Below are 72,089 nucleotides of genomic sequence, written 5' to 3' on the forward strand. Positions count from 1 at the left end.
CACAATTCCAGTGGGTCAGAAGTTTTACATACACTAAGTTGACTGTGCCTTTAAAAGCTTGGAAAATTCCAGAAAATTATGTAATGACTTTAGAAGCTTCTGATAGGCTAATTGACATCATTTGAGTCAATTAGAGGTGTATCTGTGGATGTACTTCAAGGACTACCTTCAAACTCAGTGCCTCTTTGCTTGACATCATGGGAAAATCAAAAGAAATCAGCCAAGACCTCAGATAAAATTTGTAGACCTCCACAAGTCTGGTTCATCCTTTCGGAGCAATTTCCAAATGCCTGAAGGTACCACATTAATCTGTACAAACAATAGCACACAAGTATAAACACCATGAGACCACATAGCCGTCATACCACTCAGGAAGGAGACGCGTTCTGTCTCCTAGAGATTAACGTACTTTGGTCTGAAAAGTGCAAATCAATCCCAGAACAACAGCAAAGGACCTTGTGAGTATGCTGGAGGAAACAGATACAAAAGTATTTAGATCCTAGGTAAAACGAGTCCTATATCGACATAACCTGAAAGGCCACTCAGCAAGGAAAAAGCCACTGCTCCAAAACCACCATAAAAAAGCCAGACTACAGTTTGCAACTGCACATGGGGACAAAGATCGTACTTTTTGGAGACATGGTCTGATGAAACAAAACTAGAACTGTTTGGCCATAATGACCATCGTTATGTTTGGAGGAAAAAGGGGGGGGGGCTTGCAAGCCGAAGAACACCATCACACCCGTGAAGCACGTGGGTGGTAGCATCATGTTGTGGCGGTGCCTTTGCTGCAGGAGGTACTGGTGCACTTCACAAAATAGATGGCATCATGAGGAATTAAATTATGTGGATATATTGAAGCAACATCTCAAGACATCAGTCAGGAAGTTAAAAGCTGGGTTGCAAATGGGTCTTCCAAATGGACATTGACCCCGAGCATACTTCCAAAGTTGTGGAAAAATGGCTTAAGGACAACGGAGTCAAGTTATTGGAGTGGCCATCACAAAGCCCTGACCTCAATCCTATAGAACATTTGTGGGCAGAACTGAAAAAGCGTGTACGAGCAAGGAGGCCTACAAACCTGACTCAGTTACACCAGCTCTGTCAGGAGGAATGGGCCAAAATTAACTTAACTTACTGTTGGAAGCTTGTGGAAGGCTACCCGAAACATTTGACCCAAGGTAAATAATTTAAAAGGCAATGCTACCAAATACTAATTGAGTGTATTTAAAAAAAAGTCCTTAAACTTCTGACCCACTGGGAATGTGATGAAAGAAATAAAAGCTGAAATAAATCATTCTCTATACTATTATTCTGACATTTCACATTCTTACAGTAAAGTGGTGATCCTAACTGACCTAAAACAGGGAATTTTTACAAGGATTAAATGTCAGGAATTGTGAAAAAACTAGTTTAAATGCATTTGGCTAAGGTGTATGTATACTTCTGACTTCAACTGTAAGTCTAAAATGCACGCAGTGCTTGCTCCATACATAATTTATCTTCATCTCCAGTATTTTCCATAACTAGTCAAATTTATTCCGCACATCTGACTTCCTCTTTACCGCCTGTGCAACCAATCATAAACATTCCACCATTTTGAGTTTATTTGTCATGCGCTCTTTCCACCAATTTTGCTGTCACGTGTTACGGTGTTCAGAGTTTGTTATAACCAATTTATTGATGTGATTATGATATGCTATAGATCAGGCCCTATTGTCACCTGTATGCGACACTTACATGTCACGTAAAGAGAGCAAGGTTTGAGGGAATATGGAATGTTTTTCCTAAACAGATGAGGGATTTTGGTAACAACTTTTCAGTCAGAAATGGCTGTAATTATGTAATTATGTTGCAGCTTCGGCAACACGGACAGTGTGGTGGTCGCTGCAGCAGGGAGGAGGGGGAGATAACAGGTGCTAGGCACAGTCTCTCGCTGTCTTTCTTTTTAACACACCGCAGCAAGTCTGAGCCTGGCGGCACAATCAAATCAATTGCGGTCGGACTCCCTCTAGTCATTTGTGTCTTAATTATTTAATCAAAAGGTTCGCTTAAAGCATCAGACATGCTCAGTGAATATAGTTGATTTGACTAAAACACATAGGATGTGTCTATATATGGAAAAATACACATTTTAAACATTTTGACCAATCAATTGGTCAAAAGAACAGGTGACTCTTGATTGACCAATATTTGTTTTTGTCGGGGACAGCCCTAGTGGAGTCACTACAATGTTGTTGATCCATTTTCAGTTTTCTCCCATCACGACCATTGAACTCTGTTAGCTGTTTTAAAATCACCAATGGCTTCATGGTGACATCCCTAAGCAGTTTCCTTCCTGACCTGCAGCTCAGTTGAGAAGTATGACTGCATCTTTGTGTCTGGGTGGTTTAATACATCATCCACAACAATTTATTTGTAATAATGACAATTACAACAATACTGAATGAACACTTATTTTAACTTAATATAATACATCAATAAAATCAATTTAGCCTCAAATAAATAATGAAACATGTTCAATTTGGTTTCGATAATGCAAAAACAAAGTGTTGGAGAAGAAAGTAAAAGTGCAATATGTGCCATGTAAGAAAGCTAACGTTTAAGTTCCTTGCTCAGAACATGAGAACATATGAAAGCTGGTGGTTCCTTTTAACATGAGTCTTCAATATTCCCAGGTAAGAAGTTTTAGATTGTAGTTATTATAGTAATTATAGGACTATTTCTCTCTATACCATTTGTATTTCATATACCTTTGGCTATTGGATGTTATTATAGGCACTTTAGTATTGCCAGTGTAACAGTATAGCTTCCGTACCTCTCCTCGCTCCTACCTGGGCTCGAACCAGGAACACAACGACAACAGCCACCCTCGAAGCAGCGTTACCCATGCAGAGCAAGGGGAACAACTACTCCCAAGTCTCAGAGCGAGAGACGTTTGAAACGCTATTTGCGCTAACTAGCTAGCCATTTCACATCACATCGTTACACCAGCCTAATCTCAGGAGTTGATAGGCTTGAAGTCATAAACAGCAGAGCTGCTGGCAAAATGCACTAAATTATTAATTATAATATAATAACACACAGAAATGCAAGCCTTAGGTCATTAATATGGTCGAATCCGAAAACGATCATCTCGAAAACAAGACGTTTTTTCTTTCAGTGAAATACGGAACCGTTCCGTATTTTAACTAATGGGTGGTATCCATCAGTCTAAATATTCCTGTTACATTGCACAACCTTTGTAACGGCTTTCTTGTGGTGAAGGAGAGTCGGACCAAAATGCAGCGTGTAGATTGCGATCCATGTTTAATAAACAAATGTAAAACACAAATCAATTATAAACACTACAAAACAAATAACGTAACAAACGTAACGAAAACCGAAACAGCCTATACTTGCGTAAACTAACACAGAGACAGGACCAAAGACACTAAGGACAATCACCCACAAAACCCAACACAAAACAGGCTACCTAAATATGGTTCCCAATCAGAGACGATGACTAACACCTGCCTCTGATTGAGAACCATATCAGGCCAAACATAGAAATAGACAAACCAGACACACAACATAGAATGCCCACCCAGCTCACGTCCTGACCAACACTAAAACAAGGAAAAAACATACGAACGATGGTCAGACCGTGACAACCTTCAATGTTATGTCATAATTACGTAAAATTCTGGCAAATTAGTTCGCAATGAGCCAGGTGGCACAAACTGTTGCATATACCCTGACTCTGCGTGCATTGAACGCAAGAGAAGTGACACAATTTCACCTGGTTAATATTGCCTGCTAACCTGGATTTATTTTAGCTAAACATGCAGGTTTAAAAATATATACTTCTGTGTATTTATTTTAAGAAAGGCATTGGTGTTTATGGTTAGGTACACGTTGGAGCAACGACAGTCCTTTTTCGCGAATGCACACTGCATCGATTATATGCAACGCAGGACACGCAAGATAAACTAGTAATATCATCAACCATGTGTAGTTATAACTAGTGATTATGATTGATTAAGTTTAATGCTAGCTAGCAACTTACTTTGGCTTCTTACGGCATTCGCGTAACAGGCTGGCTCCTCGTGAGGCAGATGGTTAGAGCGTTGGACTAGTTAAGTGTAAGGTTGCAAGATTGAATCCCTGAGCTGACAAGGTAAAAATCTGTCTTTCTCCCCCTGAACAAGCCACCGTTCCTAGGCCGTCATTGAAAATAAGAATGTGTTCTTAACTGACTTGCCTAGTTAAATAAATGTAAAATCTGCAAAATCGGCGTCCAAAATTACCATTTCCGATTGTTATGAAAACAACTTGAAATCGGCCCTAATTAAATCGGGCATTCCGATTAATCGGTCGACCTCTAGTATGTCTCTAGGACCATGCCCCAGGATTACCTGACATGATGACTCCTTGCTGTCCCCAGTCCACCTGGCCGTGCTGCTGCTCCAGTTTCAACTGTTCTGCCTTCTTATTATTTGAACATGCTGGTCATTTATGAACATTTGAACATCTTGGCCATGTTCTGTTATAATCTCCACCCGGCACAGCCAGAAGAGGACTGGCCACCCCACATAGACTGGTTCCTCTCTAGGTTTCTTCCTAGGTTTTGGCCTTTCTAGGGAGTTTTTCCTAGCCACCGTGCTTCTACACCTGCATTGCTTGCTGTTTGGGGTTTTAGGCTGGGTTTCTGTACAGCACTTTGAGATATCAGCTGATGTACGAAGGGCTATATAAATACATTTGATTTGATTTGATTTGATATGTATGTATGTATGGGGGACAGAGGAAGGGGTAGTTAATCAAAAATCATGTCAACCCCGATTATTTCACACACTGTGAGTCCATATAACTTATGTGATTTGTTCAGCAAAATTTTACTTCTGAACAAATTTTGGCTTGTATGAACAAATTGGGTGAATACTTATGCAACAACTATTTGAGTTATTACCTTCTTTATTAATTTGTAGAATTGTCTTTTCACTTTGACTTTATGGAGTAGAGCAATGACAAATATTTATTGTAACTATTTCAATCCCACTTTAAGGCAACCAAATGTGAAAAAAGTTCAAGGGGTGTAAACTTTCTATAGGCACTGTATCTATATTGTCATTGTCGCACTTCATATCCAAATCATCTATAAGTAACATCATTGAGTAATATATTTTTAGATACTTAAGGATGACTTGGACATGAAGCATTAAAATGCAAATAAAGGTACCATTGACTTGCATTGGATGCAAAAAAAAGTTAGTGGACAACAAAACCAAAGCATGGGGGGGGTTCTTAAAAAAACCCACCTGGAACCGCACCATCTAGTGGTCAGAACCTGGTAATATCAGGATGTAGGACAGGACAAAAGCCAAACAACTTTAATTTCTAATTTCTCTGAACAGGGGTTTGAAAACCATCACCAAATTCACTGGGAATACATTACACAGGATGAAGAACCGCAGCTTTTCAGACATAGAGAACTATTACTATATGCTCGTTGTTGGGGTGGGATTGGCATGGGGGGGGGGGGGGTGGCTTTTGACCACTTCTTTGTATTCTTCATGTCTAACTCATTGTTGGAAAAAAAGTTGGGTCCAAATCAGGTGCTCGGTACTATATTTATTGAATATTATATGAATCCTATAAATGAAAATAGACAATTTGGGTGCAATCAATTAGTTTAGTTTCACAGAGATAAAGAATAATCTAAGAATAATCTAAAATGGTTGGTGTCAATCCTTTCTCGTGCTTTTTGAGGTTGAACGACCCCGCTGTCATAGCTGGCTTGATAATTTGCCACACATGATTAACTGAGCTATGTAGGCTCTACATTTTACATCTGGTTTAGCTAGCTAATGATCCTGCTCTGCAGTAAGTTAATAAGTTACAGTTCAAGCCATTTCTGCTGTAACATCCAGATTGGTGCATCATTCATTGACATTGGCTACATCTCCTCTCTATGGTGTGCTGTCCGAGATTGAGGTTCTCCAGTCCATCTATCTGGATGAGCTGCAGATTAACAGAAGAGATGATGGGTGAGCCCCTCTATTTGATGATAGTGTTGTTCTGGGGCCTTGGGCTAAGACCTCACTTCGATGGTAGCAGGATTTTGCTGACTCATGAATCTGTATAATTACCAGCTGTAGCCTGATTGCAGATCTGTTTGTGCTGGTGTGGCATAGCAACAAATGACAAAACAACTTGGTTCACCTTAAGCACATACAGTACAGATCTGTGACCAGACTATAATACTATAGGCACACAAACACCACACACACCATTGTATCAGAGGTGCAGTGTGCTAGTTATGTCGCATCACGAGGATGGGCCAAATAGAGGAATATTGCAGGTCTGTTGCATCATACTCAGCTGATTGTTACATTCCCTCTGTATTCAACATCCTGTCCTGCCAACTGCTATTTGAAGAGGACTATCAGCCTTCACACTTAAACAGACATCTCTTTCTGCTCTCTTTTCTATCCCTGGGTGTTTTACTATAGCACATGACTGATTAGCCTCCCCCGGACAATAGATAAGACTAGATGAATAGCTGATAGACTTCAGGCTTTGAAGTATGTGCGTGTGTTTAATTGAAATTCTCTGTTGCTCACCCTGACTTTGACTCTCAACTTGCAGTTATGCTCATATTCCCTTCTTCCTTGTCCTTTGCAATCCCCCAAATATATTCCCCATCCCCTGGTTTAGGGCATGTATTTAGGTTACTTGTGTACCCACCTAAATATACTGGCCTTCCCTGCTCCTGGAGAGCTACCTACAGGGTGTGTACACTTTTGTGTATTGGTGCAGGTATGTAACAGAAGTCTGCTTACCCAGCAGCACCGGAGTTGAGGGGTCCCTATGTGAGTTTTGAGATAACCCTCAATGTAGCAACAACACTTCCTGTAATATTGTTTCTGAATCATGTGAAAGTTTCAGCTTTCAGAATTTCAGAATCCTGCTCTGTCCCTTTCGTTCTCAGGACATGCCACTTCCAATGTTATACACTGATCTCTCTCTCTTCCTAAGTATCCCTCCTCTCCTCCCTCCATTTTCATCCACAACCCTCTGGGTCTTTCTGATGACAAGCTGTGCAGGTAACTAGAGGAAATCTGTTGTCCTCTTAGGTTCATTGTAGTCTTATCCACTGCTCTGATGAAGCGTTGTTAAAAAAAAATTGTGTCCCCTGTTGCTTGTATTGCTCCCAGATTTCTCTCTCTAAGTGTGCAGAAATGTCTGCAGAAAGAGGCGGTGTCCTGCCTGGGTTCTGCTGTGTTGTACCAGCTCATTGAGGCCAGTTCTTTCTCTCGCTTTATTTCCCTCATTTTCTCTTTCTCTCACTCCCTCTGTTCTTAGTTGGAGACCACTGTATTTGTGATATTAAAATTAGAACTGTGGCTCGAGGATGTCCTTTGACCTGATTTTATTTTATTTAGAAATGTATAAATAGAGATGAATATCCGAGGACACCCCCGGACAGGGCCAAACAGGAAGGATATAACCCCACCCACTTTGCCAAAGCACAGCCTCCACACCACTAGAGGGATATCTTCAACCACCAACTTACCATCCTGAGACAAGGCTGAGTATAGCCCACAAAGATCTCCACCACGGAAGGGAGAGGCAGGCCAGAGGCAGGGAGAGGCAGGCCCCACACCCACCCAGGGACACCGGTCCCCCCCACCGACCATCTGGACAAACTCTCTCTGTCCTCAGAGAAACATGACAACCTCTACAGTGCTCCTCCTGCCAACTTTCACAACGCACCAATCAAGGCCAGACTTCAGGAGAACTCTAGCCACCCAGACCTGGGACAAGCACAGTTAAGCCAATTGGAGAAGGAAGAAGGGGAGGGACGTACAGAGCTAGGCCTACAAGAGGCTCCTAAAGACGGTCAGCTAATAAGCAAATCAAGCTGGACACTTCTAAAATAGACATCCCATCCAACAACGGCATGGAAATGGAGCCTGGCCGAGGCCATAGGGAGAGCGGAAGGAGGAGGGGCCCTCGCGGTTCAGTGCAACAGCCTGACCAATGGCAAGAGAGGCAATTCAGAGGAACAGACCAATGGGATGCCCGGGGGAGCGGGTACCATTGCTACTGGGATGGGCGCGGTCAGCGAAGCAGGGGAGCTGCCAACTGTCCCGTAGCAGAGAAGGCAGAGCTCACATGGCTGGTGGGAGGGGCTTCCATCAGAGTGTGGTAGAGGGAGATGTGGGGAGAGATGCTGCTGCTCTATGACAAAGGGACAAAAGAGGAACTAAGAACAACTATGTCTGTACCTCAATTTACATTCTCGACACATCTAAAATAAAGCTTTGCACTGTCTGGTACCTAGATTAACCGGTGTGTCCTGCCTTCTTTCCTATTGCTGTTTGAATTGTTGTCCATGGGCAGTTTAGTTTATGCTGAAGCATTCTTTTGACTGCATAAGATAAAGAAATGACGGGCCACATTTGTCTGAGGGAACATACAGAATATTTATTATTGACAGAAATCAGCTGAAATTGACCTGCCTTGAACATCACACACACTTCAACTTATTTTCCCCCACCCTCTTCCTTTTTCCCCCTCCTGCTTTCGCTCCACCCCTTATTTCTGCGTACCAACGCCTCCCCCTGGGTGTCCAGCCTCACCCCCAGCCCAGTAGTAGTAGTTGTAGGCCGGACAAGAGCCCTCCTGCTGGAAGTCTGGCCGCTGCGTGGGGACACTGACAACCCGGGGAAGTGTTGCACTGGCCTGGAGATGTTTCTGTACTTCAGGGTTTTAGGAAAACAGCTCCACCTGAGAGTGGGACAGGAGTATGAACGGATAAGCTTAGGCACTGCACATTATTTATGAGGGATACCTGGAGAAATAATAATAATAATAATAATACATTTTTACCTGACCCTCCCTGAACGCTTGAAAAAAAGTGACCCTCCCCTATACCCCAAAAAATAATAAAAAAGGTGCATTATGCAGAAATCACTCCGCGGTTTCCTGGTTGCAAAAATGCTAATAGTCACCTGATTTCCGTAACGAAACAAGCAATGTAGAGAATGAATACTGTCTAAACCCCTGTGAAATATACACTACATGACCAAAAGTATGTGGACACCTGCTTGTCAAAAATCTCATTCCAAAATCATGGGCATTAATATGGAGTTGATCCCCCCCTTTGCTGCTGTAACAACCTCCACTCTTCTAGGAAGGCTTTCCCCTAGATCGATGTTGGAACATTGCTGCTTTCATTCAGCCACGTGCATTAGTGATGTCAGGCACTGATGACTGATGGTTGGAGAGATTAGGACTGGCTTTGCAGTCAGCATTCCAATTCATCCCAAAGGTGTTCGATGTGGTTGAGGTCAGGGCTCTGCAGGTCAGTCAAATTCTTCCACACCGATCTCGACAAACCATTTCTGTATGGACTTCGCTTTGTGCATGGGGGCATTGTCATTACAGTTGGCACTACACATTCGGGCAGGTAGTGTTCTCCTGGCATCCGCCATACCCAGATTTGTCCGTCGGACTGCCAAATGGTGTGATTCATCACTCCAGAGAACGCGTTTCCACTGCTCCAATTGTGGAGAGCTTTACACCAATCCAGCTGACGCTTGGCATTACGCATGGTGATCTTAGGCATGTGTGTGGCTGCTCGGCCATGGAAACCCCTTTCATGAAGCTCCGATGAACAGTTCAGAGGCAGTTTGGAACTAGGTAGTGAGTGTTGCAACTGAAGACAGATGATTTTTATGTGCTACGCGCTTCAGCACTCCCGTTCTGTGAGCTTGTGTGGCCTACCACTTAGCAGCTGAGCCGTTGTGGCTCTTAGACTTTCTACTTCACAATAACAGCACTTACAGTTGACCCGGGCACTTCTAGCAGTGCACAAATTTGACGGACTGACTTGTTGGAAAGGTGGCATCCTATGATGGTGCCATGTTGAAAGTCACTAAGCTCTTCAGTAAGGCCATTCTACTGCCAATGTTTGTCTATGGAGATTGTATGGCTGTGTGCTTGATTTTATACACCTGTCAGCAACGGGTGATGCCGATATAGCCGAATTCACTCATCTGAATGGGTGTCCACATACTTTTGTGTGTATATATTTTCCATAACCAAAAGTATTGTATTTTCAGCTGTTTGAAGCTGGTGCACAAAACCTAATGTTAAAGACCACAAAAATGAAACTTAAGAACACGAAGCATAGAAATAACAAACAGAACCGATCTACCACTTCTTATTCTTGCTTTCACTGAGAATGACAGATCTATAACTCACATTTCTATGTGAATTTGGTCAGTTGCCCAAAAAGTTACATATTGCAGCATTAAAACAAAGTGGATAGCAGAGAACATGCCTACCATTTACCCTCACTCCTAGGACAGACCAGAGCCTTAGATATGCAGTTTTAGAAACTGTTCTGAGTTTTGTAAACATTACATGGCCAAGTAGCCAGAAGATTGTGGATTCGCAGACTGCATACAAGGTTGAAAATAACTAATAATAATTATAATAATAATTATAATAAAAGCACTACACGAATCGAATACAGTACATCTCTTTATTTGCGGTCCGATAATTTTTTTTATAAACATCGACACAATTAAATAGTGTGCACGAATTGGCGGGAGTCGTGCCTATAGTACGTCGTCGCCACACACCCATCCCCTTATTCTGGTCTCGACATTTTAAATTATGCTTGAGACATTATCCTCACAAATAAGTAACCTCAAACATTTTCAGGACGTAAGTGTTCACTTTCCCTTCAACTGAAATCCTTACCGTTCAGTATTTCTAAACACCCCCCTTAAACACACACTACCCAAACTAATGGACATGTGACAGCAAGTCAGCATGGCATATTCCAAACGAGCACTGGGTACTTGATACATATTGACCAATATGGGTATGTCCATTTGGCGAATGTAGATTGGTGGAGGAAGTAAAGGAACATCATAGCAGTTGCCCCGAGGCAGATGAACTCTTTGCCCAGGCCCTCAACTCTGTTCACTAACCTTTTGGCGATGAGGTGGCACAAACTTCCCTGCATAGGCCTTTGCTGAACCAGGTAAGGGAGTATTCTCTCCCAAACTATGCACAGTGGACATTGAGGTTGTCCCCCCCCCCCACCAGTGACTTCTGTGCCATACCCAGGAACATTTTGAGGAGCAGTCATTTTCTCAGAGCACACCCTCTCCTCTTCAGGCTCCAGATAAGTCATAATAAATTCAGTGTCAGTCAATGTCGAGATGAAAACCTCACACACTCATCATAGGGCAGACACTCCTGCAGAGCAACCGCAACCCCCCCATAGGAAGAGCATAAGAGCAGACAGTTTGGCCTCCAAAATGGCGTCCTCACCAGGGGCCGACTGGTAACTGACCCCGCCCTTATAAATCAAAATCAACTATTACAGGTGGAGGCGTTTCACATTATTCACTTAGTCTACCACAGCATTTCCCCCCCACTTTTTATGGAAGCCCCAGAAACTTTCCATACCCCCCCCCTACATACAGTACAAGTCAAAAGTTTGGACACACCTACTCATTCAAGAGTTTATTTTTACTATTTTCTACATTGTAAAATAATGGTGAATACATCAAAACTAGGAAATAACACATACGGGATCATGTAGTAACCAAAAATAAAATATATTTCGTATCGCTGCAGAATGCTGTTGTAGCCATGCTGGTTCAGTGTGCCTTGAATTCTAAATAAATCATAGACTATGTCACCAGCAAAGCAACCCCACACCATCACACATCCTCCTCTGTGCTTCACGGTGGGAACCACACATGCTGAGATCATCCGTTCACCTACTCTGCATCTCACAGAGCGGTTGAAACCAAATCTCAAATTTGGACTCATCAGACCAAATGACAGATTTCCTCCAGTCTAATGTCCATTGCTCAAATTTCTTGGCCCAAGCAAGTCTTCTTCTTATTGGTGTCCTTTAGTAGTGGTTTAATAGGCAGAAATTCAACCATGAAGGCCTGATTCACACAGTCTCCTCTGAACAGTTGATGTTGAGATGTGTCTGTTACTTGATCTCTGTGAAGCATTTATTTGGGCTGCAATCTGAGGTGCAGGTAATTGCCGATTTCTGAGGCTGGTAACTAATGAACTTATCCTCTGCAGCAGAGGTAACTCTGGGTCTTCCTTTCCTGTGACATTCCTCATGAGAGACACTTTCATCATAATGCTTGATAGTTTTTGCGACTGCACTTCAAGAAACTTTCAAAGTACTTGAAATTCTCCTCATTGACTGTCCTTTGTCTTAAAGTAATGGTTATCTTTGATTATTTGAGCTGTTCTTGCAAACATGCTACAGCTATGGCTGTAGCCAAGAACTTACAGATGGAAATTATTCCTAGGTTGGGTCTGGCACCCAAATTAAGGTCGGACAATGGCACACATTTTGTAAATAGTGTTATTCAAACTATTTCTGAGAGTCTGTGAAGGTTGTTGAGAAATCTACGTGGGTTCACGCCAGCCACTGCAGGAAGGTGCCATACGACCCAGTCCAAGCTGTACCAGAGGATGAATCGCTGCAGAGGACCTAGCTGGCCATGGGAGGATCAGGGACAGATTCTGTGTATCCTGTTTGTAGCTTTTCTGGCTAGCCTCTTTATTGCAGCTGCTGTATGGACTCTGAAGGGATCAGAGCAGACCAGAGGAGGTGATGACAGGAATGCTAACAGTCTGACCAATTCCAGTGCAGTCCCACGGCGGGACTTAAATAACAGCCGCTCAAACAGAAATAAACGTTCAGCAACTTGGTGGTATCACCAAGAGACGCTGAACATTTCAACACCATGGAAAGACAATGTATGGTATGATATGCTGACGTTTCACGTCAGACAATGGAAAAATGGGACTTGTATAGCATGCCTTCCCACCCCTACTAGTTCAATTTCTATGTTCACTCTGTATAATAACCTATAAAGTGTAGTGAGTACTAAATGTGTTGTGCTACTAATGACATACTGTGTTAATCTGTACAAACACCATGGGACCACGCAGCCGTCATACCACTCAGGAAGGAGAAGCGTTCTGTCTCCTAGAGATGAACGTACTTTGGTCTGAAAAGTGCAAATCAATCCCAGAACAACAGCAAAGGACCTTGTGAAGATGCTGGAGGAAACAGGTACAAAAGTATTTATATCCACAGTAAAACGAGTCCTAGAAATGTCCTCTGGTCTGATGAAACAAAAATAGAACGAGGAATGAGGAATGAAAATGATGTGGATATATTGAAGCAACATCTCAAGACATCAGTTAAAGCTTGGTCGCAAATGGGTCTTCCAAATGGACAATGACCCCAAGCATACTTCCAAAGTTGTGGCAAAATGGCTTAAGGACGACAAAGTCAAGGTATTGGATTGGCCATCACAAAGCCCTCAATCCTATAGAAAATTTGTGGGCAGAACTGAAAAAGCGTGTGCAAGCAAGGAGGCCTACAAACCTGACTAAGTTACTTACACCAGCTCTGTCAGGAGGAATGGGCCAAAATTCACCCAACTTATTGTGGGAAGCTTGTGGAAGGCTGTAGTTCAGCATCGTCGTGGTTCTATGATATGTTAGGACGACGGGGTACTCTGATGTTACAAGTTCTCCTCCCAGTAGCGATTGTGCTATGCCTTATGTTTTGTGCCTGTTCTATTTTGATAACATGTATGAGGTCTGTATTGCTGAAATGGGGTGGGGTTGCTCTGGGCCCTGACAAATCCTGAATGATGCCTCTGCTAACAAAGGATGATAGAACAGAGGATGAGGACCCTAATTTGAATGAGTTGCCAAACTATTTATCTTATGATGAAGGTGATGATGAAGAATGCTCACCTGTTTCGAATAATAGTAAACGTGTTTTTATAACTGAAGTTATTTTTTATTAAACTCCATTGTTGCATATACTGCATTATGCATTGAATATTTGCTTTTCACTCTCTATGAAGATATAGGCTTAAATCGTATAAACTGTATGTATCTTCTGTTTTTCTTCATGGCTCATGCCGGTGACTGTATCATAGACAAATTGGTAGAATGCTTATATGTGTTGGCGGTTGAAATGGGAGGATGTTGAGTCTGTGATAGAGCTGTCACATGCAGCAACCAATGCAATGAATTCTTGTTTTTATGTTTCTTGTTTTATAGAGAATGTATGCACCACTATGTGGAAGTAAAACCTCAATGAACCAACGAATGGTTATTTACAATGGTAATATACTAGTGCAAGGAAGTTTTTGTTCCTGTAAGTTTGAGTTGGAAGTGGTTTGTTTTATTTGTACTAATGTTTAAAAAAAGTTGTAATCCTATTTTAAATTGAGACTAGGTTTCAAGGTGGGGGGGAATGTCGTAGAATCACAACATTATGTTAATCACATGACTTTTATATTAGAATGTAATCCTATAATAGTACTCACATTGTCTGTTTTTCTTAGAGGCAACAGAATAGGATTGTTGGAACTTTCATGTGTCTGTGTGAAGAGAGAGAAGCCTGAGATTTAACGCTGACAAGTAGATTTACGATGGCCTGGTGATAACCTAAAGACTGCATTGCATTCCAATCCATGATTATTGTCTGTGTGCCTGTCTGTGTGCAACAGGGAGAACCAATCACCAGTTTTTTTAAGGAAAAGATTTAGTATTCTAGCTTGCATTAGTATTTTTTGTATAAGCAAGCAGTAAATGAACTAGAGACAGATATTTGGCACCATGTAAATCTTGATGTCTGTTGCATGAGAGCACAATATACCTTGTATGATTTCAACATATCTGTTCTTTGTCACAAGGACTCAGGAAGACTATAAAGAGTTGTAACCGAATCCTGTTAATTTGGGCTTTTAACTCTACACCATTGGGTGATTGTTAAATGTTCCATTACTGCAGTAATTACTAATAAAGTTAATTGTTTTGAAGAAATCTACAATTCTCTCCGTTGATTAGAATAATTCCAGAACACATGCAATCATTTGAACTTTTTTGCTATTTTTATATAGGAACATAAAACTAAAACTGAGGGAGCCAGGTACACTAATGATCCTCATACCAGATAAAAACCAAACTCGTGTTTCTAAAAGTGAATGCCTGTAACGTCAGAAAGCAAGTGCAGGTGATGAGTTTAATAATAAACGGCACATCAACCAATATAACAAACACGAGTAGCATAGAGACATGAAACACATAAACCATACTGACTGGGGAAAGAACCTAAGGGAGTGCCAGATATAGGGGAGGTAATAAGTGAGGTAATGGAGTCGCACGTGCAGGTGCGCGTAATGATTGATGCCAGGACCGGTGGCTAGTATACCAGTGACTGCGAATGCCAGAGGGGAGTACATGTGACATTGACTGTGTGATGAAAATGTTCATGTGTGTCTGAACGTATGTTTAGCACAATGGTGCTTTTCTAATAACCAACTTGGTTGGGTTCATGCAAGTGACTGATTGATTGTACAAAGTAGGAATCCACACAATCACTGAATCAATTTGGCACTATGCCCAGAACATTGCTCTGGGAACTAGGAGTGATGATACAATAGCTCAGTTTCAAGGTAAGAAGCCTGGTGTGGTATCAGTCAGGCTCATGCAGGAACCAACCATGCTTTAATGACTTGTTTGTGTAGCAGTATGAAGTTTCATCAGGCTTGTATTGAGTTTGTAAACCTCTCTGGCCGTGATAATAACAATTGCTTCATTTGCTTTGTATTTGAGTCCTTAGTGGTGAATTTCTACGACAACTGTATAGCCTAAGGAATTTGTTTCACTTAATTCTAAGTAGTAACTATAAATTTAAATTTTATACAGTAACTGTGAAATTTATTGCCATGTGGTTGAAATTTTGAATGCTCATGCCAGCCTGTAGTTGTCACAAACGCTTCAATTGATTTCTTAAATGGCAACATGTAGAAATAATAATGAATTTCCTTCTGACTTGCTCCTGAACGATGGTGTTTAATAGACTGTTGAAATGATCACCACAATCACACAATAGTGTACTTCCCAAGCAAAATAAAAAAAGTATCCTCTGCTATAGAAGTTTGTAGCGAAGCCTCTGAACATCATGGACACAAACCAAAGCTATCCTGTATGTAGAGCCACGTCTTTCCCCTGCATAGTACAGCTTGTTTCTAGCATAAAGCATCGTTGACTAAAGCGTTGTTAAAGAATCCGGTCCATTTGAATTAAAAACATCTTAACCTAACAAGGGGTAGGGCCTACAATTTGACCCATTCATCCTCAAATAAATAACCCCTCAAACCGAGCCCTGGTTTTAACTTAACACACCGAGCCCTTCACTGACACTGAGCTATTTAAGGAGTGTATGGTAACTGAAGGAATTGGCTGACAAAATCTATAGATGGTAGACTATAATTTAATTTGTCAAACAGGTAGGCATACCTCTTTCTTGAATAGAAAGAAACTGGCTCCAACACAAAGCCCCCTTCCTGCTAGTAGCCAAGGCAAATTAAAATGAAGACTGCTTAAAATAATTAGGCCTACTTCCAGCACTGACATGCTGTCCATCTCCATGGCTGCTGCTTCATAGTTATGTAAATTACTTGAATATGACTTATTGTGAGGTTAACTCTGACAAATAGCTTCATTATGGGCAATAAAATATTATTTGTATTAATAAATAGAGCAGTAGCAAGCGTACCTCCGGTCCTCATCTTCACGCTCTTTCTCTATTGAATTTTTGGGACAAATAGTTTTTTTGCCGAAGAAGCCTTTCACTTGCTTCCTGAAGTGCCACTGTATACAGCACAGCCATTGGTTAGGCAGAACAAAGGGATTTACATCAGCAAGAGCAGGGCAGGCCAGAGCTCATGACAGGCCAGAGCTCATAAAAGGCCAGAGCTCATAAAAGGTTAAATAAAAATAAAAAAAATTAAAAAAAATTGTGGTAGCCTAGTTTTATATACACACTCCCAGTGCATTTCCCCCCAGGACCGAGTTTGGGAAACGCTGGCCTAGGCATATAGTATAGGCTATGGATCACTTGATTGAGACCCCACTAGGCGCACTTGATATTGCGTGCCCAGCAGAGATTCAGGGATGAGGGGCAGCATTGGGCACACATTGAGATATAATAAGCAACTCATTCTCAAACACTGAGCAATATGACATTTAATCTATTACAAATTACAAGACCTCCCCTGGACTAAAAAAATTAAAATACTAAACAGTCCCCCTGACTGAAATTGAAAAAGCCCGAACCACCCTCATTTCCCTCTGGGTAACAATTGTGCAAATTTCGACAACTCCCTTAGGCTTCTTCAATGGCTCAGGAAAATATAATAAAGCTGCACACATCTTTCATTTGACTAAGGAGAACACTTGTTGGAGTGTAAGCCAACCTAATGCATCAGTGTGGCAATCCCACTCAACCAATCGACAAGTCAGCCCACCACCATTCACTCACCCTCAGCGAGGTTGTAGGAAACCGTAAGCATACGTTTTTCAGGAAGCAGAGGTGAAGACTCAAACCGGATGCTTCCTGTTTCTTCCAGCTCCGCTCAGGCTTTTCTTTTATGCCTGCTATGTTAGGTTACCACTCACTAGATCTCTCCACATCTTGATTGGCTCTAAGAACATGGTCCATTTCATCACAGGTGGGGGTGGTCAGAGAACCCTGGTAGCGGTAGAACTTGGTGAGGTCCACACTTCCTAGCAGATCACTGATGGATAGTGGCTGCACTATGTCAACTGATGAACCTGAGACAGGAGAGTTGTATGAAAAATACTAGTAACACCACTATCAAGGGATAGAAGGCTCTCCCCTTGTTAGTGCCCTAAAAGCAGTGGAGTTTTCACTTTGCTCTTTCTCTCTCTGTATCTATCTCTGCAAATTCAAATTAGCTACATTGGCATAAAAATACAGAATATAAGTACTTTAAAGCTAGCTGGCACCACTGCTCCTCACCCTTCTCTGTTATATTCAGCAGATATGTCAAAGTCCTCCAGGATTCCACATGCCATTGCTCACCTGTCACCTGGAATCCATGGAATGTGTTGATGATAGCATGGATAATAAGTAGTGAAGGCTGGTGGGAGGAGCTATAGGAGGATGGGTTCATTTTAATGGCTGGAACACATCAAACACATGGTAACAACGTGTTTGACTCCATTCCATTGATTCCATTCCAGCCATTACAATGACCCCGTCCTCCTATAGCGCCCCCCACCAGCCTCCTCTGATAAGGTATTCTGCCGTAACTCCTATTACTAAGTCAAGAATCATAACTCTGTCATAGTATTGTCATCATCAATGTCGAACTGTTGTGACGTAGAGTTGAACATCTAGGATTTTACCCACGCACCGCTACTGCACACACACTCTCTCTCTCCTAGTACAGTATCTCACCTCCATGGGGTATCTGACTGAATCCACTGTGTGTTCAGACCCTTGGTGGCACAGTGAGTCGCCTCCCCAGTGGAAATGTATCATGACGGCCAGGGAGCCATCAGGCCCTCCTCTAACACAGAGCTCACTGGGAGGATGAACATAAGTTGTGGTATTACCGCAGTATAAGTTAATATGGTGTTGTGTATTCACTAACAACTGTTAACGAGAAAATGATACCTATGTCCTTGAGCTACTGAGATTAATTTAAAGAAGACCAGGTAACACATGTCCTACAGACACACTATAAAGACAGGACCAAGGAGATTCACCACAAGAGTACCTGTGTGTCCATTGTTCGTGAGGAACTTGATGCTGTGTGGATTAGTGATGTCACTGAAGGTGCGGTTGCGGAGACTGGGGTCAAAGGTCAGCTGGTTAGCATCAATGTTGATCGGCGACCGTCTGAACCCCTCCACACTGAGAGTTTGGAAGGGAGGGCCAGAAAGAGGGTCTGTTCTATAAAAGAGAGAGAAAGAAAAAGAAAGCCTCTGTCAGATTAAACGTTTTCTGGTATGAACTTGTGTAGCACAGCTATGAGATGAGTGAAGAGTAATGGCCTGAGGTTAAGTCAGAACTAGTGAAGTCTTACCACAACCATTGTGACACCAGGGCTGGTCTAAAAGAAACACATTTGAAAATACATATAATTCATAGAAAAAATATAAATATTTATTACAGTTTGAAAAAAAAGTTGTTTTGAAAGCCTACGCACCTGCTATGGCTAGAGAACAGAGATAGAGGATAATACACACAGATGTCTGAAAAGCAAATATAAATCAAATGTAGCTTAAAGATGCATGAATCTTTGATATCTCTATGATTAGATTTCTGTCCCAATGTAGCCATGCTCTCTCATTTGAACTATTTGCGCCTTACGGATTGTGGTTGTTGTGGATGGCTGTTCACAAATCTAAATGTGTATTTGAACCCAATAATGGTTGAATTCAAGAAGTTTAAGCTGCCTATCAATCATTGTTTTTGAAACCAGTGGACAGCCAGTAAAACATTAGCTCTTGCAACAGCTGCATAATGCAGATCCAAGCCTATGGAATAAAAGTGGGGCTTTTATTGCTCAATCTAATTCATTCTGATCAAATAAATAAATCCATAGGCCTAATGGACACATGCTCAAACTTGCACACTTTTGATATACTTAAAGGGGCAATCTGTAGTTTCTACATCCATTTTTGGACTTAGATATATATAAATTAGATAGATATATATCTATATCCATTGAGTCTTGAAGAATATAACTTATAAATCCCTCATGAGCTTCGTTCAACTGTCACACTCCATGAGAATCCAAAATATACTGTTTTATTCCAATGTTTGTAAACATTGTAAATGTAAACAAACACTGTATTGCCTCATAACATGGTTAAAACAATAATTGTATATGTATATCATGGATGGTCAGTCCTTGCATCCATAGCTCTGTCTATTTGTCTGAGAGTGGTTACATTTCTCAAGGCCCATCCCTCAGCTTTTTAAGAAAACAGAGTATATGTATATTGTTTCCGTTTTGTTATTGTTTCATCTGTGGATTTGCCCTTTAAAAAGCTGCATATTATCAAAGTGCCACCAACAAAAAGGTAAACAAGAGGCCTATAGCAAATGCAGCATATGGCATTCTTTTTTCCCCCACATGTAAATAGCACTTTTCAGTAGTGCTCAAAGAATTCCATTCCATGAGCGCAGCATTTATTTTTCAACTAGAATCAATTAGCCCAATCAGTCCTCTATGACAACAAAATCATAAATTACAAGGAGGGGTGGCTAATAAGTCCTTAGTTTTGGGGTCATGCTCAGGTAAAACAATATGGCAAATCAATACTTCCATATTTCCAAGTCCTATTCTTGAAGATCAAGGGGTATAACTTTGAATGAAATGACTGGAATTCTAATAGACTTAGTTTTTTAAGGTAAAGATATAATTTAATCGTATTATATGCAGTAGAAAGCGATGGGTTGGAAGAAGCCTACATAACCAACTCAAAGTAAAATTTAACATCCATAAATGGCCAGCTGTGTAAACTTTAACATTGATTTATCCTGCAATAGATGTCCTTCAATTGGTAACATACATGTTTGTCTTCTAATGCCTCTTATGGGGAAAGTAAGAGGCATTAGTAACGGAATGTAATCTGATTACGTTACTGAGTTTGGGTAGTCCCAGAGTTACGTTACTGATTACAATTTCGGACAGGTAACTAGTAACTGTAACGGATAACAAAAGTAACCTACCCAACCCAGGGGGTATATAATCTGATCCTAGATCTGTTAGAAGAACAACTTGTTTCGAAGAGTCGAGAACGCCGCCCTCTGCACTGCGCAAACTCACATCGTCCGGGGGCAGGCAGTGTTTTGAAATAACACAAGATGTCTGCCGGAACAGCGCTAACGACGAACGAGCGTCATATTCGAGACAATAACTACAACAACAATCTTCCAGAGGACCGAATGGACGTTGAACTTGACACAGGACACAACGTAACGGACCGGGAAGACTTGGACACTGGAATACAAGCCACTTGTTCATCTAACGGCAGTGGCGGGGAGGAGGATGAGTCGGAGTCCATTGATCGGGAAAGAGAAGCCGGGGGCTCGATTCCTCAGCGCAACGGGGAAGGAGTGTTGTTGGGCAGGGAGCAAGAGGTGTCAGTCGAAATCGGAGAGACGTATTTATGTCAGCGAGCCGACAAGACATGGCGTAAGTATTTGTTTATAAGCCAATAATGGTTAGCTACGTTTGAAAGGCTGTGAGGCAGAACACTATTTTATCATCAGTGGGCTGGTTCTGCATATATCTTCAGACTGATAGTAGGCTGGACACGTGACATTTATAACAACGCTTTTTTTCAAAACTAAGACTAGTTCATTGCATCCGCCGTGGAGCCCAGTTTCTTAATATTACCATCTGTCCAAACTGCTTGGCGTAGTGTTGAATTAATCTCGAAAAAACATTTTAGAGCATTTTTCACCCTACCAGCTCCTATTAGTTATATTGAGCACAGTGGCACCAATTCGCTTCCGAACGTTCTATTCCCAACCTTATTATTCTAGGTCACAATTCCTGCCAGGCTATTGTTGGCAATGAGACCTGCCCATATTACATTCGTAGGCTTACCTGAGTAATTTATTATAATTAACAAGGTTGGGGCTACTTGGTGAGCAAACTCGCTGTTCGCCTGGGCACACGTTGTTGTGACACGCAGAGCTAACTATGGCTGGCGCATAGCCATCAAACGTTAAACATTTTCTGCTCATGGAGGGTGTAAACCTAAAAAAAACGCATGTGTCTGTCATCTTTTTCAAGATGTGGCCGATTTAAACAGCCAGAGGATATTTTTTAATTAAGAAATAACCATTGCGAATGTAGATCTGCTACCTCAGATTATGAGCCGAGCAAGTGTCACGAATGAGTTATTTAGTACCCACAGAAGGCCACATGGAGGAACAAGAGAGCTATGAACCCATACTGTTTTGCCTTAAACTCTAACCCTAGGTATAACCTATTTTAGCTCTTAAGCCTATACCTATACCTTGGGTAGGGTAGCCTAGAATAGTTTTAAAAACTATTTGTGTTATAATATTGTTAGTAAATACCATTATAGTACTAGATAGCATTTTGATTGTTCTTAAGAAAAAAATCAAAACCTATGCAAGTATTTTGTGCTTCTACACCGTGCTTCTACACCTGCATTGCTTGCTGTTTGGGGTTTTAGGCTGGGTTTCTGTACAGCACTTTGAGATATCAGCTGATGTACGAAGGGCTATATAAATTTGATTTGATTTGATTTTAGCTGTTTTTTTTTGTTCTTTTATGATATTTATTATTATAACACTTGATAAACAAGCCACATTTTATTTTTCAAATGTGGTTTGAACTGTATGTGACCTATATGTGAAAGTCCAACAATTGGATGGGATAGGTGGGGCAGGTTTGAGACTGATCTCAGGAATTAATATGAAAAATACACTTTATTTCTGCTGCCTCCTCCTCACCAGTGACTTTATGTGAATTAATAACTTTTACTTGCTAAATATTTCTAATAGATGGCAGCATAAAACCACAAAGCATCAATTATAGGCTATTGCAGTAATAAGCTTGACATAAAATAGCATGCAACCAAAGACTATGTCCCATGATTTTCTAAAATGGTCACTCATGACTCATTTACAGGTAACTATTTATCTCGTATTAGGCCTGTGTTGCTTTTGGGAGAGCAAAAAAATAGTGACTATAGCAGGTATTGAACCCCGGCCAAATAATCACTAGTGCGCTAACCTCAACCCTAGTAGACATGCATAATAAATCATCTCTGTTAACGTATCATATTATAATAACACAGCCTCGAATAGAAAAGATGAGTGCTTCTTCCGGCCCGCCAACAAATTACATCATGCACCCTCCCGGTTAGCAAACTTACTTCCAACATCCTCTCGCTTGCACGAGAAGGCAGAGTGCTCGCTGGCAGCACAAGTTTTTGGTGGAGCTTGTTGAGTTGGCTACTTTTGCGAGAAGGCAGAGCGGGTCTATGATGGTTGACGAATTTGACAATGAATGTACTAGGAAAATACGTTTTTGTCGACCAGAGGTGATTGAATTAATGTTCAGGCTTATTGATAATTGTTATGGTAATGAAGTATAATTTCTAAACATGAGCACATAAATAAGTAATAATAAACATGAATCATCATTATATTTCTTCACAGCAATCTGTTAAATGCCTTTTTAGCCCTTCCTCTTGTGTTAGCAGTGTGGAAAGGGACAGAACGTGCATGCATGAGTTTTCCTGTTCTTAAGGTATTTTCACTTTTGGATAAATAGCGTGCCAACGTGGGCAGGTCTCATTGCCAACAATAGCAAAGCACAATAAGCGGGGAGTAGAACGTTAGGAAAGCGAGTTGGTGTCACGGTGCTCAATAGAACTAATAGGAGCTGGCACGGTGAAAAATACCCTAAAATAAGGCCTCTTTTTTTGTGATTACTTCAAAACTGGGCTCTGCGGCAGATGCAATGTACTTGTTTTTATCAGAAGAAAAGCGTTGTTAAAAATGTAATGTGTCCTGCCCTACTATAGCTAGCTAGATGTGCTTTTTACAGAGATGGCTACAGTTAAATCCGTAAAACTCAACTTAATTTTTTCCTTCTTCTTCTTTCAGATTCTGCTGAGGTTATCCAGTCCAGGCTGAACGAACAGGAGGGCAGAGAGGAGTTCTACGTACACTATGTTGGATGTGGGTGGGACACACACACAGCACTTCCATTCTCCTCTATCTTTTCATGCACCTCTCCTTCTACTTTCCTCCACCTCCCTTTATCATTTCTTCCTTCGCCGCCAACCCTCTCTTTAACTCTCCCCTGGGCCTGTAGTTAACAGACGTTTGGATGAGTGGGTGGGCAAGGCTCGCCTGGCACTGACCAAGACGGCGAAGGACGCAGTGACAAAAATCGCCGAGGGTGGTGGAGGGGGCGAGCTGGGCGAGCAGCCTGAGAGGAAGATCACCCGCAACCAGAAACGCAAACATGATGAGATCAACCACGTGCAGAAGGTAGGCTAGTGCCGGAGGTTCTAGACTACATACCCCAACAGTGGTGGATCAGACCCCCATTGTGTTCTTCTGTCAGTCAGATTTGTTAGATTCCGATATTAAATGGGGCTCCCTCTGTTCTGTTTTCTAATGGAACTCCTCTTTCCCGCCAGACATATGCAGAGATGGACCCCACCACAGCTGCCTTGGAGAAGGAGCATGAGGCGGTAAGTGTGTGTCGCTATACTGTTATACACTTTTTGATATACAGCACCAGTCAAAAGTTTGGACACACATTCATTCCAGGGTTTTTCTTTATTTGTATTATTTTCTACATTATACAATAATAATAATAATAATAATAGTGAAGACATCAAATCTATGAAATGACACGCATGGAATCATGTAGTAACCAAAAAAGAGTTTTAAACAAATGAAAATGTATTTGAGATTCTTCAAAGTAGCCACCCTATGCCTTGATGACCGCTTTGCTCCCTCTTGGCATTCTCTCAACCATCTTCATGAGGTAGTCACCTAGAATCCATTTCAATGAACAGTTGTGCCTTGTTAAAAGTTAATTTTGTGTAATTTCTTTCCTCCTTAATGCATTTGAGCCAATCAGTTTTGTTGTAACAAGGTAGGGGTGGTATACAGAATCTAGCCCTATTTGGTGAAAGACCAAGTCCATATTATGTCAAGAACAGCTAAAATAAGCAAACAGAAACAAACAGTCCATCATTACCTTAAGACATGAAGGTCAGTCAATCTGGTCAGTCAATATGCCATCCCATCTGGTTTGTTTTTAGTGGGACATCATTTGTTTTTCAACAGGATAATTGAAAATAATAGTGATGTCTTCACTATTATTCTACAATGTAGGAAATAGTACAAATAAAGAAAAACCCTTGAATAAGTAGGTGTGCCTTTTTGACTCGTACTGTATGTAGTTGTAAGACAATACAATTCCTAGAGAAGGGGGGTGAAAGTAAAAATGTGTCCTTGCCTCTCTCTTCCAGATCACTAAAGTGAAGTACGTGGACAAGATCCAGATTGGAAACTTTGAGATTGACGCCTGGTACTTCTCCCCATTCCCAGAGGACTACGGCAAGCAGCCCAAGCTGTGGATCTGCGAGTACTGCCTCAAGTACATGAAGTACGAGAAGACCTTCAGATACCACCTGGTCAGTGACTGTCAGCTTCAACATTTTAAAAGCACTGTTCGCTTCAGCATTGCTGTTGTCTTTCATTACCATCTACCATTGGGGACTAGCACTTCTATTTGACCAATATACAGTTGAAAAGCTTTGAACCATATACTTATGTTTCATCCTTCTCCACCTCTATTTCTTCTCTACCTTTCCTTTCCTCCTCACTATCTGTTCCTCCAGTCCCAATGTCAGTGGAGGCAGCCTCTTGGGAAAGAAATCTACAGGCGGAGCAACATCTCTGTGTACGAAGTGGACGGACGTGACCATAAGGTAAGAACACCGGAGGCAGGACCAAAACCACAGAGAATTACCTCAAACTGCCCTGAAAGCAATTTAAACAGGTCTTAGTTAAATGGGAACAAGTACAACGTAGACCTTTCAACTTAAGTCTTGGCGATACCCCTAATTTGCATATGTTTGTTCCAGGCCAGCACTAACATAACTGACTCCTCTTCATTGAGCATCTGCAAGGTGTATTAAAATGAACAAACCCACTGACGGTAATACTGACTCTTGTCTCTTTCTGTAGATCTACTGCCAGAACCTGTGTCTACTGGCCAAGCTCTTCCTGGACCACAAGACGCTGTACTTTGACGTGGAGCCTTTTGTCTTTTACATTCTGACTGAAGTCAACAGGCAGGGAGCACACATAGTGGGATACTTCTCCAAAGTAAGTACTGGTCCCAGTACAGGGATGGGGATATCTGTGGCTGCTTGTCCAAAGTAAAAATGTATAAACTCAGCAAAAAAATAAATGTCCCCTTTTCAGTACCCTGTCTTTCAAAGATAATTTGTAAAAATCCAAATAACTTCACAGATCTTTATTGTAAAGGGTTTAAACACTGTTTACCATGCTTGTTCAATGAACCATAAACAATTAATGAACATGCACCTGTGGAATCGTCATTAAGACACTAACAGCTTACAGACATTAGACAATTAAGGTCACAGTTATGAAAACTTAGAACATTAAAGAGTCCTTTCTACTGACTCTGAAAAACACCAAAAGAAAGATGCCCAGGGTCCCTGCTCATCTGCGTGAACGTGCCTTAGGCACGCTGCAAGGAGGCATGAGGACTGCAGATGTGGCCAGGGCAATACATTGCAATGTCCGTACTGTGAGACGCCTAAGACAGCGCTACAGGGAGACAGGATGGACAGCAGTGGCAGACCACGTGTAAAAACACCTGCACAGGATCGGTACATCCGAACATCATACCTGCGGGACAGGTACAGGATGGCAACAACACCAGGAATGCACAATCCCTCCATCAGTGCTCAGACTGTCCGCAATAGGCTGAGAGAGGCTGGACTGAGGGCTTGTAGGCCTGTGGGTAAGGCAGGTCCTCACCAGACATCACAGGCAACAACGGGCACAAACCCACCGTCGCTGGACAAGACAGGACTGGCAAAAAGTGCTCTTCACTGACGAATTGTGGTTTTGTCTCACCAGCGGTGATGGACTGATTCGCGTTTATCGTCGAAGGAATGAGCGTTGCACCGGGGCCTGTACTCTGGAGCAGGATCGAGGTGGATGGTCCGTCATGGTCTGGGGCAGGGTGTCACTGCATCAACGGACTGAGCTTGTTGTCATTGCAGGCCATCTCAACACTGCGTTACAGGGAAGACATCCTCCTCCCTCGTGGTACCCTTCCTGCAGGCTCATCCTGACCTGACCCTCCAGCATGATAATGCCACCCGCCATACTGTGTGTGATTTTGTGCAAGACAGGAATATCAGTTATCTGCCATGGCCAGCGAAGAGCCCGGATTTCAATTACATTGAGCACATCTGGGACTTGTTGGATCGGAGGGTGAGGGCTAGGGCCATTCCCCACAAATGTCTGGGAACTTGCAGGTGCCTTGGTGGAAGAGTGGGGTAACTGGCAAATCTGGTGCAGTCCATGAGGTGGAGATTCACTGCACTACTTAATGCAGCTGGTGGCCACACCAGATACTGACTGTTACTTTTGATTTTGACCCCTCTTTGTTCAGGGACAGATTATTCAATTTCTGTTAGTCACATGTCTGTGGAACTTGTTCAGTTTATGTCTGTTGTTGAATCTTATGTTCATACAAATATTTACACATGTTAGGTTTGCTGAAAATTAACACAGTTTATTTACAGTGAGAGGATGTTTCTTTTTTTGCTGAGTTTATCTGTAAGGTGTATTATTAGCTGTAAAAAAACAGATTTCATAAATGGTTGTAATTCAAATCAAATGTTATTTGTCACATGCACCGAATACAACCTGTGTAGACCTTACAGTGAAATGCTTACTTACAAGCCCTTAACCAACAATGCAGTTTTAAGAAAAAAAAATGCATGTAAAATAGAATATTTATTAATAAACTGAAGTAAACAAAATAAAACATTTGAAATTAATAATTTAAAGAGCAACAATAAAATAACAGTAACGAAACTATATACAGGGGGTACCGGTACAGAATCAATGTGCTGGGGCACAGTTTAGTCAAGGTAATTGAGGTAATGTGTACATGTAATTCAAATAGTCCAGGTAGGCATTTGGTTATCTGTTCAGAAGTCTTATGGCTTGAGGGTAGAAGCTGTTAAGAATCATTTTGGACCTAAAGATGTCTCCTGTCTTGAGGAAAGTCCCAAATCCGAAGGAAATTGTTCATTGTTTGATATGAACGGATAACTGGTATAGTTATAACTGGTAACTGATAACTGGTACACAGCTTGGAGGATGTGTGGGGGTGCTTTGCTGGTGACACTGTCAGTGATTTATTTTGAATTTAAGGCACACTGAACCAGCATGGCTACAACCGCATTCTGCAGTGATACGCCATCAGCCTATAAAAGCTGAGCTTGTTGTGTGTTCCACAGGAGAAAGAGTCTCCAGATGGGAATAATGTGGCGTGTATCCTCACCCTCCCACCCTACCAGCGCAGAGGATACGGAAAGTTCCTCATAGCCTTCAGTGAGTGGGATACACACACACACTAGAGCTGGGCAATATGGACAAAATATTGTGCTAAATTGACAGTTATCAGGTTAACAATAAATTGTGCGTTAAGTTAATACAATTATTAAGCATCATTTATTTTATTATACCTCTTAAACTACTACGTTGAATGTTAACAATTTTCCCGTTAGCAATAGCTCATATTAGCCGGCTTAGGCCTATTCCATTTCAAACTTCACATTTCTAGTAAAGGCTACTTATCATTATTGTCAATATCAGTAAAATGTTGTTTATAAATGGCCGGTTTGGTTGGTGACGATCATTTTTGGTTTATCGTCCCAGCTCTAACACACACTATCACATGTGCTCTCTCTCTTTCTCTCCCCCCCAGGCTATGAGCTGTCTAAATTGGAGAGTACGGTGGGTTCTCCGGAGAAGCCCCTGTCAGACCTGGGCAAGCTGAGCTACAGGAGCTACTGGTCATGGGTGCTGCTGGAGATCCTCAGGGACTTCAGGGGCACGCTCTCCATCAAGGACCTCAGGTACACACAAACAAGCAACTATTTTTTTCACCTCACCATAAATACATTCTCATCTACAGTACCAGTCAAAAGTTTGGACACACCTACTCATTCCAGGGTTTTTTGTTTTTACTACTTTCTAAATTGTAGAATAGCAGTGAAGACATCAAAACTATGAAATAACACATATGGAATCATGTGCCTTGTTAAGTTATTTTGTGGAATTCTTTTAATTCTTAATGCGTTTGAGCCAATCACTTGTGTTGTGACAAGGTAGGAATGGTATACAGAAGATAGCCCTATTTGGTAAAAGACCAAGTCCATATTATGGGAAGAACGACTAAAATAAGCAAAGAGAAATGACAGTCCATCATTACTTTAAGACATGAAGGTCAGTCATTTCGGAAAATTTCAAGAACTTTGAAAGTTTCTTCAAGTGCAGTCTCAAAAGCCATCAAGCGCTTTGATGAAATTGGCTCTCACGAGGACTGCCACAGGAAAGGAAGATCCAGAGTTACCTCTGCTGCAGAGGATAAGTTCATGAGAGTTATCAGCCTCATAAATTGCAGCCCAAATAAATGCTTCACAGAGATCAAGTAACAGACACATCTCAACATCAACTGTTCAAAGGAGACTGTGTGAATCAGGCCTTCATGGTTGAATTGTTGCAAAGAAACCACTACTAAAGGAGACCAATAGAAAGAAGAGACTTGCTTGGGCCAATAAACATGAGCAATGGACATTAGACCGGTAGAAATCTATCCTTTGGTCTGATGAGTCCAAATTTTAGATTTTTGGTTCCAACCACCGTGTCTTTGTGAGACGCAGAGTAGGTGAACCGATGATCTCAGCATGTGGTTCCCACCGTGGAGCTTGGAGGATGTGTGGGGGTGCTTTGCTGGTGACACTGTCAGTGATTTATTTTGAATTTAAGGCACACTGAACCAGCATGGCTACAACCGCATTCTGCAGTGATACGCCATCCCATCTGGTTTGCACTTAGTTCCGCTATCATTTGTTTTTCAACAGGACAATGACCGAAATCACACCTCCAGGCTGGGTAAGGGCTATTTGACCAAGAAGGAGAGGGATGCATCAGATGACCTGGCCTCCACAATCACTCGACCTCAACTCAATTGAGATGGTTTGGGATGAGTAGGACCACATAGTAAAGGAAAAGCAGCCAACAAGTGCTCAGCATACAGTGGTTGCTCCACTAAAAGTTTTGCGATTATGCTGTGGTACTTAGAGGTCATTTGTGGTTTAGTACGGTACCCTACATCATCACTTCATTGCTCCAGACCAGCGCAAGGGGGAGTTAGAGCACTGTGTCTCTGACAGTGAGTGGGTGACATAAACCTAAATAGAAACTGTTAATTGTGCTCGACTTCACACTAAGGGTTTTATTTTGTTATGATTATTTTGCTTTTACTGTAGTAAGTATAGCCCACTCCTGACCAGTCACGTTGTACAGCGTCTGAGTGGCGCAACGGACTAAGACACTGCATAGTTGGTCAAGCTGTGTTGCTACAGATGTTGGTTCAATGCCCGTGCCGGCCTCGACTGGGAGACCCGTGAAATGACTCTAGGTTTTTGGTTTCTCTCCCTTTAAAACAGAAATAAATAATTATAAATAACAAACTGACTAATAACTAACTTTATTTCCAAATTAGTAACATTGTCTCATCCCATGTTCAAGGATGGCCTTTTTCTTGCTCATTTTACAGTATTTGAAAACTAAATCCTCTACCGAAATATATATTTTATAATTATTTTAAAGCCCCTTGGATATTCTCACAGATATATTATTAACCCTGTTATTAGTAGGACAATATATATTGGTCATGGCTCCTGAGTGGTGCACAATGGGATTGCCCTGCAGTTCTCCAGCTGTATTTCAGTTCTCCACTGAAAGCGTTCAAGGCACAAGGGCAGGGGGCACGGGATGGGCCGCAGAGCCGCGCACACGGACCTAGCCCATGGGGAAAGGAGGAGGAGAGAGGGGGGTGGACCCTCACTCCGCCACACTGGGTAGCACAGAGGAACACTTTAAGGGGCATTGCACTAATAATGGCGTTGATGGGAAACGTTCCCGCTGTTCTTAGTGCCAGTCTGCACGTTCAAACTAAAACAATGTAACTAATAATGACATCTTTATGCTTTCGTTAATAAAATAATGATTAAATACTCTTTCAAAATGCCAATGTTTATTTAGTTATGGATCCATAACGAATTACTATGGGAATAAATATCACTGAATTACAGAAATATTGGAACAAAGTTGTCTAATGAAGGTAAACAAATTGTTGCTTACTGGAAAATGCTCTTTCAAACACACACTGTCACGGTGTACTGCGCCATTATGGCTATTAGCAGGTAGCTGGACAATAGACTTGCCTAGAAGGTGGGTAGGGGGAGAAATCTATCATCAAATGTATTTCTTAGTTAGGTTGGCTGTATCACAACCTGCTGTGATTGGTTGCAATTTCAGTTTAATCTACCAGAAAAGACTAAACAAATAATACAACAAAATATTATTATTATGTATCACACCCAACCGTGATTGGGAGTCCCATAGGGCGGTGCACAATTGGCTCCATGTTTCTCTCCCTCTTAAAACAGAAATCAATATTTTGGCCTTTACAAACATTATTTTGGCCTTTATTACAATCACTCATTTTAGAGTGATTTTATTTTATTTAAAAAAAATATATATATATATCATTATATATTATCAAGTTGATGCCAGTCATATAGCCTGCACCTACATAAAGCTGAGTGACTCATTCATTCATGGATCAAAATAAATAAGTACCAACATTCTTTCTGATAGTCTTCTAATAAAAACATGTTTTGGTTATCCTGACCTGGACAACATGTACAGTGTTAGAACAGCCCATTATGGGCTGTTAGCAGGACAATATACCTTTACCAACGCTTCTTGTATTTTGATTCTTTGTGGATGGGGCCTCCCCAGTGGTGCAGCCAAGTCACCGCATCACAATGCAAAATGCATTGCTACAGATACCCATGCCGCCCGCCACCGGTAGACCCATGAGGCGGCTTTTGGTTTTAATTTCGAATCCTCCAATCCTCTACATGTAATTATTGGCAGAGTCCGGTCATATTTTTCGATATATTGTCGGCCTACCGTAGGCGATATGAGTCTCACTAGTGTTGAGTAATGTACTGTTAAAAGTGGTGTAGGTCTTATTTATTTAAAGAGCATATTGAAGTTAGAAGCAATAGGATTTGAATAGCCTACAACTATTTTAGCTTGTTTCACGCTGCTCTGAGACAAGCATGGGGACTGGTCTTGATAAATCAATGCGATTTTTATTTTGACTGCATCTCCGTTTGGGTATTAGTTAGACTACAATTATGGTGTAGAAATGTTATGCTCTTAGTGTAACCTTTATTTAACTAGGCAAGTCAGTTAAGAACAAATTCTTATTTACAAGGACAGCCTACTCCTTCCTCCCCGTCGGGGAATTGAATCCCAGTCTTCCGCGTGCCCGCATGACACGGAAGCCAAATAGCCAAGTACTGTAGTCTACTCCCGACCGTCACGTTGTACATCGCCATGTTTCCCGTTCCATCCAAATGGAAACCCAGAGGGTTTTTCTTGGAATAAAAACACCATAATATTAGGCAACATTTCTTAAAATCAGTCCCGTTATTTAAGTGCCAACCACTGGTACCATTAATGCTAGTTTGACGTTAGATGCTGCTAATGCTACGTTCTTATAAAAAAAGGTTTGAAATTCTCTAGTGCAGCCACTACTGAAGGCAATCAAATGCTTGTCAAAGATGCCCTCTGGTGGTCAAGCTAGCATTAACGGTACCCGTGGTTGGCACTTAAATAACATGCTGTGCTGCAGTACGCTGCAACTTTTAAAGGACAAACAACTCTGTGGGAATTCCTTCAAGACTGTTGGAAAAGCATTCCAGGAGACTACCTCATGAAGCTGCTTGAGAGAAGCCGTCAAGGAAAAGGGTGGCTCAAGTATAAAATATATTTAGATTTCTTTAACACTCTTTTTTTGGTTACTACCTGATGTGTTATTTCATTAGTTTTGATGTCTTCACTATTATTCTACAATGTAGAAAAATTATGTTTTTTTAAAACTTCAATGAGTAGGTGTCCAAACTTTTGACTGGTACTGTATGTGAAAATCCATCTACTTGCACATCCACAACCATAGGTACACCTGCATTCACTTGTACATATGTCAGGTACTCCTACATCATAACTGTATACATATGACCTCACACACACTCAGCCCCAGATTCTCATTGCTCTCCCCACTCCACAGTCAGATGACCAGTATTACCCAGGGTGACATCATCAGTACGCTGCAGTCCCTCAACATGGTGAAATACTGGAAAGGCCAGCACGTCATCTGTGTCACGCCCAAACTGGTTGAGGAACACCTCAAGAGTGCCCAGTACAAGAAGCCGCCAATCACAGGTAGACATGTTTCCTTTTGACGTCTCATAGGCTCCATCCCAAATGACACCTACACTACTGTTCAAAAGTTTGCAGTCACTTAGAAATGTCCTTGTTTCTGAAAGAAAAGCACAAAAAAATGGATCAGAAATACAGTGTAGACGTTAATGTCTACACTGTATTTCTGATAAATGTGATGTTATTTTAATGGACAAAAAAATTGCTTTTCTTACAAAAACAAGGACATTTCTAAGTGACCCCAAACTTTTGAACGGTGGTGTATTAGTGCACTACTTTTGACCAGAGCCCCAAAACAGATTTTGAAGACTTGTGGGTCCCACCACAGCCATATCTCTCTCCTTCTTTCTCCCAGTCACATACACTCCTGTTTCTCACTGTTCTCTTTGACTTGGCACAGCTGGGGGGAGGATCTGTGTTCGCATTAATGTGTATGAAGTAGTGCGGAGCTAATTGACAGATGTCGGTTCAATTATTTGAATTCCATTTAGTTGGGTTTTTGTATGTGGTTTTCTTCCGTCGAAGGAGAGTCGGACCAAAATGCAGTGTGGTTAATTCGATACATCTTTAATAATGAAGAAAAACGAACAATACAAAAACAACAAACGGAATGTGAAAGGCTGTATAGGTTATCTGGTGACAACTAACACAGAGACAGGAACAATCACCCACGAAACACTCAAAGAATATGGCTGCCTAAATATGGTTCCCAATCAGAGACAACGAGAATCACCTGCCTCTGATTGAGACCCACCTCAGGCAACCATAGACTATGCTAGAAAACCCCACTAAGCCACAATCCTAAAACCTACAACAACAAAAAACATACACAAACACACCACAAAATAAACCCATGTCACACCCTGGCCTGACCCAAAAAATTAAGACCAGGGCGTGACAGTGTGCTGAATGCGCAGTTTGTCTAGATATATCAGATCAAACCTGAACTGTGTGACGTAGTAGGGGGTTATAGTTTTCAACAGGCCAATATTCTACATAGTTGAGCTCAGAAAATGTGGTAATTAATTACAATGACCATGATCCATTGTGCGCCTACTTGTCCGGTCTATGTGGGGCAGACACGGAGAGGAAGGGAAGAGACAGACTGTATTTTCCACTTCATATTTTCAAGTCGCTAGTCCATCGAGCCTTCTCCCGCTAGAATGAACAATATGCATATTCTAGTAATCTGTTGATAGGATAGGTGCCTGACCAGGAACAAATCGAGCAATGACAGGGAAATGCGGAAGAGGGGAACCGAGAGAGTTCACTCTCTCCAATATATGATCAATGCGTTTCTATGGGCTTATTTTGGAGCTAAGCTTGTCGCATGCCTTCCCGCCTTTGGGACAATGACTCCCATTGTTAGGGCGGAGACATGAGCATCTCGTCATTATTTACAGATCCGTCATTGCAGTCAAATTTCTTTACACAGAGAAGGGAGAAGGCGTGATGCTCGTGAATTTGATGATGATGAGTCAATCAACATCGTGGTGCATAGTAGGTTATTGACTTTGCATTGATTGACAATTGAAGAGGAAGTGTTGACTAGTCTTTAAAGGGTGTCGAACTGACTGAATAAAGTTGATCTCCTATATCCCTTGGCCATAAATCATGCGACTATGGTTATACAATGCCTTCGGAAAGTATTCAGACCCCTTGACTTTTTCCACATTCTGTTAAGTTATAGCCTCGTTGTAAAGTGAATTAAATAAATAAAAATCCTTAGCAATCTACACACACTACCCCATAATGATAAAGCAAAAAGAAATGTTTGCAAATGTATTCAAAATAAAAACTGATACCTTATTTACAAAAGTATTTGGACCCTTTGCAATAAATGGAAGAAGTTTGGAACCACCAAGACTCCTAGAGCTGGCCGCCCGGCCAAACTGAGCAGTCAGGGGAGAAGGGCCTTGGTCAGGGAGGTGACAAAGAACCCAATGGTCACTCTGACAGAGCTCCAAATTTCCTTAATGGAGATGGTTGTCCTTCTGGAAGGTTCTATCTGTGCAGCACTCTGACAATCAGAACTTTATGGTAGAGTGGCCAGACGGAAGCCACTCCTCAGTAAAAGGAACATGACATCCCGCTTGGGGTTTGCTAAAATGCACCTAAAGACTCTGACCATGAGAAACAAGATTCTCTGGTCTGACGGAACCAAGATTGAACTCTGGCCTGAATGCCAAGCGTCACGCCTGGAGGAGCCTGGCACCATCCCTATGGTGAAGGATGGTTGTGGCAGCATTTTCAGCAGCAGGGACTGGGAGACTATTAGGATCGAAGTAAAGATGAACGGAGAGAAGTACAGACAGATACTTGATGAAAACCTGCTCAGAACCTCAGACTGGGTGTGAAAGTTCACCTTCCAACAGGATAACAACACTAAGCACACAGCCAAGACAACACAGGACTGGCTTTGGGGCAAGTCTCTGAATATTGAATGGCCCAGCCAGAGCCTGAACTTGAACCCGATCGAACATCTCTGGAGAAACCTGAAAATAGTTGTGCAGCGACACTCCCCATCCAACCTGACAGAGCTTGAGAGGATCTGCAGAGAAGAATGTAACGTAACAAAATGGGGAAAAAGTCAAGGGGTCTGAACATTTTCTGAATGCACTGTACTTTGAAGAACAGCTAAAATAGTGATTTTTTTGTTTTTTGTTTGTCAGACCGCATAGGCAGCAGCTCTTTAGATATAAGATGATGACTTGGAATCAAATGATAAAGTCGTAAAACAAATGTAATATACACAGCTGAAATATTTTATTGAAGTGAAGTAATGTGAATAAATGATGTGTGTGATAAGCAGTAATGGGCCGTCACTACCATCATGGGACTTTTTATTAATTGTTTTATTCTGTTACAGCATTCTGTCCACCCACATAATGCATTTTGCATTTAAAGTTTAAAAAGAATAATGGTATTTTTTGTTGTTGTACTAGTACTGAAACCAAACCGACCTCAAAGCAGTAATCGCTCAGCACAGTTGTCTCTTGAGGATGTAATAGTGTTACTATTATGTGTGTGTATGAGGGGCTCGTCCATGTGCGTCACATGTATGTTTTCTTTTGTGTGTGTGTGAGTGAGAGACCCTGACCAGAATGTTTCTATCTCCTCAGTTGACACTGTGTGTCTGAAGTGGGCCCCACCCAAACATAAGCAAGCCAAGTTTTCCAAGAAGTGAGGGAAGGTGCTCGTGACATCGTGCCAGACCACCCAACCAACCCACCCACGCATGGTATTTGTTCTCCAATTCCCTTCTTCCCTCCACTTGTTCTTTGTCCCCAGTTTAAACTATTTGTTGTGAAGAGGAACCAATATGTACATTACTAGTGTCTTTTTTTCTGTTTTTTAAATAAACAAGAATAGTGATATTCACTTGGGTGGTCTTTTTTCTTTCCTTTAACTTTGTGATTTGTACTAATAATTTCTACTTGACTCTAGCAGTGTTTCTCCTAGATATATTTTTCCCTTGGTGGGGTGCAAAGGCACCTGAAGCAACTACTATGATGACTGAGTGAATACTACTCTAATATGCTTTGAAAATACTGGTAATAACAATCAGCGATGCAATAAAAAAAAAAAAGTCAGTATTGTTATTGGTATTATGTGGCGCACAGTTGTTACTCAATTGTGTAAAGTGATATGACATGAAGTGAGAGAAGGCAGTTGGTATTAGATTTCACATGCGGCTTTAGGTATTTTCTCAACAAATTTCCATAAGGCTCTTGCCTTGACGACTTTGTCTATATTGTCATGGTGATAATAAGACGTTTTAAAGGAATTGAATGGGAAGGCAGGGGTGTACTCCTCCTGGAGTGTTGTGTTAGAGCAAAAGCCTGCAAACCTTCCAGAATACCGGTAGACTTACTTTGTCTGGCTACTCATCCACATCGCTCCGGCCAACTGACACTTCTTCTCCATGATGAGTCTGGATTTCTACAATGCGAACACATTCTGATTCACATTCTGTCCCAGAAACCGATGGGTTTGGCCAAAGCCAGCCTACGTGATGATGTTTTCAACTTTGATACTCTTATTGGTTAGATTTGTTAGACGATCCAATAGCTGATGAATTTTGTTTTGTTAAAATCAAATGTATTTATATAGCCCTTCGTACATCAGCTGATATCTCAGTGCTGTACAGAAACGCAGCCTAAAACCCCAAACAGCAAGCAATGCAGGTGTAGAAGCACGGTGGCTAGAAAAACCCCTAGAAAGGCCAAAACCTAGGAAGAAACCTAGTGAGGAACAAGGCTATGAGGGGTGGCCAGTCCTCTTCTGGCTGTGCTGGGTGGAGATTATAACAGAACATGGCCAAGATGTTCAGAAATGACCAGCATGGTCAAATAATAATAATCACAGTAGTTGTCGAGGATGCAGCAAGTCAGCACCTCAGGAGTAAATATCAGTTGGCTTTTCATAGCCGATCATTAAGAGTATCTCTACCACTCCTGCTGTCTCTAGAGAGTTGAAAACAGCAGGTCTGGGACAGGTAGCACATCCGGTGAACAGGTCAGGATTCCATAGCCGCAGGCAGAACAGTTGAAACTTGAGCAGCAGCACGGCCAGGTGGACTGGGGACAGCAAGGAGTCCTGAGAGTGAGATTCAATTCACACAGGACACCGGAGAAGTACTCCAGATATAACAAACTGACCCTAGCCCCCCAACACAAACTACTGCAGCATAAATACTGGAGGCTGAGACAGGAGGGGTCAGGAGACACTGTGGCCCCATCCGATGATACCCCAGACGGGGCCAAACAGGAAAGATATAACCCCACCCACTTTGCCAAAGCACAGCCCCCACACCACAAGAGGGATATCTTCTACACCGCCCCTCCATTTTGAAGTCCGTTTCAGATTGACTGAATGTATGTAGCGATCTATAGAGCATCAGAATTAAAGTCCGGTTGAGTCATCAGTTAAACACTTACTCGTCAGCTGAGCTGCACTGTTTCAGGACCGTACAATATTTGCATTTTATTATGATGTTTTATTCTTCAAGCTCTGTCATGTTGGCTGTTGATCATTGCTAGACAGCTATTTTCAAGTCTTGCCATATATTCACGCAGATTTAAGTCGAACTGTAACTAGACCACTCGAACATTCAATGTCATCTTGGTTAGCATCTCCAGGGTATTTTGGGCTTTGTGTTTTGCTGAAAGGTGAATTTGTCTCCCAGTGTCTATTGGAAAGCAGACTACACTAGGTTTTCCTCTAGGATTTTGCCTGCGCTTAGCTCTTCCGTTTCTTTTTATCCCTAAAAAAAACCTCTGTAGTCCTCGCTGATGACAAGCAAACCACATGATGCAACCGCCACCATCCTTGAAAATATGAAGAGTGGTACCAAGTGGTGTTGTGTTGGATTTGCCCCAAACAACGCTTTGTATTCAGAACATGAAGTTAATTTATTTGCCTCATTTTTTGCAGCTTTACTTTAGTGCCTTATTGCAAACAAGATGCATGTTTTGGATTATTTATATTATATACAGGCTTCCTTGTTTTCACTCAGTCATTTAAGGTTAGTATTGTGGAGTAACTACAATGTTGAGACGTTCTCATATCAGAGACATTAAATTCTAACTTTTTTAAAGTCATGGTGAAATCTCTGATTGGTTTCCTTCCTCTCCGGCAACTTAAGTTAGGAAGGACACCTGTATCTTTTGTAGTGACTGTGTGTATTGATAAAGTGTAATGAATAACTTCACCATGCTCAAAGGGATGTGTCTGCTTTTTTCCCTATCTACCAATAGGTGCTCTTCTTTGCGAGGCATTGGCAAACCTCCCTGATCTATGTGGTTGAATCCGTGTTTGAAATTCACTGCTCAACTGCAGGACCTTACAATTATCTCCATTGTGTGGGGTACAGAGATGATGTAGTCATTGAAAAATAATGTTAACCCCTTTTATTGCACACGGAGTGAGTCCAGGTTTACTCCTTAACTTTAGGCTTGCCATAAGACAGGGTTGAAGAAATATTGACTAAAGACCTTTTAGATTTTTTTATTAATTTGACATTATGGAGTATTGTATGTAGGCCAGGGACACAATCTCAATGAATCAATTTCCTTTTCAGGCTGTAACAAACAATGTGGAAAAAAAGTTAAGGGGTGTGAGTACTTTCTGAAGGCAGTATTACCCATAGACCAGTCATTACGCTATCCGAATGATCCCTTTAACCGGGTGTGGCCTGCACAGAACTCTCCCAGCCTAAAGGAAAAGTACATCATTTAGAAACCTCCTAGCACAGAAGCAAAGTGAAGGTGACATAGGGGGACTAGTTAAATTTCATAACATGTTTTGTTATCCTTAGGCCTGTATTTTATCGATAACATCTGCTCTTAGCTAAGAGGAGAGTGAGCCAATCAGAACTTGCTGCTAACTCGGCTCAGTTAGAATATGCAGGAAATTACACATGCTCCCCCTTGTCCCTTCCTTTCCTGCCTCCTGTACTGGTTCAACTACATTCTTCTGAGATTCACCCTGAAACGGACTCAACCAGCGGGCACGGATAGTGCTCAGTTATTCTTAAATAATTCACGTTTGTTGGTATCAACGCATTCCTTCAACAGCTCTTCTCAGTTGGTGCTGGTTATGACTGTAATTGCATTAGTTATAAGAAGCTAAAACATTTTTTGTTATCACAATATGTTGTTTTTCAGCAGATTTTTCCTTTTATACACTGGATACTACATTCACCCAGCAAAAGATCAATGCTTCCGTTCCGCTCGCTTTGAAGAACAATGACTTGATGTGAACGACACAGAGTTAAGAATATGAATAGGCTTTTTCGCAATTCTATTTTCCTAATGTTTTTTCCTAAAAATTAAATTATTTTGAAACGGGATGGTGAATCCAGGCAACCAGTTCTAGATTGTTTTGTCACCCACCAGTAAGCCTATTCCTTTTTTCACTGCCTTTTAAGCTTGTTGATGCTGATAGACTATTACAGTAGGCTTTTACAGGGGTTCCCAAACTTTTCTTGCCTGTGACCCCATTTTGATATAAAAAAAAGTAAAACGCGAGACTAATACCTTTTGTAACACATTAATTTAATGTGCAATAGCAAGGTTGATCCACTATATATCCCCTCACCTTCAACTCTAAAACCACATAAAAAAAGATCAAAGAAGGATCTACTTTTTCAATGTCTCTTGGTAAAGAAACCCTTTACTACAGAGGTGATCATCAGGAAATTCACATTTGCTTTCTTTCACTTTTCTTCCACAGGTTTGAGGACAGGTAAAGCTCAACGTAAGGTGAAACCGGTTACCCTATGCTTAATGCTGTCTGGGCTTTGCTCTGTTATTACTGTTGAATAATGTATGCAGACTGTGCCATGATTGCAACTGGTGTGTTGTGAGGAGTGAAGTACACCCTCAGCCAGCTCTGATCTGTTTGTAAATGATATGCTCCTCTTAGAATTTGTGTAAACTGTGTTGAAGGAATATTGGTGTTTGTTTGTGACAAGCGGGGAGAGGTATGTTACCCCTAATCCCAACCTACCCCACCTACCCCTTGTACCAAAGTTCTGTCCCCTTCAGCATGTGGACAGCCTCCCCTGGGGAATCGCATTGTGGGAGGAAGCGTAGCTCGAGAAGGAGAATGGCCATGGCAGGTGGACATTCAGATGGGGGGCCAGTGGACACCTGCTCATCGACCATCTCATTCCAAATTCTTGGGCAATAATATGGAGTTGGCCCCCCCTTTGCCGCTATAATAGCCTCAACTTGCTTCGATTCAGCTACGTGCATTAGTAAGGTTGGGCATGGATGCTGGGCGATTTAGGTTTTGCTCGCAGTCTGCGTTCCAATTCATCCCAAAGGTGTTCGATAGGGTTGAGGTCAGGGCTCTGTGCAGGCCAGTCAAGTTCTTCCACACCGATCTCGGCAAACCATTTCTGTATGGACCTCGCTTTGTTTCCCCACAAAGTTGGAAGTACATAATTGTCTAGAATGTAATTGTTGTATTCCCTTCACTAGCGTTCTCCTGGCATCCGCCAAACACAGATTAGTCCGTCGGACTGCCAGATGGTGAAATGTGATTCATCATTCCAGAGAACGCATTTCCACTGCTCTAGAGTCCAATGCGCATGGTGATCTTAGGCTTGTGTGTGGCTGCTCGGCCATGGAAACCCATTTCATAAAGCTCCTGGCGAATAGTTGCTGATTAGTATTCGTTGCTTCCAGAGGCAGTTTGGAACTCAGTAGTGAGTGTTGCAACCAAAGACAATTTTTACGCGCTTCAGCCCTTGGTGGTGCCGTTCTGTGAGCTTATGTGGCCTACCACTTCGCAGCTGAGCCGTTGTTGCTCCTAGTAGTTTCAACTTCACAATAACAAGTTGACCGGGGCAGCTCTAGCTGGGCAGAAATTTGACAAACTGACTTGTTGGAAAGGTGGCATCCTATGACGGTGCCACGTTGAAAGTCACTGAGCTCTTCAGTAAGGCCATTCTATTGCTGAAGTTTGTCTATGGAGATTGCATGGCTGTGTGCTCGATTTTTATACCTGTCAGCAATGGATGTGGCTGAAATAGCCGAATCCACTATTTCGAAGGGGTGTCTACATACGTGTGTGTGTGTGTGTATATATATTATAGTGTAGTTATATTTGGTTTTAATTTGATCTTGACTGTACTAGTTAATGCGAAGAATTGATTGAAATCAAAATGCCAAGAGTGTGCAAAGCTGTCATCAAGGCAAAGGGTGGCTATTTGAAGAACCTCAAATATAAAATATATTTTGATTTGTTTCACACTTGTTTTGGTTACATGATTTCACATGTGTATTTCACAGTTTTGATGTCTTCACTATTATTCACAATGTAGCAAATAGTAAAAATAAAGAAAAACCCTTGAATGAGTAGGAGTTCTAAAACCTTTTGAGACATGACAAAGTAACAGCGTTCTGGCTGGTTATAGGGGTTGTTTGTGAATCTGATAAAGACATTAGCCTTAGGTTCTCCCAATTATTTGGTTATTAAATAATGACTTCAGTCTCCATGTTCTCCTCACTGCCTGTTATCTATGTGACCGGAATTAAGTGTCATACTAGCACTGTGCATGTTCACTGACAAAACTGCCCATGCTCTCTCACACCAAGTTAACGCAACCCATGGCTATAGGAAAAATTATATGTAAAGTGCACATTTGTGTTTGTGGTTGCTTATGTGCAAATACAGCATCACCAAAGCAACTGTGATGAGCCAAATCCTAGCATTGACTACCTAGCTGTGCAACTGACTAGTAATAGTTGTGTGGTTCTTTAAAAGCTAAACGTCATCCATTTGAACTTTTAAACATGCTACGTTGCTGAAATTTTACCAATAAGCAAGAGATTCAGATTAGAGTGGTTGTGACGATGTGAAAACAAATCCTTACAGGTCTCTTTTGTGAGTGTCTATTCAAACTGCCTTGTCTATTGCTCACTAATCAGACCTGGTAGCCTTGAACTTTAAAAAAAAAAATAATAATTTAACCTTTATTTAACCAGGTAGGCTAGTTGAGAACAAGTTCTCATTTGCAACTGTGACCTGGCCAAGATAAAGCAAAGCAGTGTGACACAAATAACAACACAGAGTTACAACATGGAGTAAAAAATAAACAAGTCAATGACACAGCAGAAAAAATAAAGTCTATATACAGTGTGTGCAAAAGGCATGAGGAGATAGGCCATAGAGCTAATAATTACAATTTAGCAGATTAACACTGGAGTGATAAATGAGCAGATGATGATGTGCACGTAGAGATATGGTGTGCAAAAGAGCAGAAAAGTAAATAAAATGAAAACAGTATGGGGATGAGGTAGGTCGATTGGGTGGGCTATTTACAGATGGACTATGTACAGCTGCAGAGATCGGTTAGCTGCTCAGATAGTTGGTGAGGGAAATAAAAATCTCCAACTTGAATTTTTTAAAATTATTATTTTTTAAATTAATTTTTATATATATATATATATATATATTTAAATTGGTTCCAGTCACTGGCAGCAGAGAACTGGAAGGAAAGGCGGCCAAATGAGGTGTTGGCTTTGGGGATGGTCAGTGAGATATACCTGCTGGAACATGTGCTACGGGTGGGTGTTGTTATCGTGACCAGAGAACTGAGATAAGGCGGAGCTTTACTTAGCATAGACTTATAGATGACCTGGAGCCAGTGGGTCTGGCGACGAATATGTAGCGAGGGCCAGCTGACTAGAGCATACAGGTGGTCGCAGTGGTGGGTGGTATAAGGGGATTTGGTAACAAAATGGCTGTTACCATTTTGTTATTCTACTGCCAGTGTGTCCGATTGGACACACTGAACTCCATCTGCAAAGTAGTTGGTCAACCAGGCGAGGCAGTCATTAGAAAAACCAAGGCTATTGAGTCTGCCGATAAGAATACGGTGATTGAAAAGAGTCGAAAGCCTTGGCCAGGTCGATGAAGACGGCTGCACAGTACTGTTTTTTATCGATAAAAAAATAAATGTTATTGATTTGTTTATTTCACCTTTATTTAACCAGGTAGGCTAGTTGAGAACAAGTTCTCATTTACAACTGTGACCTGGCCAAGATAACGCATAGCAGTGTGAACAGACAACAACACAGAGTTACACATGGAGTAAACAATTAACAAGTCAATAACGGCGGTTATGATATCGTTTAGTACCTTGAGCGTGGCTGAGGTGCACCCGTGACTGGCTCAGAAGCCGGATTGCACAGCGGAGAAGGTACGGTGGGATTCGAAATGGTCAGTGATCTGTGTATTGACTTGGCTTTCGAAGACTTTAGATAGGCAGGGCAGGATGGATATAGGTCTGTAACAGTTTGGGTCTAAAGGTGACACCCCCTTTGAAGAGGGGGATGACCGCGGCAGCATTCCAATCTTTAGGGATCTCGACGATACGAGAGGTTGAACAGGCTGGTAATAGGGGTTTGCAACAATGGCGGCGGATGGTTTTAAAAGAGAGGGTCCAGATTGTCTAGCCCAGCTGATTTGTACAGGTCCAGGTTTTGCAGCTCTTTCAGAACATCTGCTGTCTGTATTTGGGTGTTGGCCGGGGTTGGAGTAGCCAGGAGGAAGGCATGGCCAGCCGTTGAGAAATGCTTATTGAAATTTTCGATTATCATGGATTTATCAGCGGTGACCGTGTTACCTAGCCTCAGTGCAGTGGGCAGCTGGGAGGAGGTGCTCTTGTTCTCCATGGACTTTACAGTGTCCCAAAACTTTTTGTAGTTAGAGCTACATGACTACAATGACTACAGTGAATTTCTGCTTTAAAAAGCTAGCCTTTGCTTCCCTGACTGACTGCGTGTATTGGTTCCTGACTTCCCTGAACAGTTGCATATCGCGGGGACTATTCGATGCGATTGCAGTCCACCACAGGATGTTTTGTTTGCTTCCCATCTACTAAATGTATTATGCCATATAGAAGGCTTTTTTTGTTTTATGCTCATCTTGCCATGGCGGAAATTAAATCCCTGAGGTGCCTTGAGTGACTTTGAAAGATCCAGAATCCAAAGGTAGCACATGTTTCTGGCACTCATCCACCCCTGTTTTGCTTAGCTAAAGCATTGTAGTCATTATCATTATTTCATCATGATTTATCCTCTGCCTACATTTTTTTTGTTTTATTTAACTAGACAAGTCAGTTAAGAACACATTCTTAGTTACAATGACGGGCTAGGAACAGTGGGTTAACTGCCTTGTTCAGGGGCAGAACGACAGATTTTTACCTAGTCAGCTCGGGGATTACGATCTAGCAACCTTTCGGTTACTGGCCCAATGCTCTAACCACTAGCTTACCTGCCACCCCACACATTGGCAGCCGTGTGACGATTTATTTATGTTGGTGAACTAGTTGAAGAGTCTTACTGGCGAACCTTTATATGCTCACAGGCACTGTCCACGCACAAACAAACCACATGACCTTGCCACCCCCCCACTCCACCCTCTTCACCTCTATAACACCACCTTCCCACCCACCCTTTACTGTGTGATATGATGCTTTAATAAATATCTGAAACTGGTCCCAGGCTCTCACCTCTCGAGGTTGGGCTTCTGTTTTTCATTTAGTTTTTTTCTCTTGAGGAAAGGGGGAATGGTAGAAATAAGGCAGGAGAAATTCACTGAGAAGACTATAGGCATGGGCTAAAGAACAAGACTTGCAAGTACAACATGGACACACTGACTGATCAGTTAGAAATGGTGTCATAGACCTACCTAGGAAGTGTGCTCTTAAGACGACGTCAAAGTCTCAAGATGGTCACCTTTTGTAGAAAATATCAAGAAACATTTCATGAAACTCTAGTCGCTTAATTTATGTTTACTTGGATTTTACAGCTGTTCTTGAAGTGTTTATAAAACAGTGTACAACACGACACGGCAGTTCTAGGAAACAAGAACATTTGGTCTGAGTTGGTCTGTTGTTGATCTCTTGTACAATGCAAGGAGAAGTGACTGGACAATGTTGATCTTTGGGTTAAAACCCACTTGCAAACAAGATGTGAAGGTCTGAGGACTAGCGTACCAAACAGACAAGGTCATCAAAATTGTCCTCCGACTCCTCAGTTGTCAAGGAGAAAGGACAAATCCTAGGGTGGTTCCAAAGAAGAGAGGGGGTGAACAAAGTAAGAGGGAAGTGAAGGTAAGGGGTGGATGTGGTTAAAAGGGGGTGAAAACCCCCCTAGAGAGAGATTTGGCTCCGTCCACACCAGCCTTCAATGAGGGTCGCCTTTCTCGCCTCATCAGAATGGGCGATCATGGAGGATTCAATAAGTTTGGTGGTAAATGACAAAACTCTTTGAGATTTGGTGGGTTAAAAGAGTCAGGCTTAAAGGGAGGGGGAAAAACAAGATATAAAAGGTTTAGATCATTGGGCCCAAAAAGGGAACTGATTTTTTTTGATCGTGGGATGAGGGAATTTATGTCGGAAGAACAACCAATATGGGAAGTATTACACAAAGTTAACCAACAAGGAAAGATTGGTCATAGTTTTGTTTCTAAGATAAAATCAACATTCAGGAGTTATGGGTAGAACGGAAAGAAAGCATAGCATATTGAGGTGAAAATGGGTCATGATAGAAAAGTGAAACGTAATTAGGATATTCATTAGATAGGTTGCTTTCAACAGATATCTTGGTCCTGATAGAGCATGGCGCTTGCAACACTAGTATTGTGTGGGTCGATTCCCACTGGGCCCACCAGACAATAAACGTAAGCACGCGTGACTGTAAGGATGGAGCAACATTGGGGCGTCAAGCGCTCAACGTTGCGTTGCCGCTGGAGAGGGGGGATAACTGATCTTGTAATAAATGGAAGCAGTCACATTCGTGGCGTTGCGTTTCCCCCCCAATGTTGAGCTGAAAAAAATAAATGGGTTCATTTTCTACTGCTGACGCTCTGGTCAGAGCCGTAGAAACCTATTGTCATTGGTGGAAACTTGACACATATACTACATGATCAAAAGTATATGGACATCTTCTTGTCCAACATCCTATTCCAAAATCATAGGCATTGATTATGGAGTTGGTCCCCCTTTGTTGCTATAACAGCCTCCACTCTTCAAGGAAGGCTTTTGACTAGATGTCCATGGAGAACAAGAGCACCTCCTCCCAGCTGCCCACTGCACTGAGGCTAGGTAACACGGTCACCACTGATAAATCCATGATTATCGAAAACTTCAATAAGCATTTCTCAACGGCTGGCCATGCCTTCCGCCTGGCTACTTCAACCTCGGCCAACAGCTCCGCCCCCCCCGCAGCTCCTCGCCCAAGCCTCTCCAGGTTCTCCTTTACCAAAATCCAGATAGCAGATGTTCTGAAAGAGCTGCAAAACCTGGACCCGTACAAATCAGCTGGGCTTGACAATCTGGACCCTCTATTTCTGAAACTATCTGCCACCATTGTCGCAACCCCTATTACCAGCCTGTTCAACCTCTCTTTCATCTCGTCTGAGATCCCCAAGGATTGGAAAGCTGCCGCAGTCATCCCCCTCTTCAAAGGGGGAGATACCCTGGACCCAAACTGTTACAGACCTATATCCATCCTGCCCTGCCTATCTAAGGTCTTCGAAAGCCAAGTCAACAAACAGGTCACTGACCATCTCGAATCCCACCGTACCTTCTCCGCTGTGCAATCTGGTTTCCGAGCCGGTCATGGGTGCACCTCAGCCACACTCAAGGTACTAAATTACATCATAACCGCCATCGATAAAAGACAGTACTGTGCAGCCGTCTTCATCGACCTTGCCAAGGCTTTCGACTCTGTCAATCACCATATTCTTATCGGCAGACTCAGTAGCCTCGGTTTTTCGGATGACTGCCTTGCCTGGTTCACCAATTACTTTGCAGACAGAGTTCAGTGTGTCAAATCGGAGGGCATGCTGTCCGGTCCTCTGGCAGTCTCTATGGGGGTGCCACAGGGTTCAATTCTCGGGCCGACTCTTTTCTCTGTGTATATCAATGATGTTGCTCTTGCTGCGGGCGATTCCCTGATCCACCTCTACGCAGACGACACCATTCTATATACTTTCGGCCCGTCTTTGGACACTGTGCTATCTAACCTCCAAACAAGCTTCAATGCCATACAACACTCCTTCCGTGGCCTCCAACTGCTCTTAAACGCTAGTAAAACCAAATGCATGCTTTTCAACCGGTCGCTGCCTGCACCTGCATGCCCGACTAGCATCACCACCCTGGATGGTTCCGACCTAGAATATGTGGACGTCTATAAGTACCTAGGTGTCTGGCTAGACTGCAAACTCTCCTTCCAGACTCATATCAAACATCTCCAATCGAAAATCAAATCAAGAGTCGGCTTTCTATTCCGCAACAAAGCCTCCTTCACTCAAGCCACCAAGCTTACCCTAGTAAAACTGACTATCCTACCGATCCTCGACTTCGGCGATGTCATCTACAAAATGGCTTCCAACACTCTACTCAGCAAACTGGATGCAGTCTATCACAGTGCCATCCGTTTTGTCACTAAAGCACCTTATACCACCCACCACTGCGACTTGTATGCTCTAGTCGGCTGGCCCTCGCTACATATTCGTCTCCAGACCCACTGGCTCCAGGTCATCTACAAGTCTATGCTAGGTAAAGCTCCGCCTTATCTCAGCTCACTGGTCACGATGGCAACACCCATCCGTAGCACGCGCTCCAGCAGGTGTATCTCACTGATCATCCCTAAAGCCAACACCTCATTTGGCCGCCTTTCGTTCCAGTACTCTGCTGCCTGTGACTGGAACGAATTGCAAAAATCGCTGAAGTTGGAGACTTTTATCTCCCTCACCAACTTCAAACATCAGCTATCTGAGCAGCTAACCGATCGCTGCAGCTGTACATAGTCTATTGGTAAATAGCCCACCCTTTTCACCTACCTCATCCCCATACTGTTTTTATTTATTTACTTTTCTGCTCTTCTGCACACCAATATCTCTACCTGTACATGACCATCTGATCTTTTATCACTCCAGTGTTAATCTGCAAAATTTTAATTATTTGACTACCTCCTCATGCCTTTTGCACACATTGTATATAGACCCCCCCTTTGTTTTCTACTGTGTTATTGACTTGTTAATTGTTTACTCCATGTGTAACTCTTTGTTGTATGCTCACACTGCTATGCTTTATCTTGGCCAGGTCGCAGTTGCAAATGAGAACTTGTTCTCAACTAGCCTACCTGGTTAAATAAAGGTGAAATAAAAAAATAAATAAAAAATGTTGGAACATTGCTGCGCTGACTTGCTTCCATTCAGCCACGAGCATTAGTGAGGTCAGGCACTGGCTTGCAGTCGGCGCTCCAATTCATCCAAAAGGTGTTTGACAAACCATTTCTGTATGGACCTCGCTTTGTGCATGGGGGCATTGTCATGATAAAACAGGAAAGGCCTTCCCCAAACAAAGTTGGAAGCACAGAATAATCTAGAATGTCATTACATGCTGAGCGTTAAGATTTCCATTCACCGGAATGCCCGAACCATGAAAAACGTCCCCAGACCATCATTATTCCTCCACCAAACTTTACTGTTGGCACTATGCATTGGGGCAGGTAGCGTTCTCCTGGAACTCACCAAACCCAGATTCGTCTGTCTTCCTTCCAGATGGTGATACGTGATTCATCACTCAAGAGAACACATTTCCACTGCCCCAGAGTCCAATGGCGGCGAGCTTTACACCACTTCATCCGATGCTTGGCATTGCACAGGGTGATCTTAGGCTTGGGTGAGGCTGCTCGGTCCTGGAAACCCATTTCATGAAGCTCCCAACTAACAGTTCTTGTGCTGATGTTGCTTCCGGAGGTAGTTTGGAACTTGGAAGTGAGTGTTGCATACTAGGAGTGGTTCAGCACTCCTGTTCTGTGAGATTGTGGCTCTTAGACTTTCCACTTCACAATAACAGCACTTACAGTTCACCCGGGCACTTCTAGTAGGGCAGATATTTGACAAACTGACTTGTTAGAAAGGTGGCCTCCTATGACAGTACCTCCTATGACAGTACTGAGCTCCTCAGGAAGGCCATTCTACTGCCAATGTTTGTCTATGGAGTTTGCATGGCTGTGTCTTCGATTTTATACATCTTTCAGCAATGGGTGTGGCTGAAATAGCCAAACACACTAATTTTAAGGGTTGTCCACATACTTTGTGTGCGTTTTTCCAAAACGCTATATCCCCCCAAAAATTAACTTTGTGTTTTTTCATCAGAAATCATTGGCTGTGTACTTTGTGTGTAATATATTACTTCTCAGATTTTCAATTCATACATTTTAGATGTATGTTTTTTGTTGTTGTTGCAAAACCTAGCTATCTTAAGATGAATGCTCTCACTGTAAATCGGTCTGGATAAGAGCATCTGATCAAATTACAATTTCAGATGTAAATGTTTTACATACAGATCTCATATTACTGTATTGAATACTTTTTACAAATGTTTTTTTTTTTATTTGTCTCTCTGAAATGAAACCATCAAGTGATAGATTTGAAAACAAATACATTTCTATTATTGAACAGGTTACTGTACAGTATTCTTCTCATCCTACACACTAAACTCACACACAGCCCTTTGAACATAACAGTGCAACTTATTGCCTTTGACTCTCTTATACACAGGATAAATTGCAGATTAGATAGGTGTAGATATATATCTATAGATATACCGGAGAAATTATCACAGATTACAGCAATGGAAAACCAATGGCCTTGGCCTTGTGGCAACCAAGACATTCCTCAGCGGGTCTAGAGTGTTTGACATGGAAAGAGGGAGGAGAGAGAACAGGTGTATCAGGGTGTGGGTTTGTTTCAGTGTGAGGGAGAAAGATAGATAAAGGGGAGGAGTGAAGACACTTAGCACCTCGGATTCAGTGACTGCCTGCAGCGAGAAACTTTGTTTTTTATTTTTTTATTTAACCTTTATTTAACCAGGTAGGCTAGTTGAGAACAAGTTCTCATTTGCAACTGCGACCTGGCCAAGATAAAGCATAGCAGTGTGAACAGACAACACAGAGTTACACATGGAGTAAACAATTAACAAGTCAATAACACAGTAGAAAAAAGGGGAGTCTATATACATTGTGTGCAAAAGGCATGAGGAGGTAGGCGAATAATTACAATTTTGCAGATTAACACTGGAGTGATAAATGATCATATGGTCATGTACAGGTAGAGATATTGGTGTGCAAAAGAGCATAAAAGTAAATAAATAAAAACAGTATGGGGATGAGGTAGGTGAAAATGGGTGGCTATTTACCAATAGACTATGTACAGCTGCAGCGATCGGTTAGCTGCTCAGATAGCAGATGTTTGAAGTTGGTGAGGGAGGTAAAAGTCTCCAACTTCAGCGATTTTTGCAATTCGTTCCAGTCACAGGCAGCAGAGTACTGGAACGAAAGGCGGCCAAATGAGGTGTTGGCTTTAGGGATGATCAGTGAGATACGGGGCAGGGGCAGGGGAAAAAGAAGCATCAGGGATAGTCCGTCGCATTAGAAGTGGTGGGAGATGAGGAAATGTTGGACGGGCAAGGAGGCATGGCTGAGTCAAATAGGAATCCTGACTTAATGAAGTGGTGATTAATTAAAGATCTCAGCCATGTGCTTCTTGTCAGTAACAACCACATTATCAACATTAAGGGACATGGGTAGTTGTGAGGAGGAGGGTTTATTCTCCAGGTCTTTAACCGTTTTCCAGAACTTTTTGGGGTTAGACCCACAGAGAGAGAACTGCTCCTTGAAGTAACTAACTTTGGCCTTCTGGATAGTGCACTTATTTTTAATTTGCCTTAACGAGAGCCAGTCAGCCTGAGTATGCGTGTGCGGAGCCTTTTGCCAAATTATATTCTTTAGGTGAAGTAAATCTGCAAGATTACAATCGAACCAGGGGCTGAACCTGTTTATAATTCTCATTTTCTTTATGGGGGGTGTTTGTTAACAATACCACTGAAGATATTAAAAAAGAAGGTCCAAGCGTATTCGACTGAGGGGAATCATGTTGATTCTATACCAATTTACAGAGGCCAGGTCATGAAGGAAGGCTTGCTCATTAAATTTTTTTAGCAAGCGTCTATGACAAATCAGGACAGGTCGTTTCACTGAGCAGGCATTACGAGCACAGGCTGTAAAACAGTGATCACTAAGGTCATTACAGAAAACACCAGACTGATACCTATCAGGATTATTTGTGAGGATAACATCAACTAGAGTAGCCTTTTCTGGGTGTTTGGAGTCATACCTTGCGGGATTGGTAATAATCTGATAAAGATTTAGGGAGTCACATTGCTTTAGGACTTGGTCAGGTGGTTAAAGTATGTCCCAGTTTAGGTCACCTAGCAGGACAATTGAGACTTAGTGTAAGGGGCTAGGAGTGAGCTTAGGGCAAGTAGGGTTAAGGCTGATGGAGGATGATAACACCCAGCAACAGTCAACAAAGCGCTATTTCAAAGTTTAATGCTTAAATAATCAAATTGTTTGGGGACAGGCTGATGATGCTCCTTGGTAAATATTGTCACTCCACCAGCTTTGCATTCTTTACATTGATGACAGCTTCATGAGGTAGTCACCTGGAATGCTTTCCCAACAGTCTTGAAGGAGTTCCCACATAAGCTGAGCACTTGTTGGCTGCATTTCCTTCACTCTGTGGTCCAACTCCTCCCAAACCATCTCAATTGGGTTGAGGTCAGGTGATTTATTAAAGTGTTACTCTATAAAACAATTTGTGTTCATGCAAGTGACTGAAATATAAAAAAAAGGATAAAAAAGAAAATCAAGGCGAGTAACACATAAAACGGTACCCATAGTCTTATAGAGAGAAGACTACACTAGTTTTATGAGAAGAGTAGAGCGGGATCATAACGGTACCATGGAAAGCCCCACTGACAACTGTCTGTAGGCATTTAGAATAAATATCTATGTGGTCTGCAGCCACTACAAAATAACACATGGTATTTTTGAATACGGTGTGTTATTTATATGTATAGCAAGTAGCGTCAAGAGAATCATTGACGATGCACATGGGGCAATGAGGAGATTACTGAGCGTATTTGGAAATAGTACTAAGTGAATGTGGATGTAAAAGTTGTGTAATTGTGAGATATGGGATGTTAAGCTGATTTATTGATATTTGGATCACGAGCTGATTGAAATGTGGATAATAAATGGATTTAAATGATTACTATTAAGATTGAAATCTGGATAATAAGATGATTGATTGAAATATGGATAATAAACTGATTGAAATTTGGATAATTAGAGGATTAAAATCAAGCTATTAGTATTGTGGGAATGAGAGCTGTCAGGGGACTAGCTCCAGTGTGAATATGGAGTGAATTTGAGCTGTGTTTTCCAGTTCTGTGTGAGCTGATCTATAACATTATCTACGTTATCTACAGCAGAGGACAACGTGTCAGAAATCTTATAAGAAATAACATGTCAAATCAAATTTTATTTGTCACATGCGCCGAATACAACAGATAGACCTTACAGTGAAATGATTACTTACAAGCCCTTAACCAACAGTGCAGTTTTAAGAAAAATAAGTGTTAAGTAAAAAAATAGATAAGTAACAAATAATTAAAGAGCAGCAGTAATAGAACAATAGCGAGGCTATAAACACCGGTTAGTCGAGATAATTGAGGTAATATGTACATGTAGGTACATGAGGAGAGACAAACAAGTCAGAGTTATACTTAAACTGAATATTTATTAGTGAGAGCTCTGCAATAGCGATGGCTGGTCAACGAACCAGCCTCAGATGATTAGTTGAGAGCCTCGACACAAAGGGTACAAAGATCTTATATAACACTATAGCGATACACCCCCTTAGTCTACATGACAAACAACAGATCTGGGGAATGGATCACAAGGTGAGACTTGATAATGAGAAAGGAGTATCACCCAGCCAGATAGCATTTGCTATGAAGACTGTTCTTATTGTACATATTTTGGCCCCTAAAACAAGGCTCCAATCTCGTCTCTGGTACTTCATAGTATAGAAACCCCAACTCATTCTATGGCATAAATCAATTGTCAACTCCAGATACCAAAGTGTCCTTGACCACTCGCCTAGACAAGCTCACTGAGGGGAGTGAGCCTCTAAGTCATACACTTTCCCAGGATAGGTACAACATCAGAGATGACATACAATGGTTCCAGACACTACCTCACACATCCTGTCTCAGAACGTATCTCCCCCAAAGCCGAAGGAGGTAGTGACTGGGCACAGACATTGTGGAGACAAGTAATTGGTTCCCTATGAATCATGCCATCACTTTACATGGTTTGTAATAGGTAAAGATACATATCCACATATGAAGACAATGTTCCCTCCTGTCCTCTTCTCTTTCTGACATTCTGGATAGCAACAGGGACATGTAATAGACAAGTCTGACTTCTCCCCTCTCAGGGTCCCAGGTGACTGAGGCTGAGGCCATATGAGGGAGGAAGTGCAACTGTCACCACCACAGTCCGAAGGGATATATTCTAATAACAAGAGTTCAACAGTTTTAATCATATAAGCATATTAAACAGATAAGACATCTTAATTATCTACATTACCAAGCTAATGCTGATTCTCCCGCTACAGGGCGATATGCTAATAGTCTGAGTAGCCATTTGAATGGTTGTTCAAGAGTCTTATGGCTTGGGAGTAGAAGCTGTTAAGAAGTATTTTGGACCTAGAGAACAGTCTATGACTAGGGTGGCTGGAGTCTTTCACCATTTTTTGGGCCTTCCTTTGACACCATCTGGTATAGAGGTCCTGGATGGCAGGAAGCTTGGCCCCCGTGATGTACTGGGCCGTACGCACTACCCTCTGTAGTGCCTTGCGTTCAGAGGCCGAGCCGTTGCCATACCAGGCAGTGATGCAACCAGTCAGCTCTCAATGGTGCAGCTGTAAATCTTTTTAGTCTCCTGAGGGGGAATAGGCTTTGTCGTGCCCTCTTCACAACTGTCTTGGTGTGTTTGGACCATGTTAGTTTGTTGTTGATGTGGACACCAAGGAACCTGAAGCTCTCAACCTGCTCCACTACAGCTCTGATGATGAGAATGGGGGCGTACTCTGTCCGCCTTTTCCTGTAGTCCTCAATCATCTCCTTTGTCTTGATCACGTTGAGGGAGAGGTTGTTGTCCTGGCACCACACGGCCAGGTCTCCTCCTCCCTATAGGCTGTCTCATCGTTGAACATCTTATAGTGTTCTTGGGCACAGGGACTATGGTGGTCTCCTTGAAACATGTTGGTATTACAGACTCAGTCAGGGACAGGTTGAAAATGTCAGTGAAGACACTTGCCAGTTGGTCAGCGTATGCTCTGAGTACATGTCCTGGTAATCCGTCTGGCCCTGCGGCCTTGTGAATGTTGACCTGTTTAAAGGTTTTACTCACATCGGCTACGGAGAGCGTGATCACACGGTCATCCGGAACAGCTGATGCTCTCATGCATGTTTCAGTGTTACTTGCCTCGAAGTGAGCATAGAAGTAATTTAGCCTGTCTGGTAGGCTCGTGTCATTGTGCAGCTTGCGGCTGTGCTTCCCTTTGCAGTCTGTAATAGTTTGCAAGCCCTGCCACATCCGATGAGCGTCTGAGCCAGTGTAGTATGATTCAATCTTAGTCCTGTATTGATGCTTTGCCTGTTTGTCACGTAGAGTAGGCCAGATGGCTAAACTGGATATCCTAACCTCTATAAAAATAAAAAGATGGCGGAACCGCAAAAGTTCTTCTGTGCAAAGGTGTTTATTTACAAGTGATTCCGGAACAGAAAACAACAGTACTGCCATCAACGTCTACCTTATGGGACAGCTTAACAACAATGCTGCCCCATCCACAGCTCAATCCAAAAAATCCCCCTTAGAGACTGGAGAGAGGCTCCTTTTGTAGGGCTAGCCCCTCCCCTCAGAACAATTAACCCTAATTAATTAATCAATTAACAATACAAACCTACATTTTCCATGAACTAAACATACTAAAGGATATACATTGCAACACGGTTTTAAACAATATCACAACATAACATTTACAACATTACATCACTACTGATAATATCTTTCAATATGCCCATATGCATTAATGAGCCATTTGGGACAGGCACTATAAAGCCAACCCAATTCCCTTAGCTCGGGTCCTTTTCCAGCATACCCAGAAGCTACAGAGATGGAGAGAGAGGAACAGAACAAACAAACAATGCGCTCATCCACAACATTGATAAGTATAATAATTATTGTATCTCTCAAATATAAACATTGACAAGTGTGAAATGCATGCACCAAGACAGAAGTTAAATTGTGTGTCGACCCACATTGTTAACTTATGGTATAATGGCGCAGGGAGGAGTGATGAATATGTGTGTGCGTTAAAGAACCAAATGCTGCCCGCGGCCAGTGACGGACTTCTACGTCACACTGTTTGATGGTTCGTCGGAGGGCATAGCGGGATTTCTTATAAGTTTAAGGGTTAAGGGTATAAGCTTAAGTCCTGCTCCTTGAAAGCGGCAGCTCTAACCTTTAGCTCAGTGCGGATGTTGTCTGTAATCCATGGCTTCTGTTTGGGGTATGTACGTACAGTCACTCTGGGGACGATGATTATATGACAATAACATGTCTCATCAGTGGAGTTTGATGTATAACGCTATTATGTATAGATATATCAAAGAAGAGAGAACTATTTCCGAATATGCTGTCAAATAGAACTAGTGTAAATATCTAAACCCCTGTATGAATAAAACACTAGTCTAAAGGAGGAATTTGTGATGTAACACAGATGTATAATGGGTTACTAGAGATAAAGTAACATAATATTGAGTATAATGAGTTATTATGATGATCTGATGAAGTAAGAATAGAAAAATGATAATAATATACAACTTGCACACCCACATGTAGACGTGCGTAAGTGGTGTAAAAAGTATTCTGAGAAATGTTCCGAGTGGTTCCTTCATGGATCATTTGAGGTATGTTAAGGTTAGAGCGTTGTACAGGACTTGACTTACCCCTAACCAATAAAACTATAAACACTTAGAAGATTTCCTCCACCCTGGTAATGCATTTTGAAATAAACCTCATACCCTGAACTAATTAATGTTGAACATGATTTTCTGTTAACTAAGCTTAAAAGGCGAGAATGTATTGTATTCCCAGTGGAGTTTTTGTTGACATCCCAAATTATGACATTCTAAATCAATTTGTGAGTAGGCAAAATGGAGACTGCATCTGTTTCCCTGTTTATGCTGTGTCAGGTGCCAGTCTTATTATGGACGGAGCGTGCCATCTACTGGGGACTAAGACAATGTCAACCCAGTTAATAAGTATTGATCCCTCCAAAGCATTACATATGAATCTTAAAATAGACATTTAATAAATATTATAGTCCACCAGAGAACTGCGTAACTCTTTCTCTCCCCAGTATCCATAGGAATCACCTTCCTTGCGGCCCCTACTATTGCTCCTCTTAATTCTTCATTCACTGTTTCTATATCTGAATTGAGATCAACCTGAGACAGCTCCTGTTCACTCAACTCCTGAAACGGACCCCACTCCTCTTTCCCAAATATCCATCTTCTCAATCCATTTTCCTACTGAATTGTGATTCCTCCAAAACATACCAACTATATGTGCCTGCCATTGAACATGAGATCAATGTAAGATCCAGAGCAGATTCATTACCAGTTACTGGTCAATCCTGGTTCACTGGCCATCATTAAGACTCACAAGCCCTTTCTCATTCAGGAGTTTCTCCAACACTTGTCCATTTACATCAGTCTGTAACCCTTCCCAGAGCGTACTATGAGCATTAAAATCAACAACATTACCTGTCTCCTATCTTGACCTTCTACATTCCCAAGGGCCATCAACTCTGTTCTCTTACATGGGTTTCAAAAGTTCCCTATTACCATACACCCCCAAACACACCTCTACCACTACATATTCCTGTTCAACTCCCTCTCCCACACACCTATATGGGATTATGGAGGTAGCACACCCTCCTCCTCCTTCCCCTCCCACCCTATCTCTACAGACTGCAACATGACCTTGTAATACAAAATGTTGAGTAAGTTTAAGCTATTTCTCCAGGAGACATATCAAATCAGGTTTGGCTGGTAACTCCTCAAGAAACGGTTTGAACTGTTTCCCGTAAGCCATCAAACTTCTGGCATATCATTGAAGGATTAACACCATAATGAAAATTAACCAATATATGATTCCTGGCTGGACTGATTCTCAATCTTATTGAGGTCATCCTGTACATTTTTCCATGTCAGTCCTGTGATCCCAAGACACTTCACTGCCTGATCCACTATGATCAGTATCTTCTTAGTCTTTGATTGTAATTTTTCTGTGCATTTGATTGCTGTTGTTCCAATGTAACAACCTTCCTCATGTCTACTACCATTCTTTGTGTTCTCCCCCATTAAGCTCCCTATATCATGCCCAACCTGCATACTGATCTGCCCTGGAATACCTGTTATTCTAGGTGCCCTGAAGAGATTTTTCCTGTATTTTCATCACTGAACAACCCCCATCCGCCCCCTACAGTTACAACACTTTAACTGTACCCCTTCTCCACATTCCCCATGTGCTCCCCCACATCTTCGCACATCTCTTTTTGCCTTTACACATTGCCGCCACAGGCCCAAACCTTTGACAGTTATAGCAACGCAATGGCTTCGGAACTTATGCTCACACATAGTAACTCATATACCCAATACTAACTTTTCTGGCAGTACCAGATCATCAAAGTTTAGTAGCACTGACAAGCTATCCACCTTCTTTCCTTCTCGTGTCATCTGGAGACACTTTGCCTCAATAAGAGAGCCTCATTGTGGTCCTTCATTTATTTTATGTTAACCATTTCTGGAACTCCTGTAATAACTCCCTTCACCCACTGCAGTCCCGTTTGATCCGGCAGGCTACTATCAACCACACCTTTACATTCCTGCTTGAGTTTGAGCGCCTTCTCATAGTGTTTATCATTGATACACACCACCACTACCACAAAATCCCAAAGAATTTGACACAACCTCTCCTACTTTACTCTACAAATACGCATTCGGATTCACCGCTGTGACTCCACATTGTTCCTTAATTTTCACCAACACCTTGAACTACACTTCTCTCAGTACAACACTGCGAACCGAACATCCCTCATCACTACTCTCCTCTGACAAGACCTGCAAAATTATATCTTGATAGATAATTGAAACTTGACTATGCTTGTGTCAGCTTTTCTTAGCTACAAACGCACCACCATAGACTTCCGCTCCTTTCCGCCTCCTAGTCCTAGTGTGCTTCCAGAGCACCTAGATTGTAACCTTGTGCTCTTCCAGAACCATTTCCCTGCTAGACTGCTAGGTTTATGGGTATTATGACTCATACTGTGGTACTCTATTACAACAAATCTTTAACAAACCAAACAAAACATACTACTTCCGTTGACTAAATACCCTTATGAAAAAAGATTGCAGTAAGTGTGCAGTATAACTGCAGTATTACTGTAGTTAGGGTGTAATATAACTAGAGTATGCTGCAGCAAATACTGCGTCCAAAATGGCACCCTTTTTTTTACTGCAGTAACATTGCAGTGTAACTGCAGTTACAGTGCAGTGTAACTGCAGTTCACTGCGTCCAAAATTCCACAGTCAACTGCAGTTAGTGCACTTTTACTGCATTTTCAAAAAGGCAATATTTTTTGTAAGGGTATAAAGAAATAACTGCTGACACTGATAAAATATAAACACTACCATGCAAATATCTGAAAAAGAACATACTATCCTAAAATAAATGTGTTTTAGTTAAACCATGGGTGTTACTCAACGTGCATACTACCATGCTCCACACTCTCATGCTCCGAATGCATCCTTCTCTTGAGTAAGTTCTTGTGAGGATTAGTGTGGAGAATGCATAAAACTATGGGGAATGATTTGAGCCAGAATTAAGCCTAGGCAACCGTACCACCATGTGGCTGTCGCCTACCATTGAACGTCCAACTGACATGACATGATACCAACGCCTTACTAACGTCTACGTGACGCCTGCGTGTACCAACATGTCATCATACCAACTCCTACATGTTAATGAAAGTCATAAGGTGCATAGTTTATATTTATATTCAGTAAATCTCAACCATACGTGTTAGAAATGTACAGTTTTCCCATGCAAGCCGACATTCCGAAGTAGCAACCTTGAGGTATAGTGTATTTCCTGCTATCGCTAATTGCCTAGAAAATATTTCCAATCTATAGGTAGTCCCAGGGTAGGGACGTCCCAAGAAATCCGGATAGCAATGACCGTTCATAGAGTGAGAGACGGGCACGGTATTTGAGAGCTCGGCGGAAACACGGACATTCAGTTGTTCGTTTTTTTTACTAGCGGCAGACGCAATTTTCGAGAGATCGTTTCCTTAGAGACTATGAAAAGAATTACCAATATGTCCTTGATCCAATTGAGTAGTAAGTAGGCTATATTTATGTTGTGATGTTGTTAGGAAATCTTTAGGCCTACTGTGTTGATAAGGCAATTTGATTTATTTGAAAATAATTACTTTTTGTTGATAACGAGTTGATAAGAAATGGTCAAAAACACATAGGCAATATTATTTACTGTGTCGATAGGAGAGTAGGCTAGTGTACAATAATAACATAACTTGATGTGCTAGTATTATTTATTTGATGGGTGAATTAAATTGTAAATGAAAATATACACACGTAGGATATATACATATTTTACATTGTAATACACTATCCCTACATGCCATTATTGTGTGCTGGAGCTATCGGTTTATTTTTCCACTGTCACTAGGCCTACACATTCACACTCGAACTGAATTGTAAAGGGGGACGCAAAACTACTTTTCACTGAAGGGAAACGAGGTACAACATACAACTTCGATCACAGACCTTAAAATCATGCCTGACAAGACCAACAAAATCACAACGGTGTCCTAATATAGTGTGGATACAGGAGTAGCCTATTCTACAATAATGTAACTGTATGTGCTTGTATTATTCATCTAATTGATAAATGAAATTGGAAATGTGGATGGGTATTCTACTTAATTTAATAATTACGGTATTGTACAAGGTAGATACAGGAGTAGCCTATAGCCTACAATAATAAAGTAATTGAATGTGCTATAGTATAATTGATTTCATTGATGAATGAAATTGTAAATGGGGATGGGTAGGCTACTTCATTCAGAGAATACTGTATGTCTTGCTATCTCTGGAAGTATGTTAATGAAGGCTTTTCAGCTGTTGAACTATGACAAGGTCTAACTTATTTCAAAATATATCTTTCTTTTAGTCAAGAAGTGATGAGCCAGAGCAACCAATCAGCGTCACTGTAGCTGTTCTACCCACCACCCACACTGCTCTCTCTCCACAAGCAACCACATCCTCTTCTCCTGTTCAACTAATTTGCCGCCACACTGAAAAGGACTGTACATACATACCTCTGTGCCCATCTCATTGCAACAAGATCCATCCATGGCTAAAGCTGGACAACTAAAATGTGAGAAATGTAAACAAGATGCTACAGTATTGTGTATGGATGGAGTTCCAAGAAAAGACATGAGAAGACGGCAAAGGAGATAGTGATGAGAGTGAGAGCATACAGTATGAAAATAAAGACTCCTTGGGATCTAAAATGAGTGTGGGGTGCCCTTTTGTGTCTCCTTTTTGTCCGTTTGAGGATACTACAGTCACCCCTGGTGGAGGTTCATGGAACACTACTATTTAAGTCTGAGCAGAGGTTGACGAAACCCTTCGAAGGTAGTGGTGCTATGTTGCGTGTTATCTTGAATACCAGGCAGATGTTTTGAGTACAGAATGAAATGGTGTAAACTTAACAGGCTAAACTTGTTGAGTACACTCACCAAATGAGAACACTTTTTGGTTCCATGTAGAACCCTCTGTGGAATGGAGCCCAAAAGGTTTCTTCCTAGACACAGAATGAGTTCAACCTGGAACCATAAGGAGTCCTCCTATGGCGACAGCAGAATAATCCTGTTAGTTTGTACAGTCATGGACAAATGTTTTGAGAATGACACAAATATACATTTTCACAAAGTCTGCTGCCTCAGTTTGTACGGTGGCAATTTGCATATACTCCAGAATGTTATGAAGAGTGATCAGATTAATTGCAAAGTCCCTCTTTGCCATGCAAATTAACTGAATCCCAACTAAAACATTTCCACTGCATTTCAGCCCTGCCACAAAAGGACCAGCTGACATCATGTCAGTGATTATTTCGTTAACACAGGTGTGAGTGTTGACGAGGACAAGGCTGGAGATCACTCTGTCATGCTGATTGAGTTCGAATAACAGACTGGAAGATTCAAAAGGAGGGTGGTGCTTGGAATCATTGTTCTTCCTCTGTCAACCATGGTTACCTCAAGGAAACACGTGCAGTTATCATTGATTTGCACATAAAGGGCTTCACAGGCAAGGATATTGCTGCCAGTAAGATTGCACCTAAATCAACCATTTATTGGATCATCAAGAACTTTAAGGAGAGCGGTTCAATTGTGAAGCAGGCTTCAGGACGCCCAAGAAAGTCCAGAAAGCGCCAGGACCGTCTCCTAAAGTTGTTTCAGCTGCGGGATTGGGGCACCACCAGTACAGAGCTTGCTCAGGAATGGCAGCAGGCAGGTGTGAGTGCATCTGCATGCACAGTGAGGTGAAGACTTTTGGAGGATGGCCTGGTGTCAAGAAGGGCAGCAAAAGAAGGCACTTCTCTCCAGGAAAAACATCAGGGACAGACTGATATTCTGCAAAAGGTACAGGGTTTGGACAGCTGAGGACTGGGGTAAAGTCATTTTCTCTGATGAATCCCCTTTCCAATTGTTTGGGGCATCCGGAAAAAAGCTTGTCCGGAGAAGACAAGGTGAGCGCTACCATCAGTCCTGTGTCATGCCAATAGTAAAGCATCCTGAGACCATTCATGTGTGGGGTTGCTTCTCAGCCAAGGGAGTGGGCTCACTCACAATTTTGCCTAAGAACACAGCCTTGAATAAAGAATGGTACCAACACATCCTCTAAGAGCAACTTCTCCCAACCATCCAGAAACAGTTTGGTGATGAACAATGCCTTTTCCAGCATGATGGAGCACCTTGCCATAAGGCAAAAGTCATAACTAAGTGGCTCGGGGAACAAAACATAGATATTTTGGGTCCATGGCCAGGAAACTCCCCAGACCATAATCCCATTGAGAACTTGTTGTCAATCCTCAAGATGCGGGTGGACAAACAAAAACCCACAAATTCTGACAAACTCCAAGCATTCATTATGCAAGAATGGGCTGCCATCAGTCAGGATGTTGCCCAGAAGTTAATTGACAGCATGCTAGGGCGGATTGCAGAGGTCTTGAAAAAGAAGGGTCAACACTGCAAATATTGATTCTTTGCATCAACTTCATGTAATTGTCAATAAAAGCCTTTGACACTTATGAAATGCTTATAATTATACTTCGAGAATACCCCTAGAGTCTGCGAGAGCGGGGGCGGAAGATGACTCATCGGCTGACAACATGGTAACGACTGGACCGGAAACGACTACGAGTAATGAGAGCACAGCACAAGAGAACACCACAGCAACTGTCACAAGTTCTGCTGCAACAGCGGGCCACAAACAGATGCAGGTATGTGTCTGTGGTTGGAGGAAAGTTACATCACACCATGGGTTGAGGATCCACCAGGGGAAGAAGGGGTGTTTGGGTAAAGAGAGACAGAGGCCTCGCATTGATTACTTTCTGCGAAAGCGATCAAATCAGTCGAATGAAGCACAGCAACTGGACGCAAACCATAGTTTGCAGTGCATCAGTACCACTGTCATGGAGGACGTAAACTCAAGCACCGAAGTAACAACTGAGGTGGAACCAACAACAGGAGTGGAACTCACCGAGCCTCCCAGACCTGCAGTCGAGAGGAGACTACCAGGGCACAGACCATATGTGAAGTGGCCCGGCGCCAGTGACAAGAAGTTGTGGGAAACAGTGAATACTGACCTTACCTTGACCCTTGAGAAACTTCGAGGCACAGTGGAGAAGAAGTTGGAGAGGATGGGGGACATTATCTATGAGTACGGGACAGAAAGATTTGGAGTGGAAGAGGCAAAAGGCGGGAGAAAGGTTCCAACCCCACCAGTTTCCAGGAGGCAACAAGAAATCAAGCGCCTCGTTCAAGAAAGGCGACAGCTTAAGAAACAGTGGAAGAAGGCCTCGGAAGTGGAGAAGGAGGGCATAGAGGCACTTCAGGCTGATATCAAAACCCGGTTGGCATCCCTCCGTAGAGCAGAGAACCTACGGAAACGCAGAAGGAAGAAAGAACAAACTAGAACTCAATTCTATAAAGATCCCTTCAAGTTCCTTAAAAGTCTCTTCACGAAGGAAAAAAGTGGAGCTCTAAAAACAACAAAGAAAGACCTAGAGGAGCACCTGAGAACAACAAACTTTGACTCAAAGCGACATGAACATCTGGCCATCCCATCAGATATCCCACCCATTGAACCCCCGGAACATCATATTGAGACCAGCCCTCCGACATGGAAAGAGGTGGAAAACACAGTTCGAGGGGCAAGAACAGCATCAGCCCCGGGGCCAAATGGAGTCCCGTACAAAGTGTATAAGAACGCACCAGACGTCCTGAGGTTCCTCTGGAGGCTTATGAGAACAGCTTGGAAAAATAAGATAATACCCAAAGTGTGGCGTAGGGCAGGCGGGGTCCTGATCCCTAAGGAGAAGGATGCAGTGAACATCAGCCAATTCCGCCCAATCTCCTTACTGAATGTCGAGGGTAAAATCTTCTTTAGGGTCATTGCCCAGAGGATGGCCGAGTACCTGCAAAGGAATGCGTACGTCGATACATCTGTACAGAAGGCAGGAATATCAGGGTTCTCTGGCTGCTTGGAACATTCCAGCATGATCTGGCACCAGATCCAAATGGCCAAGGTGGAGAAAAGGGACCTCCATGTAGTCTTTCTCGACCTCGCCAATGCATTTGGCTCTGTGCCCCATGAACTCCTGTGGTCTGCCTTCAGATTTTTCCACATACCGGACACCATCACAACCCTGGTGAAGTCGTACTTCCAGGATCTGCAGTTCTGCTTCACCACCTCAGAGTTCACCACCTCATGGCAGTGCCTGAATGTAGGTATAATGGCAGGATGTACCATTTCTCCGTTGGCATTCATAATGGCAATGGAGGTTATCATCAGATCCTCAAAATGGGTTGCTGGTGGACAGCGAGTCGACTCTGGTTTCCGCCTCCCTCCACTCAGAGCCTACATGGACGACATTACAACATTGACCACCACTGTCCCATGCACCAGGAGACTGCTCAGAAAACTCGAGGAGAAGATTAAACCATCCAAGTCACGCAGCATCTCGATTGTGAAGGGAGTACTCTCTGACCTGAAATTCTTCATCGGAGATGACCAAATCCCAACAGTGTCTGAGCAGCCGGTAAAAAGCCTTGGAAGGTGGTATGATGCAAGCCTGAAGGACAAAGACCAGGTGCAACAGCTGCGCAAAGACATCAGTAGTAGCCTACAGTCCATCGACAACACCCAGCTACCTGGAAAGTTAAAGGCCTGGTGTCTGCAGTTTGGTCTCCTACCCCGGGTGTTGTGGCCCTTAGCAGTGTATGAGGTTCCAATCTCAACAGTGGAGAAGATGGAAAGAGGAGTCACAGGCTACTTAAAGAAGTGGCTCGGAGTTCCACGATGCCTTACCACCATCGGCCTCTATGGAGATGGTGTCCTCAAGCTGCCCCTCACCAGTCTAACAGAGGAATTCAAGTGTTCAAAAACCAGGCTCCAGATGACACTGAATGAATCTCGAGACCCAGTGGTGAGCAACAACGCGCCGACCTTGGCAACTGGGCGCAAATGGAGGCCAGGAAAAGCAGTCCAGGAGGCAACAGCAGCCCTCAGACATGCTGACATTGTGGGTCATGCTCAGCAAGGGAGAGGAGGCCTTGGGCTAACTAGCCGTGCTGCTTGGAGTAAGGCCACTGCACCAGAGCGGCGGAAGATGGTAGTGCAGGAAGTACGCCATCAGGAGGAGGCTGCAAGGTGGGCCAAGGCAGTCTCTCTTTCCAAACAGGGACAGTGGACTCGATGGGACAGTGTGGAGAAGAGGAAGATCAGCTGGAAGGATCTGTGGGCCATGGAAGCGAGGCGGTTGAGCTTTTCCATCAGAGCAACATATGACGTCCTTCCAACCCCAGTTAATCTTCACCAATGGTATGGTGAAGATCCGGACTGTGCCCTCTGTTCCATGCCAGCCAACCTCAGGCACATTCTCACGGGGTGTAAAACAAGCCTCACCCAAGGACGCTACACTTGGCGTCACAACCAAGTCCTTAAAAACCTTGCGTTCGCCCTGGAGGACAAGCGAGCTGCCACCAACTCCCTACCACCCCCAGCAGCATCACACCCCTTACGGACAAACTTTGTCCGTGAAGGGGCTAAACCACCGAAGCGCGGCTCGACACCATTAGAGCGAGACCAGCTGCGATTGGCCCGCGACTGGAAAATGCTAGCTGACATTGGCCGGCAACTTGTGTTGCCACCCTAAGACCTGACATGGTGCTCTGGTCCCGTTCGCTCAAGAAGGTCTTCATCATTGAGCTCACAGTACCCTGGGAGGACTCAGTAGATGAGGCTTATGAGCGAAAGCATCTGCGCTATGCCGATCTAGCTGCCAAAGCACGGCATCATGGCTGGAACACAGAAGTCCGACCAGTGGTCGCAGAGGTTTTGGTGCAACATCTACCACCAGACTGCTTAGAGACCTTGGAATTAAGGGCCAGAGCCAGCGTTCGGCAATCAAAGCTGTATCGGAGGCGGCAGAAGGCAGCTCTGGATGAAGAGGAAAGACCCCAGCTGGGCCCCGAAGTGAGAGGGCCAGGAGGTATGCGGTCAACAATGCTTGACTCAGGGAGGAGGACGCCTCTGCCATGCATAGTCCCATGGGATGTTGGCTATCATCAACAAGGCAACTCCCATGACTAATTGGGAATGGGACGCAAGCGTAGGATTGATCACCCTGTCGCTGGCCGCCTTTGGGGAGGGTGTATAGTGTGAAAGGCCGAAACACCCTAGGAACCAAAGGTACACTACTGACGATGCGCTCCCCAAATTTCACCAGGCTCACTGTTCATTAACTCTTGGAAGTGCTTGCACAAAGGATAGTAACATCTCATCCTGTGTTCTTGGAATCAGTATTCTATAGTAACATCTGACAAAAATATCTAAAGACACTGTGGCAGCAGACTTTGTGAAAATTAATATTTGTGTCATTCTCAAAACTTTTGCCCACGACTGTAGCACCTTTTTATCTGAGTGTTTTAAATTAATTGTTTGTGGGGAGTTAAGATAATCAGAAATACTATAAAACATCCCCACTTTTAGCACACATTTGCAAGCAGACAAAGTAACCTTCGTGTGCTGAGGCATGTGTGATCACTCAACATTGACAGGACAGACAAAAAATACATGCTCACATGCAAACAAACAATAACATGTGTCTAACTTTCACCATTGTGCAATTATTAAGAGACTAGACACAAATAACTAATCCTGGCTACCAATGTTCTAGCATTCATTTGAGGCAAGCAGATCAGAGATGTCAAGGTGGTATCCAAGCATATGCCATGTGTATGTGACACACACAAATATGTATGGTCATATTTTTTATGTTTTATTTTGTTTGTTATTCTATGGAGCCATCCCTTGTATCATTTTCTAGGCCTCCCAGGTATTTACATTTAATGTATGTATATGATTACTGCCGTTAGTGTTACACAAAGTGGAACAGGGAAACCCAAAAGCAGACGAAGAGACTGAGATGAAGTAACCAAGGTATTCATTGAAACACAGGGGGAAGATGGAGTTGCAGGTTGCAGGAAACCAGGTACGGAGGCTGAGGCTGGAGCGAGAGGGGTTGGGACAGGGTAAGCAGGTCCAGTGGGGAATCCAGGGCAGAGTAGTAGGATGAGGAGCCGTGGGACTAGAGACAGGGACCAGAGTCAGAGCGGGCAGAATGAGCAGAGATTACGATCTGGCTGTGTGGAAGTGGTGGGACTGAGTATTTGTAGAGGTCTTGATTATGGAACAGGTTGCAGCTGGTGGGGATCTGCTCTGACTCCAGCACACCTGTCTCCACCCACACAATCACAGAGAGAGAGGGAGAAGGAGAGGGAGTGAGCACTGGGGGAGTGGCGGCAAGGAGACACAGGATGAGCAGTAGAGGGTGTTGCAGGAGCAGACATAACAGCTAGGGAAGCTGTGACATCAATGGAGTACGTTAGTGAGATCTTGGAGATTTCTTCTTCAATCTGGGAGAATGACTACTACTGAACACTAACGTTTTTCTGTCTCATTATTTTACCCTATTAATTCAGGTATGTAATGTGCAAAACTGGAATTTGACTCAAAATATTGAGATAACATGGTTAATTACATAGTCGATGAGTTTGGTGACGTTTGAAGGCAGTTGAAGGGAGTTTTAACTGAGTGAAAAACTGGTTGGTATTTTCCCCAATGTAAGTAATGGAGTTCGGCTAGGTTGCTAATAGTTTACATGTAAGAGAAGGGATTTGTATTTATTATGGATCCCGATTAGCTGCTGCCAAAGCAGCAGCTACTCTTCCTGGGGTAAGAGAAGGGATTAAGATGGCCTCCAAACTTTCTGTACTTTTTTTGAACAATGTTTTAGATCCAACTTATTTTATTTTATATGAACAAAGGCTCAGTTTACCTTAGGTAATATATGTACATTTGTGATGTCACGATAAAATGTGTTAGTGTTAATATTGCTACAAAAATAGCATTTAACTGTTCGCTAGATTTATGTTAACCAAATTTAGCTTGGCTAAGTGCTAGTTATCTCTAGTCTAGTTGGTTTTAGTCAATGTCAGCTTACATGTTAGTGGTTCATAATGTAATGGTTGTAGCATTGTTTCACATACAGTGGTTGCTCAACTAAAAGTTTTGCTATTATGCTGCGGGATTTAGAGGTAATTTGTGGTTTAGTACGGTAGCCTGCATCACTACTTCATTACTCCAGACCAGCGCAAGGGGGACTGGTTATGCTTTTGTGTCCCAAGGCACTACTCTAACTCACACTTATTTGTTACTACTTGTCAGTATTACTTATTAAAACTGTTGTTACACTAAGGTTACACTAAGGTTTTTATAAGAGAAACTTAGACTACAATTAGGGTGTGGAAATGTTAGGATTATTTTGCTCCAATCACGTTGTACAGTGCCTGAGTGCAAAGTGGTCTAAAACACTGCATTGAAGTGCAAACTGTGTTGCTACAGATGCTGGTTCAATACCTGTGCTGATCGAGAGACCCATGAGGTGATGGTAGGCTTTTGATTTCTCTCTCTCTAAAAACAGAAATAAAGAAAAGAAGAAAACAGAAACACCTCTCTGACATAGGGTCCAGCATAGCTCTTGATGATTTCTTCCTCAAAGAAATCTTGAGCCATAATACCTGAAAAAGGAGGCAACAGTGATTTATTTAAGCATTATTTTTAGCATTATTAGGCCTACTTTACAGTATTGTCGCCTACTGTACCTCTTCATTTTCCTGGGTTTTCGCGTTCACCGTATAGCACAGGCATCTGATGATAGTGTTTGCGAATAGCACTGTCAATGACCAAAATCCGCAAGTCTACCAGTATTTTTGAATTGTCTCCAGTAGATTTTCTGTTCCTCCTGAAAGCCCTTAATCTGATCATTTAAATAAATAAAGATCCTGGTCATGGTGCTACAGTATGTTGTTACAGCATAATCAAAGTCAGGACAATCGGCGATCTGCTGTATACTTATTGTCACATAATCTCAAGGTGGGTGGAATCAGGCGCAGAGAGCAGGTTAAGTGATTTGACAGTTTAATTCTCCGGCAATCCAAACAACACGGTCAACCCAACATGCAGGGTGAATAATCCAACACAGGATCAAAAATAGACCGGAGAAATAACACACACACACACACACACACACACACACACACACACACACACACACACACACACACACACACACACGTACTCCACCGAAATACAAACAATCCCACACAAAACAAGGGCGGGACAACCTAATACATATAAGGACGTTAATTAAACTAAAATACACACAGGTGAAACTAATAAGACAAACCCAACAGACAAACGAAAAAGGGATCGGTGGTGGCTAGTAGGATGGCGACGACGACCGCCGAGCACCGCCCGAACCGGCAGGAGAGCCAACTTCGGCGGAAGTCGTGACACTTATGGCCTATTGTAAGCAATTTTGGTTTAATCCAGCAGAAAATACAGAATAAATAATACAACAAATATTGTGGTTAAACTCAAATATCCTAATTGATAAAAACATTTATCAATTGTAACTTTTAACATGTGGTAGAAGACAATGTATTATTATTATTATTATTATTATTATGTATCACATCCGACCGTGATTGGGAGTCCCATAGGGCGGCACACAATTGGCCCAGCGTTTCTCTCCCTCTAAAAACATAAATAAATGTCTTGTCCTTTACAAATATTATTTGTTCTTGATTCAGATTACAATCACTTACTTTCGTATTTTTTGGGGGGAAAACGAAATAATTGCAATAATCTCCAAAATATCATTGGCATTGAGGAGTACACCACATCAGCCATTGGCTTCATCAATAAGTGCATCGATGACGTCGTCCCCACAGTGACCGTACGTATGTACATACCCCAACCAGAAGCCATGGATTACAGGCAATATCCGCACTGAGCTAAAGGCAAGAGCTGCCGCTTTCAAGGAGCGGGACTCTAACCCGGAAGCTTATATGAAATCATGCTATGCCCTCCGACAAACCATCAAACAGGCAAAGCGTCAGTACAGGACTAAGATCGAATCATACTACACTCGCTCTGATGCTCGTTGGATGTGGCAGGGCTTGCAAACTATTACAGACTACAATGGGAAGCACAACCGAGAGCGGCCCAGTGACACGAGCCTACTAGATGAGCTAAACTTCAATGCTCGCTTCAAGGCAAAAAATACTGAAACATGCATGAGAGCACCAGCTGTTCCGGACGACTGTGTGATCACGCTCTCCGCAGCCGATGTGAGTAAGCCCTTTAAACAGGTCAACAGACGTATTACCAGGACGTGTACTGCGAGCATGCGCTGACCAACTGTCAAGTGTCTTCACTGACATTTTCAACCTCTCCCTGTCCGAGTCTGTAATACAAACATGTTTTAAGCAGACCACCATAGTGACTGTGCCCAAGAACACTAAGGTAACCTGCCTAAACAACTACCGACCCGTAGCACTCACGTCTGTAGCCATAAAGTGCTTTGAAAGGCTGGTCATGGCTCACATCAACACCATTATACCAGAATCCCTAGACCCATCTCTGTTGCACTCCACACTGCCCTTTCCCACCTGGACAAAAGGAACAGCTATGTGAGAATGCTATTCATTGGCTACAGCTCAGCGTTCAACACCATATTGCTCAGCGTTTTTAGTATCAGGTTAGGAGAATTTACACAACAGGGTTAGAAGAATTAACGTAGAAGATTAGGAGACTGAGGATAAGGTACGGTGAAGAGTTAGGGTTAGCGGAAATGCTCTCCTAACCTGCTACAAAAATAACTTAATCGAAATGCCTTGAAAAGAATGTGTCCCCTTGTGGAACCAGAATCAGTCCATCTGTGGTCCCCTGGGTTTCACAGAGAGCCAGGGTGTATTATGTAACATGGTGGTCTGACTGTGCCAAAGGTCACATCACACACAGACTGAATTCAATATTACCAATGCAGTTTCTGAACATTTAAGGAAACATTGTTCCAATGTGTAATGATGGTGCTGAATGTGATCCCTTCGCTGTGTTCCAAGTCGTTGCACCAATGGAGGCTAATACGGAATCCAAACCGGCTGCGCGCGTGCGCCATCGTGCGCTATCGTGTGTAACAGTATAACTTCCGTCCCCTCGCCCCGACCCAGGCTCGAACCAGGGACCCTCTGCACACATCAACAACTGACACCCACAAAGCATCGTTACCCATCGCTCCACAAAAGGGGAACAATGACTTCAAAGCCTCAGAGCGAGTGACGTCACCGATTGAAACGCACCACCGCTAACCATTTCACATCGGTTACACTCACCCCCCTTTTGACCTCCTCCTTTTCCGCAGCAACCAGTGATCCGGGTCAACAGCATCAATGTAACAGTATAGCTGGAAAAAAACACAAAAGCCACGGAAGCCCTCAGAGCGAGTGATGTCACCGATTGAAACACTATTAGCGCGCACCACTGCTAACTAGCTAGCCATTTCACATCGGTTACACGTGCATATATTTATTTTGTCCCCCTACACCAAACGCGATCACGACACACAGGTTAAAATATCAAAACAAACTCTGAACCAATGACGTTCATTTGGGGACAGGTGTCACGGTCGTGAGAGGAGAGGCGAGAAGGATCGGAGGACCAAAATGCGGCGTGGTAGGTGTTCATCATTCATTTTAATAAAGAAAACACTGAACACTGAAACACTATACAAAAACAATAAATGTAATAACAACCGTG

At 42.4% G+C, this 72,089-nt stretch overlaps 1 protein-coding gene, 1 long non-coding RNA gene and 1 pseudogene across 3 annotated transcripts; 2 read left to right on the top strand and 1 right to left on the bottom strand.

Moving 5' to 3' along the window:
• Window positions 1–6,025: 6,025 nt before the first annotated feature.
• LOC109897238 (uncharacterized) lies at window positions 6,026–8,308 on the top strand (annotated as a pseudogene).
• Window positions 8,309–8,453: 145 nt separating this feature from the next.
• LOC109897239 (uncharacterized) lies at window positions 8,454–18,005 on the bottom strand. The gene is made up of 3 exons (XR_004211245.1): window positions 17,903–18,005; window positions 17,402–17,694; window positions 8,454–8,775 (listed from the first exon to the last, which is right to left on the bottom strand). It is a non-coding gene; the product is annotated as an uncharacterized LOC109897239 (long non-coding RNA).
• A 2,671-nt stretch (window positions 18,006–20,676) lies between these two features.
• On the top strand, window positions 20,677–36,427 carry LOC109898219 (histone acetyltransferase KAT8). 2 transcript variants are annotated; one of them, XM_020493105.2, is made up of 11 exons: window positions 20,677–21,095; window positions 23,552–23,626; window positions 23,763–23,941; window positions 24,094–24,147; window positions 24,937–25,101; window positions 25,309–25,398; window positions 25,658–25,798; window positions 27,979–28,072; window positions 28,449–28,599; window positions 32,895–33,049; window positions 36,169–36,427. In XM_020493105.2, exons 1-11 carry the CDS (start codon window positions 20,765–20,767, stop codon window positions 36,231–36,233), a joined length of 1,500 nt encoding a protein of 499 aa, XP_020348694.2. In that variant the 5' UTR covers window positions 20,677–20,764; the 3' UTR covers window positions 36,234–36,427. The 2 variants fall into 2 exon arrangements, 1 of the variants encoding a protein (XP_020348694.2); XR_004211246.1 differs by having other exon boundaries at window positions 20,706–21,095; window positions 29,608–33,049.
• Window positions 36,428–72,089: the final 35,662 nt, after the last annotated feature.

Source organism: Oncorhynchus kisutch, linkage group LG10 (assembly GCF_002021735.2).
Source record: "Oncorhynchus kisutch isolate 150728-3 linkage group LG10, Okis_V2, whole genome shotgun sequence".
Classification (NCBI taxonomy): domain Eukaryota; kingdom Metazoa; phylum Chordata; class Actinopteri; order Salmoniformes; family Salmonidae; genus Oncorhynchus; species Oncorhynchus kisutch.

Coding starts and splice junctions, on each gene's coding strand:
- LOC109898219 (XM_020493105.2), top strand. CDS start 20,765: ATGTCTGCCGGAACAGCGCTAACGACGAACGAGCGTCATATTCGAGAC. Junction 23,627..23,762: donor CTACGTACACTATGTTGGAT/GTGGGTGGGACA, acceptor CTGGGCCTGTAG/TTAACAGACGTTTGGATGAG. Junction 28,073..28,448: donor AAAGTTCCTCATAGCCTTCA/GTGAGTGGGATA, acceptor TCTCCCCCCCAG/GCTATGAGCTGTCTAAATTG.